Source organism: Nymphalis io, chromosome 10, assembly GCF_905147045.1.
Source record: "Nymphalis io chromosome 10, ilAglIoxx1.1, whole genome shotgun sequence".
NCBI classification, from domain to species: domain Eukaryota; kingdom Metazoa; phylum Arthropoda; class Insecta; order Lepidoptera; family Nymphalidae; genus Nymphalis; species Nymphalis io.
The window spans coordinates 8,258,557-8,326,380 of record NC_065897.1 but is presented as its reverse complement, the minus strand read 5'-3'; the positions used below and the strand labels follow the sequence as shown (position 1 = coordinate 8,326,380).

Sequence of the window (67,824 nt, the reverse complement as noted above, 5' to 3'; positions counted from 1 at the left end):
TATCGGAGTCCACTTCGGTCTTGGAGGGAAGTGCAGTGAAATTATACCAGTTAGACCAAAGTTTAGTGCAAATACATACGTCTGGCCGACATATCACTATCCAAAAAATTACTAGTAAAATGACTACGAACTTTAATTAAAAAGTATTTATCAAAAAAATGATATGCATGAATCACTTTAATAATTTTTAATTATCAAAATATTTGTTTTGTTACTTAATGTAAAATTTACTATCAAAATTGGATCGGAACTATAGTCATTATTAAAATATATATTATTCAAGAATATTCCTTAATTATATTGTAGAGCCAGATTTGAATAAATTGAATTTTATAATCAAATTTAGATTTTAATTTTGTAATTCACTCGTTCTAAACTTAAATTTAGTCAAATTTTATTAACGAAAAATATTAAAAAAAACTTAATATTATTAGAAATTCTTAAAATTACTTAGTAAGATAAACCGTAGATTACATGTTAATTGAAATATCACTATCTAAATTCTTAAAAACTTTCACTATAAAAATCTTTTGTATAGAAGAAGGTTTTAGCTCTTGCTCTTTAGCTTCTTGTTAAACATTATTAGAACGGTCTTAACTTACTATGTCTGCAATTGGGTATTATTTAATGGTTATGTAGAACTAGATAATACTGTAATGTAAATATTTATTTATTTTCTGTCTGGGTTTTTTCGTTCGAAATTTGCTTGTGTCAATTTTTTTTAAAGCATTATATATACTTGTTGTATAACATCAATACATAACCTTTATACTATTTTTATCTGGTATCTTATCACAATCTTAAATAAATCTCCAGTGTTCGCCTTTTTAAAGCGGTAGATCAATACGGATTATAAGCCTTTTTTATATATTTGCTGGAAAGGCAAACGTTTCCACGTTCCACCTGTTGGAAAGTGGTAGTAGAGTCCAAACGCGACGACGACCAGTACAGTCGGGAAGAATGTTCTACACTAGCCCCCGCCTTGTCGGCCCGCAAGATGCCTCTTCACGCCTCGTTTGAAGGAACCCGAGTAGTAAAAGGAGGGGAACACGTGAGCTGGTAAAGAATTCCATTTTTTGGAAGTGCGACAAAGAAAGGAGTTGCCAAATTTCTTTGTGCGCGATGGAATTGATGTCACAGTTAGGCGGTGTCATCGAGAGCCAGCACGCGTAGATTTATGAAGGAAGGGGGAAGCAGGAATTAGAGAGAATAATTCCTCAGAGCACTCGCCGTGATACAGTCGATAGACAGCGCTCAGCGCTGCTATATCTCGACGCAATTGTAAAGGCTCGAGGGTGTTTGTCGAAATAGTAAAACTGCAAATTTTATCCGTATACAACTAGATATTGTCCTAATTTTAGATATGTAACCCATTCTATGATATTATATTATATATTCATTTTGAAGCTTAAATTTATTAAAAATTAAATTGCCTTAAATTTTTAACATAAACCAAGTGTCAACTTAATCTCAAACACGCAAGATATCCACAACAAGAAGTTTTTGAATGAAATAAATGTTTTGATGTAAAACCTTGTATTTGTAATTTAAATCGAAATGATCTTTGCAGAAATAACTATAACATGTTTCTATTAATGTTAATCACTTATTCCTTACTTGATTATTGCTTGGTACAAATACAAATAACTTTCGGTGTGTTGATTGTTGTACTTTTACACAATAGCTTTGCACAACACTCGTAAAATTTGGTATTCATTATTTTGGCTTATTTATGTATCTCTTTGAAATTAAATGTTAAACTCTTAGATTTCCATAGTGGACATATAGCGATTATTGTTTATTTATCACGCTGTGATGTTATCAAGAAAAGATGTGACAGCTTGGATGCATACAAGATGGAGCATTTCAGCGGATAATTACAATATTAAATTATTTTTTATTTCTTATTTGAAATTAAGTTAATTAAAACAAGTTACATTTTTATAATAAATAAATTTATTTTAATTTTATCTGGAACAACAAAATTACAATATCTAAATGCTTTTCTTAGAACCACGATGACTTTTTGCCTTGTTGATATTTTTGAATATTAACAAGCATAGAATCATGAATTTCTGCTGCATTTCTATTTTGTCCATAATAATCAACAAATTCTCCATCGGGATCCACCAGATATATTATAATTGTGTGATCCACCTGTATTTAAAAAAAAACCTTATTATAATTTTTTTTTAAATGGCTTATTTTTCATTGTTAGTAGAAATTACTTTAAGAGTATTTTAAAACATTTTTATGGATATAGTAAAACCAATTAGTTTAAAACACTTTGAAATTTTGAAATATTAAAAATTTTAAATACTTACAATATAATCATTATCAACATCCTGAGGCCCAGCACTAAAGTAAACTCTGTAAGATTTACACGCCTGTTGTACTTGTTCCTTAGTTCCTGTTAGACCTAACAATCTCGGTGTAAATTCTTTGCAGTACCTAACAACAAGGGAAAGAACAGTCACATTAATTCATGTTTAAAATTACTATTATTATATTTGAATTTGGTTACTTACTTTCCTACTATTTCAGGTGTATCCCTCTGGGGATCAACTGAAATAAATATAGGCTGCAGAGGTGGTGCCGATGGAGTCTGGTCTGTAAGATTAGAAAAAAAATGTTAAATTACTGTTCTATTATTATTGAAATACTCTTTAACATTTTATCTAAACAAAATAGTATCTTATCATATTACCATGTCTGTTAACAACTTCTGCTAATTTCTCCAGCTCATCCGGACATATGTCGGGGCAATGTGTGAAGCCGAAATATATTAATAACCATTTGCCAAGGAAATCTGTGCTTTTTACCGTTCTTCCCTGTAATAATTAATAGTCAATAAACATTATTATATCGTAACATAACTATAATATGAATATTTAAATTAATTGAATAATTTATTAAATTAGATTTTCAGATTTCTTATTGAATTAAGAGTAACGGAACATCTAATTATTTTCTTTAACCAAGAGACAAATTTAAATTACTCTTATAGTTTTGATTTTGACAGATACATTTTCACAGCTTAATATAATTTTATCAAGTTACAATAATTAAGCTAAAAAGTGATATCTGATATGTTGTTTCTCCTTATTAGTTTGTATATTATACATTAGTAAAAATTCATTGGACCAATTTATCTATTATTGAGTATTTTTTTGTAATTAGGGTTTGATGCCTACGTTTTTATTTAAAATTTAAGTTAAATTTTTCTTGAAATATTGGATCCATTTGCTATGATGTTATTGAGGTTATGTATTATAAAATTTCTAAACATTACTCAATTATTTCAATCTAATCAATTGTTTTTTAAAACTATATTTTCCTGTTTTGATAAATGCAATATTTACATACTTCTGAATTTTAATAATTTCCCTCCTTAAAGTCATAATTATGTTATGATAATAATATTATGATGCAAGATTAATTTATCAGCAAAGTAATTTATGTAACCACAAAGATTCTCTCTTTTAGTATAGTTATACTTACTTCAGAATCTACCAACTCAAATGTTCCGCCTATTTTGGCCTTGCCGAGCTGCCGCTTTCTTTCACGATCTATCGCGTCTTGTTTTTCTTTTCTTACATACAACATAAAACCTGTAAGACCACCACCGACAAGCGCTGTAACTGTCATTGACTTCCATGTGATTGGTCCAGTAAATTTCTTTGGTTTTAACTTAGGTGGTACGGCGCATTGCTTAACTGATGTTGTTGATAAGAAACGATGTAAGGGTCTCACTGCACTTCTTAAAATTGAGTTCATTTTGAATGAAAAACTACTTAACTTATTACTTTTGCTTATAAGAATATCCCCTTATCACAGTAATTACACTCTTAAACAATTATTTACAGATTCTTCATTCTATATACTCCAAAAATTATTCATAGGTTGTAAGTCATAATTATCATACAGATTACCTATATATATATGCCTATTTATAAGATGACAGCAGCAGCAGATAAGTGATAGATGTCAATACGAAGCAAAGTAAGTGATGCCAACTCCTACAGAATATTCCCCATAGGACCAACTTTAAATTCCTCTAAATATCGATTAATAACCCCTAATTTTTTTTATACAAATTAAACTCAATACAAATTAAAAATACATTCAAGTTCAAAATAGCTGTTGTATTTATGGGTGTGTATTTTACACATTTACATACATTAATAACCTAGTTTTTTAAGGTAAAAAATCTTGAATAATAAACCCACTAAATAAATGTACCTCCTAAAAAAACCCTGGACATCTTGATTCCCCCCAAATTTGGGGGGAAAACCTCCAAGTTGGCATTACTAGACAGACGTATTCAGTAGGTATTGTAAGCTGACAAGGTACCGATGTCATTTACCAATGTTGTCAAAAAAAGAAATAATTAGATATCGATACCACAAATGTCAGTCGTCACATTTAATAAAAATGAAATGAACTTAAAATAGCTTATTTGTTAAAAAATTAAACAATACCAATAATATAATTATTCTAGTTTATAGATTAGCAGAAGAAAAAATAAGCAAATAATAATTGCTGTAACAAAGATACGGGGCTCCCTAGATACAGGGGCCACGTATCGAGGGCTCTTAACCTGAGTATCCAAAAATTTGTAAAATGTTATCTAAAATCTCACTCGAACTCTACGACCGTACACATTTAAAAATAAATTTGAACAGTTAAATTGGCGTGAAAAAAAAGGTCATCGCCGCAGTTAAGATGAAAGGCCCCCATCAAATTTTGATACACGGCCCTTCAAGGGTAAGCTACGTCACTGATTTGTACAAGTCCTTTACAACCAACGGATGACTCAAATACGATGACGGTTGACTGTCAGGTAGTTAAGAATATTTAATTAATGAAACGGTTGAAAGAGCGAATGATTGACGCATCTACGAATGATCATAGCACCATTTGCTATCAATGTAAATCGTTCAAGACGTTTTTGAGTTATCGGTGAACATAACTAAAACATACGCATTGTACTTTTTTAACTTGTTGGTTCAAATAAGGGATTTGTGAAATTCTTTGTAAATGTAATATAAATGTTTGACTCAATTGTGTTCTTGCATTGCTGCCAACTTCAGACTGGCAAAGTTATATGACGCGAGCTGCTTATTAACTTTATTTACTTGATAGGAAGGCTTTGCGTCTGGGTAGGTACCACCAACTCGTCATATCTATTACCGCCAAACAATACCTAATATTTAGTACTGCTGTGTCCGGTTTGAAGGGAGAGTGAGTGTAACTACAGTCACAGGGAACATATCATCTTATTATCATTACACGCAACCATCCCCAGGTGGAATGGTGGCGCATTGAAGATGTAAAGTCTAAGTCAAAATACGCTTTTTAACAAAAGTTCTATTAATTGTATTGTTTATTTTAATTTTATACATTTTCGTTTAGGTGGCATTACTGGCTTGGGTATCTTTGAAATCTTTTACTTCAGCGCAAGAATATCTTCCACCTAAACCAAACGCAGGTGGTGGTATTGGCGGAGGAATTAAAAAACCAATCGTTGAACCAACTGTAAGTTACTTTTAATATGTATTTCTACTTATTACTCAAATATTAAAAATTATATTAAAATATAAATTCAACTAAACATAATTAAATTTATGTTTATGTCGTTTGGTGGTATAATGCTTTTTTGTTCAGTTTCCAGCAATATCCATAATTTGCTGACACAGATAATGCCGTCTCTTTGGACTTCGGACATAACGAGAAACGAAAGGATGATCGTGCCCAGGGCTCATACCACGTGTTGTTACCAGATGGAAGGACTCAACTTGTCGAAAACATCGAAGGGCCCGACGGCTATGGACCACATAAGTAACTACACTTTTATCAAAATAATAATATCATTTTAATTTTTCGCATTAGATAAATACTATCGTTTGTAAAACTTAATTAATGCCATGGTACCGGACAATGAATTGCTCGCCGCCGCTGTTCTATGCGGCGAGCAACGCCACGCAGTCTATACGACCCAACTTGAAATTGATTGTGTTCGGAACAAATATCGGGTCTACGGTTACATTGTATTCGGTTTATTTAAAGCAAAAATGATGCGCCAAATAGAAGCATTCAAATTAACTAAAAAAATAACTGGTAAATGACATACTCATTTGTATTAAATTATATTTTGTCTACGATCAAATATAATTTAAACACGATTTAAATCCGTTTTATTTAAATCAATTTTTACACATTTGTAAACAGGTACATTTTCAACATTAAAAATAATAAATTATGTATTATTATAATTATTATAATATTTAAATAAGCAGAGTTGGCCTGTGGTTAGAATGCGTGAATCTTAACCGATGATCGTGGGTTCGAAGGCGGACAACCACCACTGAATTCTCATGTGCTTAATTTGTGTTTATAATTCATCTCGGACTTTACGGTAAAGTAAATCATCGTGAGGAAACCTGCATACCTGTTATTAATAGGAAAATTAAATATATATATGCAAATTATTTATCTATTTTCTAAGCTGATAAATAAAGCTAAAAAGTTTGTTTAAATGTGCTAAAATTATTAGTCTAATCTGAAAAACATATATATAGAGCCTGTGGTAGTGGTAGAAAAACTGAGTCTAGAGAACCATGCGATCATAATCGTCCATTTTGTGCGGAATTAAATCACTTACAAGGCACTTTCTTATCCCTCGTTTCCGAAAGACTTTGTTTTCGATAAAACAACAAACAACAACTTTGTTTTCGAAGTTCGACCTCGAAAAAGTTTTAAATAAAAAGAATCGCTTGTATATTGCTCGGACTCCCTTGTACCAGGGGTCTCATGCGACCATATTGGCTGCATTGGCACGGCTATAACACAGATCACGCTACGACTAACGAAGGCAGAGCGAATGTTTAACGTAAGTGACCGTTTTTTTTGGCAAAAGTTAAATTGGAGTTCATATAATATGAAATGTATAAATAGCATTTCTTTTTAAATTTTAATAAATTAAATACTTCATAATTTATTTTAGTATAGACTTCAGTTTTATAATGAGCGCACTGTGTCATCATTCCAGCCACTGCTCTAATAGAGGCGCGAAGTTGTAGCTTAATCCGTGAATGGAACAAACAGGTAAAGCTAAATAAAAGCTAGTCTATATAAATAAATACATTTATTAAAGAATATTTAAAAACAGATTATAATACAAATTGGACTATACTACAAATTTGATATATAACTAAAATGTAACTATGAGGCGTGTATTATATCTATGTTTTGGTCTGGCCAGTGAACACGTCGATGTGTAGAGCCAGTTTCGAAGCCCACGTTGTCGAAGGAATGGTAATCTTTCTGCATATTCATTTCCGCTAAATTTCTATATCTGAAAACAATAAATAAGTGTTACAGTGAATCGTATAATGTTCCAAAAAATGTTAAGAGAGTTACACTAAAATTTAATTATACATGTTTGAATATAAAGTGGTCTGAAGGACTTTAATGATTAAAAGGTCTTCGAAATAAAATCAACAGCCAATCGTTGTCCACTGCTGAACATAGGCCTCTCCCAAGGTGCGCCAAAGCTCCCTGTCCTCCGCCTTCCGCATCCAGTTGGTGCCCGCCACCTTCTTAAGGTCGTCGGTCCACCTGGCTGGAGGGCGCCCTACGCTGCGCTTGCCGATTCGCGGTCTCCACTCTAGGACTCGTCTGCTCCAACGGCCATCGGTCCTACGACATACGTGACCAGCCCACTGCCACTTCAGCCTGCTAATTTTGCAAGCTATGTCGGTGACTCCGGTTCTTTTCCGGATAATCTCATTTCTGATCTTATCCTTCAAAGATACTCCGAGCATAGCTCGCTCCATAGCACGCTGAGCGACTTTGAATTTGTGGACTAGTCCCGCAGTTAGTGTCCACGTTTCGGCACCGTATGTCATGGCAGGTAAGACGCATTGGTTGAAGACTTTCGTCTTCAAACATTGCGGTATAGACGACTTGAGGACTTGACGAAGGTTGCCAAATGCTGCCCATCCCAAGCGAATTCTTCGATCGGCTTCCTTCTCGAAGTTGTTCCTACCGACTTGTATTATCTGTCCTAGGTAGGTATATTCACTAACAACTTCGAGAGGTTTCCCCTCGACGTATATCGGTCCCGGCACGACATGCCTATTGAACATGACCTTGGTCTTGTCCAAGTTCATACCGAGACCGACACACCGGGAAGACTCGCCTAGGCTACGCAGCATTTCGGTGAGTTGTTCCAGCGACTCTGCTATGATGACGATATCGTCGGCAAATCGAAGGTGTGAGATGTACTCGCCGTTTACATTGACTCCATACATAGTCCAATCCAGCGTTTTGAAAACGTCTTCCAACGCGTTGGTGAACAGTTTCGGGGATATTACATCCCCCTGTCTCACCCCTCTGCGCAGTTGGATCGCCTTCGTCTTACAGTCCTGGATGTGGACAGTCATTGTAGCGGCGTTGTACAGACATCTCAGTACCTCGATATATCTCCAATCGATATGACATCTCTGCAATGAGTCGAGCACTGCCCAGGTTTCGATGGAGTCGAAGGCTTTCTCGTAGTCCACGAATGCCATACACAGCGGCTGATTGTACTCTTCGGTCTTCTGCACAATCTGCCGAACAGTATGGATGTGGTCCACGGTGCTGTAGCCTGATCGAAAGCCGGCTTGCTCTGGGGGCTGGAACTCGTCAAGTCGTCTGGCGAGACGGTTCGTGACGACTCTTGAGAACAGCTTATACACGTGACTCAGGAGGGAGATTGGTCTGTAGTTTTTCAAGAGGGTTTTATCACCTTTCTTGAAAAACAGTACCACCTCACTCCCGCTCCACGTTTCCGGGGTCTTGCCATGTTGGATGACGGAATTAAAGAGGCTTGCTAGCTCTTTCAGGACCGGAGTCCCGCCTGCCTTAAGCAACTCTGTTGTGATTCCGTCATCTCCCGGAGCTTTGTTGTTTTTAAGCTGTTCTAGAGCCGCCCTAATCTCTCCTTGGTCAACGACCGGGAGCTCCTCAGAGTAATGGCGCATAAGAGGGGCGCGCTGGTCATCAATACTGATTCCCACGGGTTTATCCGATCTTGAAGAGAACAACTGCCCATAAAACCTCTCTACTTCTCCGACAATCTCAGGCCTAGAGGTAACGACCCCACCATTTTCAGTTTTAAGTTTTGTCAGACGCGGCCTCCCAAACTTGCGAGCGAACACTTTCGATCCCCGATTTTGCTCAATCGCAGCCTTGATGGCACGGGTATTGGAGCGTCGGAGATCGCGTCGCGTCAGCGTTTTTATTGTTCGGTTTAAGGCCTTATCTGACAAAAACGATGGTAGTTCTCGTCGTTTTCTCATGAGCTCGAGTGTCTCAGCAGAGAGTTTTGGTGCGTTGTCTCTTCTCTGTGGCGGAAAACACTTGCGGGATGTGTTTTGCAGTATTTTGACCAGCGTGTCGGTTCTCTCATCAATGCTGCTTATGGTTTCCAACGCGGTGAATTGATTTTGAAGTTCCATTTGGAACTTTTCGGAGCCTTGAGCAGCTTGGAGCATGGTAGGTCGGAGAGTAGACCTCATCATTCTCGATCTTTCGGCTTTTAAGTTGATATTTAGAGTGCCTCGAACCAAGCGGTGATCACTTCCGGTATTAAACCTGTTGATCACTGAAACATCTCTAAATATGTGCCTTTTATTCGAAATGATAAAGTCTATCTCGTTCCTTGTCACGTTATCGGGGCTTCGCCAGGTCCACCTCCTCTGAGGCTTTTTTTGAAAGAAAGAATTCATCAAAAAAAGCCCCTGCGCTTCGAGAAAGTTTACCAGCATTTGCCCCCTGTGATTTCTGCAGCCCAAGCCGTAAGGTCCGACTTTCGATTCACCGCTATCTTGTACTCCCACTTTAGCATTAAAGTCTCCCATAACAACATTGTAGTGGGCCCTCGAGGTGTCGTTGAGGGCCTTTGCGATGTCCTCGTACATCGCTTCGACCACATCATCAGAGTATGTCGAAGTTGGCGCATATACCTGTACAACCTTCAGGGAGTACCTGTCGGAAAGTTTTAGGACAAGGTACGCTACCCGGTTCGACACACTACTGATTTCCACAATGCTGCTAATGAGATCCTTTTTGACTAGAAAACCGACACCACCCTGGGAGAGGTTATCACCTTCGCGGAAGTAGAGTAAGTTACCGGACTCTAGAGTTATCGTGTCCTCCCCCTGTCTTCGGACTTCAGATAACCCCAGTATATGCCAGTTTATATGACTTAACTCTACTTCTAATTCGGCGAGGTGATGGTCCAGCCTCATCGAGCGTCCATTATACGTTGCCATTTTCAGTCGTTTTATACGGTAGCCTGCCGTGAACCGGTGATTCTTAGCACCCCCTGCCCTGCCGATACCGCGACCGCTACCTTGGTCGGGCCTAGCGGGCTTGCCGGTAACTGGGGGCCTTTTTTTGGGCGCATCTGCCATTAAGGGAGGGGTTTGCCCATACTCGCCGCGCTGGGCAGGCGTGTTGGCGAGCGCAGTAGGGGGTAAGATGTTTATGGGAGGGGGGACGCTGCTGCCCATCCCCCCTTTTCCCCGTCCCTCAGTCGCCTCTTACGACACCCACGGGATGTCATTGGGGGAGTACTATTCTAAGCCGGTACTCCACGGCAAACTTCGAAATAAAAGGTCATAGAAAACTTAAGTTATAAACCAATCCAAGAAGATTGACGTCAGGCTGGTAATCATCCGAAAAATCCTGCCAAATGCTTTAAATGTTTACACACTGTGCCATGCCTAAATATAAAATATAAAATGGCAATTAACCTCTTAACAAGCACGCAGCAGCCCAACAGCAGCAACACCTGCACGGCGAGCCACGCCAGCATCAGCGCTACCAGCAACAACTCATGCACACAGACCATTGCACTATCCGTTGGCCGCGGGTCTTCCGCTGGTAGCAGACGTTAGGGTTCATTTTTATACATTAAATTACAACTAACACTATCGATATTAAAAGTTCTGCTATTGCATAATTAAATACTAAAAGGACTAAGAGAATCGCGTCTCCTTCAATGTTAGAACATTAGTTAGAACTTTAATTAGAATACTAAGTGGAATGCACAGTTCGTTCGTGTCTGTGTGTTTGTAGTTAGTTACATATTATAGGATTATCAGATTGCTGTGCAAATCAGGAAAGTAACTATTTAGTAATAAAAAGGTATAACAATTCAACTCAACTGATTAGCTATATCATCGTAATTTTCAGGTATAATCACAGAAATCTCTAAGATATATAAGCCTGCACCTGGCATACTGATCCCCAATCTGTAGGCAAGTCAAACCGGGATGTCGGCCTCGTGTGATGAAGTAAAAGGGACGCCATATTCGTATTTTGCCCCAGCTCAAATAAATAGTAGATCTGGCTGGGTGACCTGTACAGCGTATATTAGTGCCGTATAGTCCAGCGGTAACTCACGCAGCGCAGAGCGGTGATCGGCTCGAACGAGCGTGTCGGAGAGTAAGGGTTTCGCGCCGACCAGCAGCTGCAGCTCGAGCGGCACCCTATCCGCGTCGCCGCACCCCACTCTTACAGCGGTGGCCCACGATTCCTTTTTAAGACCATGTTTATTACTTTTATATATTTAACAAGGGTTAGTAAGGCTTGTACGAGAGTTAAAAATTTTGGATTTCAATATAGCTGTCCCGAGACGACAGACGAATTCCAATTGATTTCATCACTATTTCATTTCGTACGGCACAAAAGCGTGGCAATCGATTCATATGTTTCATATATCCCTTCCTACTGACATTCAACCAAAATCTGTACTAATATTGGTCACCCTCAGAGAGACCGAAGGTTTGACTGTATTCGGCCTCGGTTAGGCACAGTCTCTTTTATCTGGCGTTGTTGTCAAGATCACTAGGGCATTGCCTACGTACTTATATCTAGCCACATTACGATTGGCCACATACTATAACTGACCACATTACGATTGTATATTTTATTCTTTGTATAAAAAAGTGCAGTGCAGTGTAATTACAGGCACAAAGGACATAACATCTTAGTTCCCAAGGTTGGTGGCGCATTGGTGATGTAAGTGATGGTAAACATTTCTTACAATGCCAATATCTATGGGCGTTGGTGACCACTTACCATCAGGTGCCCCAAGTGCTCGTCCGCCTTCCTAGTGTATAAAAAAAAAAACAAAAAAAGTGTTTTATATTTATGTATGCACGTTTGATCTAAACAGCTATCTTAATTTTAAGGCAATGATAATAATTATCTAACTTATGATTTAATTAAATACATAGGATGTTGATAGTACAGGATTAAGGTTCGAGTATATTTAAATAACAATTTACTTGAAAAAAATTAAAAAAAAATTAACGATAATAACTAGATATGGTCGAAATATTAATAATATAATAATATTTGACAATAATATACTGGAGAAAACCTCCCAACCTCCGAAACCTGCGCCTCTGTTGCTCCGTACGTGTCGTTAGCGTCTCTTGCGTTCCTCAATTGCTCTATTTTGCCACAGTTTCGCTGAAATATTATCATTTCAATTAATATAATAAATATTAATATTCATTGAATTTGTTGTGTTAATAAATTAAGAAGTTTAATACCGTAGGACATTTTCCATCGCAGAACCGTACCATTATAGAGAAACGTACAACCTGGGAGGTCGGAAAACGGAACGCCTTGAACTGCGCTGAAAGTCGTTGCATCCCTCCTACCCGAGACCTCGTAAATGACGGAAAATCAACCTAAAAATATTCAAGACATTTATATAATCTTGATTGTTCTATTAAGACAAATTAATAATAACAAGTATTTAATATATCTACAACAATAACAAAGTATCCGACTACAAAGTCAATTACATCTTCCTAAGGAAATGTATTGGTTTTTCTTGGCGAATTCTCGCACTCGCACTTATACATCAATTGTCATCATATTAATATTTCTTATGTAATCGACATTTAATATATATTATACATCATGTCAAAATATATCAATACACAACGTATACTATATACATTTTTAAAAAGAGTTTTAGATTTCATTGATTTTCTAGCTGGAAATTTAATTTATAAATATAATTGTAAATAATAAAAATTAATTTACAGAGTTTGTAGCTTTACGTATTTCAACTAAAATAACAGTACAGTAACAGCCTGTTAATGTCCCACTGCTGGGCTAAGGCCTCCTCTCCCTTTTTGAGGAGAAGGTTTTAGAGCTTATTCCACCACGCTGCTCCAATGCGGGTTGGTAGAATACACATGTGACATAATTTCAATGAAATTAGACACATGCAGGTTTCTTCACGATGTTTTCCTTCACCTTCAAGCACGAGATGAATTTTAATCACAAATTAAGCACATGAAAATTCAGTGGTGCTTACCCGGGATTGAACCCATGATCATCGGTTAAGATTCACGCGTTCTAACCACTAGGCCATCTCGGCTTTTTTCACGCGTTCTAACCACTAGGCCATCTCGGCTTTTTAAAAAAATAAGGATGTAATTTATTTATTTGATTTAATTTGATAACTATACCTGCCCTGTTGGACATCCCTTGCTGTCTAACAACAGGACCGAGCTATCGCCGAGTCTTGAAGATGCCACCAAGTGATAAGCTTCAATTTCTGATTCATCTGGAAAATGTCATGAAAATATCTTAGTTTACGACTTCAGTATACAATTATTTAAAAGACTAAAAATACAAAGATTTACTTATATAATTTACGAAAAAATATACGCGTGATCGACTAAAATATATCTATGTATAAATATCTTTTCATAAGTATAAAGTTCGAAGACAATTAATATTGGTAATATGTATTACCAAGATACTTACGCAGTACTTCACAAACATATGCTGTTTTATCATAATTATTTTATTTATCGGTGAATACAAAATGAATAATATGAATACAAAATGAATGAGACGAGACTAACCGCAGATTTCCATTGAAGTCTGGGTAATCATATACTTAGCTTTTAATTCAACCAAACCCAACCACCCAACTCTTTAATTGATATAGTGTGGCTGGTGCGAGTTTTATTGACTTATTCGATAGCGTTGACTTTAAATGCGATTTGTATGGAATTTCAAATTTTGTCACTATTTGAAAAACTTGCACTAGGCACACAAATTAAATTTCTATAGCGGAACTCTTCTAATCTATGACAGATATATTCGACCAACTGTACTAAATACTACTCAAACGTTAATTCGATAATTTAGAAAAAGTTTTCCCAAATAAAAAGCATTTTACTAAAACCTTTGAAAAAAATTTTTGAATTAATACTTCAGTTTTTGCAATTTCACACATTTTTTGTTTAAAAACGTAAATTATGTACACAGAAAGTAATACATATAGTAAAAGATAAGTGTTATGTACTTGTCTGTTATGAATCTTAGAGTAATGAACGATAATTGTCTGTAATATCTAACCCGTTGTTTCTATCCTCAACTCCAGCGGCTCGCCGAGCCCCAGTGCGCCCGTGTGTCCATCATGCGCGCGCACGGCGTACATCGCAAGCGGCGCGCCGGCACTGAACACAGCACTCGCACCCCGGTTGTCGATGTCTTCGTTCGACTCGCTGGCTATTGACGGCCGTCTGATGTTATATATATGTAACACAAAGATTATTACACATTTTCCAATTGACAACGGCCAGACGACCAGACAGAAGTTGACTCTCCGTGTATTCACGTTCAAGTTATGGTGAAATGTAAAGAACGTAGAGTAGAGATATTTTCTCAAAAGACAGAGTCAGTAAAGAAAAACAGACTGTTCTGACAAATTTAATAAATCTTCAAAAAAATCGAAATCGACATAAATATTTCAAAAAGTTACACTATAAGACAATTGTTGTCTGTCTTTACAATTGGTAATGATATGTATTTCTTAAGCTGCCTTGAGACGAACGTTAAATTCCCATTCTTTCTCGTTTTAAAAATAATTTTTCATAAGAATCTTTGGCACATAAACGTTGATTTTACAACTTTTAACTTTCGGACAATTTTTGGGACTATCTTATAAAGGCACAATGTCACCTGTCACCTGATGGTAAGTGGTCACCAAACGCCTATAAACATTGGTATTGTAAGAAATGTTAACCATCGCTTACATCGACAATGCATCACCAACCTTGGGAACTAAGGTGTTATGTCTTTAGTGCCTGTAATTACACTGGCTCACTTACCCTTCAAACCGGAACACAACAATACCAAGTACTCCTGTTTTGCGGTAGAATATCTGATGAGTGGGTGGTACCTACCCAGACGAGCTTGCACAAAGCCACTAGTATAAATAAAAGCGACAGTTAATTTTTATACCTTTTAAGAGGTCACAATTTAAATTACATTATTTCTACGCAGCCGTTGGTGACCAATCTTCAGTCCACCTAACTTAGATTCTGCCTGCTCTAAATAGTTTTTTGATTAAATAAAAGGTAAGCTATTTTTCAAATATTAGCATCTACCTTTGGTAGGTCAGTCATAGCAGCGTCAATATCTATTACTGAAACTAATTTGTATGTAAACAATAGCCTTACCCGGAGTCCTTTACGGCGACGGTAGCTTCAACCTTAGCATATCCCCTAGCCCCAGCGCCCGGCGAGCAACCCACACGTACCCAGCGGTCCCCCGCTGTCTGAATGATCGGGTTGGTCTGAATCATTAACATCACGTATGCCATTGTTCTGTAATACCATCAGAAATATTTCTTGGTTAATTATAATTAGCAAAACGACAATAGGTTTATTTCGAAATGGCCTAATGTTTAGGACACGCAAATCTTAACCGAATTTTCATGTTCTTAGTTTGTGTGCTTAGTTGAACTTCTGCCAGTCGGTGAAGGAAAAATTGAGTGGAAATTGTTTCCAAGTAGAACACATATCGAATTACCTATTCACAATTCCAGTGGGCCCCTTACTAATCGCATAGGCAAAATTTACATCGCAGTCGCCGTGCAGAGGTAGAGCGAGGCGGACTGGCGCGGTCGGTGTAAGAGCGCGTGCGCTGCAGCGCTCGCTGCGGCCGGGCACGTACATGCGCCCGCGGAACAGGCCGCGCGGTCTGTATGCTACTACTAAGTGGGAACCTTCGCATTCTACGCTTACTGGAATACAATTTTAAGAAATGGCATTATCGATAATGAAACGTAAATCCACATTAGGTATTTTTTATATCTCTTATAATAAAATATGGCGGACAAAATTAAATAAATGTTATTAATAATAATCAATTGTACCGCAAAACCACAAAAAAGCTTCAATAAGTACTAAATTATTACTATACATATAAATATTTACATATGGATTAATGTAAAATGTAAATTAAATGACTGTCAATGACATACTGTTGAGACATATAACCCGACGGTAGTACGTTGCTCCGGTCACCCGACGCAACAACCAAGACCCTGTAGTGACGAGGTCTTCACTGTGAAGATCACAAAGACCACGAGATTGAACCGCCGTCCAAGTGAAACCACGACATACAAATCTTTTCTCACTCTCGCATGCGAATTTACACTAAAAAAGATAAAAAATGTAACATTATGAGTGTGGCTCAAACTTTCAAAACAATTTTTTTTTTATTGTAACTTACGAGTATGTTAATGTTTGCATTTAAGAACCAGTTGACAGTTCAAAGGCATACGATAAATACATATGTATATTGTATACATTAAATTTTTTTATTTTATAAGAGGAAAACATATTGGAGGAAATATAAAAACCTCATTTAAATCGTTTTATAGAAATGTTAATTGCCAAAATCTTATTATTTACATAAATATAACTGTAAATAGCTGACAAAATGGGTTATTTATCTATGTAATGTTAATTTTCCTTGTTTTTTATAAACATATTTTTATTAATTATCAAGGTAATTTACTATAATTATGAAACGACGTAAAAAATGTCGATCTACGTTGTTATTACATCGTTCGTATAACTTACGCCAGATAAAGACTTTAGATGCTAACATTTTGCATTATGCATTTGTATTTCTAGATATACGCGATGATTTAACTTTATCCTCGATGGTCTAGTTTATAAGGCCGTAGATCCAAAGTCCCTAGATTAAGTCGAGGGATCAATATAAAATTACTGGGTCACAATTATAATTTCGCTACAACAGTAACATATTATTTAATAATTAAGATATGATATAGATACCTCATCTTTTGTATAATTTTTAGCGGTCAAATCCACGTGTTTTAAAGTTTGATTGTAATATTCTTCGTAAGAGCATCTATCAATTTTTTTGGGATCTGAAATTAACATTTTACTAGAATCATTATATAATTCACTAAATTTATCAAATTTATTCATTCTAGGTTAATCAAATAAATGGTTACTAATCTGTATTCTAATAGGTTCAACAATTTATCATACTTAGGTCTTGCTATTTCCTTCTCATCAGCCACCATTACTATTTTTTTTTGCTAGTCCTTAAAATAAGTTTAGTTAAAAAAATGTTTAGGAGACATGTTTATTTAAAAATTAATGTTTCATATTTCTAATGTTGAACACTTTTTCTAGCGATGGTATTAATAAAAAACCAACTTTCAACAAAACACAATTAATTCTTATTAATAATAACTGTTAAAAAAACATCCAACTCAAATATCGATTTAAATTGTTTGACCGGACTTGTAATATATTTGGTTATACATATAATTTAGGTAAGTGTTAGTACTTTAATATCTTATACTCACAGTCATGTCCGCATTGGTTTTCTATGTAGACTGTGTTATAGTTCGACACCCTGTACGACTCGGGTTCAGTGAATTTATTCTCACCATTTAAGATACAGTTTCCTATCACTGAGTCTAATAGAGCGAACGCCTCTGAGGTACTGTCTGAATATATCCATTGCGCTGATCTAAATATAAATGATTACTTTATTGTTGTTTATTATTGTTTGTTATATAACTGTTTTTTACCAACAATTAAATCAAAGTGCGTTGAAGAATTATATTATTTTTTGACGCTTTATTGCACAAAACAAAATATATAATGTGCAAAAGGCGGGCTGAAACCTTTTTGTAAATTATAAAAGTTTTATGGATATTAGATTTATATGAAATTTAATACCGATAATAACACATTTTTAAAATTAAATAAAAAATTCTACGTGTGAATGAGCAAGTGTAACAAACACAAGGGTCATAACATTTTAGTTCTCAAGGTTGTTGCGCATTTACGTTGTAATGGGTGGTTAATATTTCTTACAGTGGCAATATCTATTGGCGGTGGTGGCCACTTACTATCAGATGGTTAATTTGCCAGTATGCCTACATATCTACTTGAAATGAAAGTGAAAGTTAGGAAATAATAAGTTTTTTTTTTATATTCAAAATAACATAACGATTGAATTATGTATCATAATTCATTTATAAAACTTTCTTCAACTATTTAGTAGGTTTTAATTAAGAATTAAGAAACTATACCGATAATGTTTCTCATTCGTAGAGAAGATGTCATTGTAGCATTCTTGAATGGTTGTATTCGTAATAATTTTTACATTTGGTCCTTCTGAGTTCAGATAGTAGCCTGGTGTGCTCTCGAGAAACCACCAACTGTTATCACAATTATGTGATGCTGTAAAAACGATTTTTTGATTATAATTTTGTTTTGCAACAATATTTTTAGACATACTCATAAATCCAAGGGTTATAATTATAAATTACGGTCACTTAAATATGTTAGTACATATATACATACACGTATATAATAGTTATTTAGTTGATAAGATAAATAAAAGAGAGCCAGTTTACTCGTTTTCTCCAAAGTTAGGACAAATTATGGCCGTAAACATTTGAGGAGCACAGCTTTATAACCATCTTAATCTCAATCATATCTCAACCGTATCAATACATTATGACAAATCCAAAAAAATATTTTAAAGTAAATAACCGTTTTGTATTGACTGACATATTATGTTTTTTTTATAGATTAGTTAGGTGGACGAGACTAACGCCCATAGACATTGGCATTGTAAGAAATGTTAACCATCGCTTACATCGTCAATGCGCCACCAACCAACGTCAGAATATCTGATACCTACCCAGACGAGCTTGCACAATGTCCTACCACCTAATTTTATATATTTAAGTTTTTGCACCGTTCTCATGCAAGAAACTTGTTATGTCTTATTTGAAAATAACTTTAACCCATAAAAGTAACAATTTAAAATTAGTGCTGATCAGACGAGACCTCTCCTTTAGAGGAGTTTATTGAACCACTCGATTGACTTGGTTGGTGGATATAGATGCGAACCCGAGATGAGTTTTAATCACTAATTTAGCACATATAAACTTAGCGACGCTTGCCAGGAATCGAATCTGTGATTCTTGGTTTAAGAACCACTTGGTCAGTATATAGCTAGGCCTTCTTGGCTTAACAAATTATATATAACATATTTAATATTAAATTAGCAATTCTTGTATATTAATACATTTCGTGAATCTCGGAAATGGCTCTAACGGTTAGCTCAAATTTTGTACTTAGATAAGGTTTGCTTTTTTATTTTATCTGTAAGTGTATTTCCTTGAAAAAAAAACGTATTTTTATTGCCCATGTACTATATGTTAAGAACCAAATATTAACTTACATTTCAAACATATTTTATTAAAGTAGGCGACGTCGTTGTCCGCATAGAATTGTCTTGAATGTGATATAGCAATTCCTTGGCAGTTTCCCTTCGTGAATGCCACAATCACCGCCGCGCAATCTTCGAGTTCTCTACAGCGCGCTAAGCAGGCGCCCGTTAAAGATTCCTCATCTCCGCTGGCCGAATAGACGAACACCGGAGTAGCCTTATCAGGAGTCATTCCTGACCATCTTACGAACGTCTGCGACAGTGTCGGTGGACATCTTGGTTCACTATCTAATTTTGACATCATTTTTGTTTATAAATCTCACACGGATTTAAATTAATACATACTAGTGATAATGTTTTTCTGATTTGTTTGTTACATTTATGAAAACCTTGAAGACCGTTAATTGTAATGTAGTACATATCCATTATAATCAAACAAAAAACTCGCAAGAACTTTAACAAAATATAAAATTATTCAAGTATATAATTTGTAGCATGTAAAGTTGTGGGCTGAGTCTAGTTTGCTTACTGTTAGGAGAGCTAAATATACACATTAATAATGACATTCAACGTTTGATCAGAATAAAAATATCATATTCACATTTGTACAATAATAACATTATCATAAATAACACAACTTGAATACCGGATAAACTGCAATTAAAGAGGCGAAATATATCATAGTATTTAATATGCGTCGGGTCAGTATACGGGTATTTAAAAAAGCTAAACCTGTTCATGTGCGATCTGCGCAGTGTCTTAACAAGACTATAGGAGTAAAGTTGTTATAACAACATAAATATAATATTGAAGAGATAAAATTGTAAGTACTTATGTTTGACGTTTGAATATTAAGTCATAATTATAATTATAACTATACACATTAGTGTATAGTTAAATTACGATATAATATGCATGTTATTAAAATAATATAGTCATATAGTATGTTGAATGTTTATTCTAATGTTGCTATTGAAGCGATACGTTCAAATTTAATTTGGTTGTAAGTAAATAAAAAAAAAACTGAAGTGCTAAGTAACTTTTGTTAAAAATTCAAAATAATAATTAAATTAATGATATAACGTTTTCTCTATAATTACTGCGATTTAAAACTTTGTACTTGTTTGTGTGAACTGTGTGTGTTTGAGGATATATATTTATTTTCATTATTATATATATTTAATTTTTGTTTTCTTCTATTTATTATCTAGATATTTTATTGATTCAGAATATCAAATATAACACATAGCCATGTCAAGTTTTATTAAAAATATGTTTGAAGGGGCTAAAGAAGTGTTAATCAAAATTAAATGACGTTTTAACTAAAAACTGTATCGATCAATAAAATAAAATTGCTATTGGTTTTGACAAAGCTATGATAGCTTTAATCGTGGCTAATTTTTTATATTAATTTAGCAAATGGGCCACCTGATGGTAAGTGGTCACCGCCGCCCATAGATACTTGCGCCGTAAGAAATACTAATTATTCCTTATATCTCTAATGCGCTACCAACCTTGGGAACAAGATGTGATGTCCCTTGTGCCTGTATTTAATGACTCACTTACCTTTCTAACCGGAGTACAACGATAGTAGCATAACTCAAAAAGAGATCCAAAAACACAAGCTACATTAGCTCAGCTACGATTAAATTGTTAGTTATTACTTAATAGCATTTATTACTATATAACAATAAAATATTTAGAATTGTTTAATTAGGTTTTTTGTTATAAAAAATATAATAATATATAAGCACTGTAACGAATCCTCCGCTAAAAGTTTTAGTAAGATACACAAAAAACAGTGTTTCTGTACATAACATAACAGTAGCGGCATGAGAAGTGAGAACAATGATCATTGAAATACACTTTCTTATTTTTCTAACAATTTAGAAATTTCATACATGATCGATAAAAAAAACCTTCAAATTAAACACTGTGTGTATGTAAACTACGCGATATGGTATTTCTATATAAGCTCATGAACGCAACCATGGACAAATTTCTTTTAAAATTTCCTCTGGTATAACACGACGTCACACGCTGTTCACCCACAACTACATACCAATTCTCGGTCATCACTACTCAATACCTATGCTAACGACAAGTAGATTGTATGATTAATTTATTAATAAAGATATATCTATTGATTTTAGTGACAGTCTAGAAAATGAAATTATTAAAATTCTCAACAGTTAAATGGAACAAAGCAGTACTTGTTAGTAATGTTATTTTATTTCCAATATTAAATTTTAATTTGAATGCTGTGACTATCTATAAGTGGAATTATGTGTAACCTAGTATATAAGGTTGTGTAAAAATCGTTGTTCTATTAAAAAAATAAACGTTAAGCCCGTTAACGTTAATCAAAACTGATAGAATACTAATAAATAACCGAAAAATAATAATAATAATCGATGCATGCAATAAGTTATGTATTTCTCTTTATTTACTTATCAAAAATAAAGAAAAAAATATTTTCTATATAAAGAAGAAAAAACTTTTTTTCAGATGTCACTACAAAAATGTTTGTTAGGTTTACTGATAATCGCCTTTATTCTTCTATTGGAGGAGGGGGTATACGCTCAAGTCATCGTCCCAAGTAAATGTCGAGAAGGATACACACTTGTAAAAATAGGTAATGTCGTAAGCTGCATCCCAAAAGCCACGAAAGCATAACAAAAACAATTTTACTATTTTTTTGCTGGTTAAACAACTATGCACTAACGATATTGTTAAAATATAGTCAAATGTAATAGTAAAAACTGCATTTTTAATTACTTTATTCCAATGTGAAAAAATCAATAATCTTAATAATATCTTAAGCTATACCTATTACGTTTGCCTGATAAACAAATAAATCAATATAAACATATTACATACATTACATTTTAATCGATTTTGTAAAGTTGCTTCTTAAACAGAACTTTTTAACGAGATCATACATACAATATTTTTATTAATTTTAAAGTGATCAATATTTTTTAGTACCTTTCTATATGTATATTTAATTACAACTGCTTAGGGTGTTTTGGGGTTCGGAGACTTTTGTTTATTTTTGATTGTTTGTTAGTTTGTTTTTATTATATATATTATACTATACGTTTATTTTATCTCCATATCATCATCGCATATTGATTTAAAAAAAAATAAAAAATTGTTGAAATTAACGTTGTAATTGATCACTCAAGCGTTATTAGGCTTATGAGTAATTTTATAAAGCCGGTCTTCTACTAATCCGTTGTTACAAATTATTTATCGACAGAAACCAAATAAAATATTTGTACAATATGTTTTTCGCCAATCTTATGAGATGTGATATGAGGAGTGTCTATTTCGAAAGATATTTTTAGACAATCTAACTTACATTTTGGGACGTTGGGTGATTAATTATTGTTATAAAACGACAACTAGACTAAAAAGCTTGCTATCATTTTTAACCCTATACATGAGATAGAGATGATAATAATGTTAATTTTTTTTAATTAGATATTTAAATACTTTTCGTTTACAAGTTTATGTATTTTGTTTATTTATTTTCTGTTACACTAACTGATTAATAAGCTAGTCTGCAATTTGTGCTGTTTAAAATAAATTATTCAGTATTTCATAATTACAAAAAATATTAAAACATTGTGTATGATTGTGTGTGATTTTTTTTGGAAAATAATCATATCTATGTGTACATTGAGAACAAAAGTAAATTTAGTCGATACTATACTACTGGAAACATATAATTTCTAAATTATTTAACACCAGTAGTTTCAACAAAATGTTTTTACTGTGAATATGACCTAGAATGTAATCGTTTAGAAGTTCACTATTTTTGACACTTGTCAGACGTACCAACAATTATATATTTATTAAGAGGGCAACCTATTTGAAAAATAATTCGAATAGTTTTCTTAAGGCAATCTCAAGGCATTCAGATGTTACACGGTCAATAACATAGACACCTACGATTATGATGGCCCACCTGACCGTTTTAGGCCAAGGGGATTACTCTCAAAAAAGACTAATCTGCGCAGGGCACAATTATGTATTATATTGCACAAATGTGTGCACAAACGCATCCGGACTTTTGCGAATTTTTGATAGTTAAAACCAATAACTTTTGTTATTGACTTGGTCCCATTTTATATACATACATATATATATATATATATTATATATTATAAAAGAGGCACCTAATTTTAGAAGGATTCGAAATAGCATGACATTGATCAACAACATCAACCTCAACCTAGAACACGATACAAGAAACATCACAATAGAACAATAATAGTAAGTATTATCTTGCGAAATTGAGATTACTAAGTAATAATTACTTTCATAGTCAAGTCTTAGTTAAGACAGTTATTAATATCATCACCAGCGCCGTTGGCTCATAAAATTTACAAGATCTATGATATTTTTTTAAGTTGACCGTTTTTACACTAACCTCTTGAATGAACCTTACCAAAAATAATTTATTTATTGAACTCTTATAATTATTGTTTATATAAACTGTTGTAAGGATAAATAATAATAATGTATTCGTGGGCTTACGTTTGCACACGCTTTCATTTCATACGATAAGACATGACAAGGGAGAGATTAAGCCCAGGATCAACAGCTTTACGTGCTTCTCGAGGCACAGGAGTGAAATGCCGATCGTAAGGGTTGCTACTGTCCTGACGGTGGAATTGAACTCGGGACTTTATGATTTGCAGCCACATGAGCTCGAGTTAAATTTTAATGTATTAAAGTAATTAATTTAATCTTTAAATTTACACAAAATAAACAGATGATTTACATTCATGTCATGAATTATACTTTTTATATATAAGTAAAATTTTAAATTTTGTAAAGAAAATAATTTAAAATACGTAATGTTTTTATTATTCATATAAACCCATTATTATTTATTTTAAAAAAAAAAACCTATTTAGGCTTGTGACAGATACATATGTGTGAAAGATGCTGATAAACAATATCTCTAGAATTAAATGAATATGGGAATAACTTACATGCTGCTAATGTAAATAAAATTACGCACACGATATTTCCGTATTGCATCATGATTTAACCACGACACAAAGAAACTTATTAACACATTTAACGAGATTATGGTGTGTCCACAATTTAAGTAAATCACAGCACAAATCTGCACTTGTCTTTAGTCTTGTTTCTGTTTTTTTTTATTTCGTTAGGTTTGAAATTATGACACTTTGCTCTCATTCGTATTAGACAAATTTGGGCTCGACCATTTAGTTAATCTTACAATAACAATTTTAAGCACTCGTGGACTTTACTATAGACCATATTTACGAGACATCTGAATAAACATTCCATAAAGAACTAGAATTATCAAACAATACTTTTAAAATAAAATTGCTTCTCTGGCCATAATGCAGTAAGCAACAGTAAGCCTTACGGACTTTACATCCAAGCAATGAAATTATATTACAGGGACGGTTCTAAGCTGTTCTTAGTTCTCGTTTGCATAGAACTAAGCAAGTCCTACGCGTTCTTGCCGTAACGCTAACTGAAAATAAAATGCAGTTGTCATGTGCCGACCCCCCGGCCCCCACTACGCGACACGACCTTGCATTTTATTATGGTTTTACAGACAATTTACAATGGAGTGACGAGTCCACGACAAAATGATAGTAAAACCAAACGATAATGTGACGATCTACGCCCATGTGTTTCGTAATATGCGGGTTCTAGTTATGCGAATATAAATATGAGGGGATGGTAATAACCGAGTGCTACCTATGTCATTAGTTGATATTACAAAATAAAAAGTGTCGTTAAAATGGGCTTATTTGCATAAATTGATGATGGAAACAAAACATCTAGTAATCACGATTGCATTACGACTGTTTGGCGTCTTCTACGGATACGGAGTATACATATAATGATATACTGTAAAAGGAAACATGATTGGGTATCTTCCTACTGAACATATATTTATGGAATCGATTAGTTTTTTTTCCAATTATAATACTAAAATGTAAATAGTAAAAGTCTTTCAAAGAGCCCTTTTGCCTTTAAAATGGATTTTTCAATTTAATTTTTTAACTAGTTGACCGTAAAATGTTTAGTTTACTCGTCCCAACTGTAGGAAAATGTTAAATATTTTAAAAGTAATAAATAATAATCTATGATCTCATCCCAATATTCTTGATAAGATAGTATTGACAGTCCGCCACAAGGCAACGGCCTTCGTGTAAGGGTTATGTCAATTAACTTAGTGACAAATAACAATTAACACGTAATTAGTGTCTAGGTAAATAAACAAAGACTAAAAACTAAATACGTAAAATTAAGAATTTACTTTGAATAGGTATACAAATAATATAATAGTACTATATTAAGATTAACAGAAGATTGTGTTTTAAGCCCAATTTTCATTGGGTTTTCATGAACTTAATTTGGGTTTTTTCATCTCGTACACAGCAGTGGAGAAAACTGTCGTTAACTAATTAAGGTGTCGATGACATTTTGCCACATGTATATCCACTTACTCGCATTGGACAGCGTGGTGGTATGAGTTCCAAGAGCAACTGTTTCTCGTCAAGAGCTCGAGGCCTCTTTACTTCTCTTGACTATAGACGACAATCATGTAGATATTTTGAAGATCAACAAATATGTTATATTTCTTACAGTGCAGCGTTGACTTGAAAGACGAATAGACAATTTTTTCCCGTTTACATGACTTTATAAGATTTGTTTTGTAACGTTGTTTGCTATCGAAAATATTAAATAAAAACTATGTTGCAAATGAAGAAATCCTAAATAAAATTATGGTTCTATCAACAAATATTTATTTTTTTGTTTATAATAATAATTTATACTTAATAACTAAATTTATGCAACGTACCTCTCGTCCTGCCTATTATGTTATGACCCACAAAAGTAATCTGTTATGTTAATTGGATTACATTGAAGTATTGTTATGTAAATGTCCATGCCAGAGTGGGTACAAATTTACGCGAGCAGTTAGAAGAAAAAACTTGTTAAGAGCAAGTATCGCGTGCCAGCTTATACTTAAATCATAAAAAAGGGTTACTTACTCTTTGCAGATTGCATCGACAGTCCTTTTATATTTTAACTGTAACGTACAAGTTACGGTTTTCCATCTCCACAAATTGGAATTGGAATTATTCCACAGGGACAAAAACACAAGACAGAGGAGGAAGAGGGAGGATGATGTAGAGTGGAGTGAAGTGGAGCTATTTTTCTGGCACCGACAAACTTCAATTTTAAGATGACCCCCGATGATGATATTTTTTTTATCCATGTTAATCATTTCGATCGAATAGTTTTAGATATATTGTGTGTTGGTTTAAGTTATAAGGTATATAATAAGCGTATATATAATAAGCGCTTTGTTTAAAATCCCAAAGTGAAAAGCAGACCGACATACGAACCACAAAACAAAGGAAGTGATTTATAAAAAATATTTACGTGACTATATACAAAACTATAAATTAAATGCATTTAAAAAATAAAATCTTTTATTAAGATATAAGTAATATTTCTTTTTTTTAATTCTGTTTACTCAATTTATAATGTGATTGATGTGGTTGACCTATAATTGCAGGAACAGACATGAAACATTATTCCACGATGTACTCGTGAGTGTGTATCCTTTGATGGAGATCCTAAATAATAGAAAACGAAATCCATGAAATTATACATAGGCTCATTTTTGACAGAATAGTAAAACATGTCTTTATTAATATTATATATACGAAAGTAAATCTGTTACGCTTTCACGGTTATCTTAGTATGAAACAAACTTGATCCTCAAGGAATGACATAGACCAAAAGGTTTCTTACCCGTCTTTCCTTGCTTACTTCCTACCATAGTTTTCTTATGTTAAATTCCTTCCATTGTTAGTAACTAACTAGTTTTCTTGCGTTAAATTAAAATATACAGGAACACCTCGGGATCAAACAATATAATAATCAAACTATATATAAATCGGTCAAGTCAGTTTCTAGAAATCAGTGAGCTTAAGTACATTATACAAAAGATACGCTTTTGTTGATTTTTTGAAGTCGGTTCAACAACAATATCAATAACTAGCCAATTTTGAAAAAAACAAAACCATTGAATTCCGTACTAGTTTCCTATAACAAGCAAGACAGGCTTTCAATTGTTTTACGCATGTGATTCACCGTTTCTTCATTATATATCATATTTTTATATTCATTATTTGTTTGAATTGCACTTAGCATAGAATATGATTCTATTACACCGATTTGGAACGTACGAGCATCATGATATAAGAACGTTTTATTATTACAATATAAGCATTCACATGTAGTGTTTTCATTAATGAACATTTGTTTCATTTAAAATTAATAATATTGTTTTTATTTTAAGATATTATTAAGTAAAATAAAATGACATATATTTGGTTTATTTTTTATTGTGCGTTATAATTATTAATATAAACTATTTAATCACACAAAATAATAACAACGGTAAATGACAAATACCACAAAACACGCAAAATGGCTAAGCTGTGAAATATCAGGTACGCTAATAACTAATGTAATTCTTAAACATGTTTTTACGTCGTAGTAATTTATACTTAATATGAAAAAAAAATGTTGCAATAGTCAGTCAGAATCCGCGTACACATTGTAGGTATTGCAAAAATATACGAGAGTAGGATGAAATACTACCAGTTAATTTATATTTTATACTACAAGTTTGACAATTATCGTTAAATCTATATAAAAACAGGCAAAGAAAAAACACTTGAATACCTTTTTCTCCTCTGTGTGTCAAGCTTTTTATTTGTTTTATGGCTACTGACATTGATATTGAATATTATCAATAAAAACATATTGGAAGAGTAGAAAAAACAATGTTCGAAACATAAAAATTCATATATCTTTTCGATAAATTATATTTTGATACATTCAACCTCCTATATCAGAAATACGAACGAGCTCGATGCATTGTCTATTGTCGAAACTACACAAAGGGAATAGTGTGGCCACACTGCGCAGTATTATTGTGGAAGTCATAGAAATCGGACGAACAACGCAAATACATCAAAAATAGACGTTGCCTCGTATAATGTATAATGCGTTCCCTATTGTAATGTGTGCGCGGATTTACGTCTACAAACTTAAAAAATTATAATAAAATATTTGTCAATTTTATTTTGGGGGAATGTTATTTTATGTTTATCACTGATTTTTATTGACATTGTATGTTACTACAACGAAACCATGTTTTATACAATTCCAATTAAACTAAGTAACAAAATAGAATATTGAGAAAAATATTCAATAATATGTATGTATAATTTATAAAAATAGTATTATAAAATTCCAATACATAATGTAAAACTAGCGAGTCGGCTTGCTTATGATTTATAATATATATTTTGTCTCAATAGACAAAATGCAAATTGCAATAATCAATATAATATCTAGAGACCTATATTAAGCAGTGATAAAATTATGACCAACTAGATTATGAATTTGCTTTTGTGAGCATTCCTTGTAAAAATCTATGAATCTAACAATACTGATGATATATTGAAAATATTTTTATTTTAACAATTTTTATATCGCAATTTCTCTCAACAAGTATTAAAATGTAGATAATATACATTTGCTAAATTATAAAGCCTCAAAGTATAGTAATATTCGTATCAAGAAGGTTAAATATGTTAAAAGATATATTATTGTTATATGTATAAATATAATTTGCAATACTATAATATATATATATATATATACGTTATAATCAAAGACCAAAGATCCGTCGCTCCTAGGTTTGTCCGAATGAGAAACTCAATGTGATAAAATCGGAGTTTTTATATAAATTAGTTTTGTTATAATAGCTATACAGCAATTAGTATTTTGATAGAACACTACAATATTTTACAGCGAATAATGTAGTGTTTTGTTAAATATTACCCGATTACTTGTTTAAACAAGCATAGAACAAATCAGAGCTTGAGACAAATTATGACATATTACTTTTTTTAAATCACTATTTAGTTTAATTAAAAATCAAATTAGAACATGTTTGAATATGATATATATATATATGATTGATGTTATGCGGATGGCGTTTCTCATACCTAGGATAGATAAGTCATTTCGCCGAGAGGCTACATGTCGTCCTGTGTATATAACATATATATACATATAGGTATGCTGTAAGTGTGCACTGCTGAAATATTGTAAAAGTACATGTTTTATGAATACTAAATATATAATGCATACAATAAAGCATACCTGGAACTTGAAAAACCCTTAATTCTACAAGCAAGAATTGTTATAATTTTTAGCATTCCACGCCGCGACACATTTAAAGTTAATTGAAAAAACTATTTAAAAAAAAACATTTCGACTTTTGTACTGAACTTAAAAATTAGTCATAATTTCTATGGAAAATAATCACTCATAATAAGATATACATGAAGTGGTTTTTTTTTTGTTTATTATAATTAAAATTTATTAATTAATTTATAATACGAGTAAAAATTTTCAAAAAATAATGTTCTCGATCCAATAAAAAACCGTACCATGAATAATAAAATATTTTATAGTTAATAAACGTTTTTATTGACGATAAAATTAAGGTTATCTATTGTCCGCTGTGTAGCTAAAACATCTACAGAAATGTAATCTCTATAATGTAATGTATTTTTTGTCATATAAAGAAAATCAAAACATTTATAACATTTTGTGAGCGCATACTTTGACGTATTCCATATTTAAACGCAAGTTAATATTATAACGTCACAAATAATCGGGAAACTTTTGAGGTCACTCACGTTATAATTTATGAATTTTAATTAATTAAAAACTAATATTTCATTTTTAAAAAAATATATATTTTTTAATCAAATATCCTTTTTGGTTAAAATTGCCGTTACATGGCATTAAATACTTTTTTAATAGTTTTTGGCTATGTTGCAGCTGGAAACCTTAAAAAAAAAACACGATAACTGTCATGGTACGGTCTGAAAAAGGGGAGAGGTTAAATATATATGTTTTATAATATGCAATATTTGGCATTTAGCTACATAATTATATAATAGAATAATAATTGCTTATTAGCCTTACAATTACATTCACACATTTCATCACAATAATGACACAAAATTTAGTTTTTTTATGTTAGCAACAACATTTCATTGCAATAATAAATCTTTTTAAATAATAAATAACGAAAATAAATAATATTTAATAATAACAGCAACAAAATATCAGCGGTGGTAATCAGGTACAAAAAAAAACAACAAATTTGGCTAATCTAGCTTTGGCTCAGCTGGCTGATGTTATTCTCAGTATGGCGACATCAATAACTATAATTACTTCAGTTTATTCCTACCCAGTTAATAAAGAAATAATTAGTTTTGATGCTATTGGCTTACTGAATTACCAATCAGACGGCTACGAATAACGGACAGTTAGGTAAATGAATCAAGATAACAGATACCAAAAAAAAAACCGTGTAATTACACAATTCTACTATCCATAAGCAAAACTAATATTTTCTTTAACATATTAACCGGGCTATAAACTAACAAATACATTTAATTTAAGACTTTTAGAAAAAACGTTCGGTAACCTAAACTATCTGTATAATTGAGCCATCTCGATTACATTTTATCATCGAATATAAATTTTGATCACGATAAAGATATAAATGACGATTTTTATTTCAATGTGTTTGATAACTACATTTTATAACTATTATTATATCACACACACACACACACCTGATACTAATATAGGTAATAGTCATTTCGCCGCTAATTTTCTGTCTATAATTTTTATCATTTAAGTCATGATTACTGTGACGAGGGGACACTTTTAACCACAATGTTTAAGCATTGTAAAATTTTGTATAAACATAAGTTAATTCGGGTTCCTTATAACATTTCTACACGTAAATATTACACTGTTCATTTATTTGAAATGGTATTTTTTTTTTCTCACAAGTCAACTACCAATTACGAATTTCCTTAGATTTTACATTTGAATTTTATTTATTTTGATGTTTAATATAATCGCAGTAATAACATCATTAAGATCGACGCTCGATCTTCAGAAATAAAATTTTAAAGCAAAAACTTTTATTACATTGCGATTGATTACATACAATAATAAATAATCTCTCATAGATATGTTGCACTTACGATCAAAAAGGCTGACTAGAATTTTTCATTTAATCATTTACGAATTTATATCACCTCATTTAATGCCAGTGTTGCCATTCCCGAACACAGTGTACTTAGTCCGAGTTTTTTTAAATATTTGAAATCGTTGACGCTTAATTATCATCACTAGACTGCGCTGTTTTCATTCCATACGAGACGTAATTAATAAGCGTCTCTATAAAAATGGATTCGTAAGTTTTAAAGTCGCATATATGTGACGTATAAAATTTTAGAAACGACATTCACGGCTCGTTACTCGCAAAATGATTGAAATGAAATATGAAAATTTTTAACTGAGTTATAAGAGCATAATAGGCTACAGAACTATTATTGAGTTTATTAACTTTATAAGAGTCAGTTATTGTGGTAACCACTGTGACGTGGAGAATTTACACAAGCTATACGTTTACCTGGACGGGAAAATTTAAATATCCTCTCTTGTGTTGTTTAAATAATTATATAATTAAATTTTTAAAAATGAATTTTATTATTTTTATGTCACTTATTCGAATTTACAATTTCGTTCCTTTTTTAAGCTTAATAGAGAACACGTTCGTTCTTCTCAAAGAAAATTTTTGATAAAAAGGAAACCAAAATAACATTAGTAATGCCAATAAAAATATTCTAATTTTCTCTTTCAAATAAGCATAAACAAGCTTCATGAAGAATGGGTACATTAAAGGACAATAAAGCAAGTGTCAAATTTCAAAATTTCTTTTAAATTCCTATGTCATTTGAGTTAGATGTTATTTCAAATATACTTATTAACTTAAGCAGAATTAAAAAAAATAAAAATTAAATCTTGCCATGCATTCTTGGCTATTAAAAGAAAAAATATTATTAGATCACTATTAAGTTTAAATGGACGGATGATTGACGTTAAAATATAATTTTACATTTAACAAAATTATTAATTCTTTATAACGTTATAAAATGCAGCACCTTTTTATTTTTGAAAACAGAATTATAATATCAAGGTTCATTTTTAAATAAAAGGACGTTTTTGAAATCAAACGCGACATCACAATGGCTGATATGGCTAATGGCTGATAATGGCTGGGTGGGCTCAACTCTTGCTCAAGTGAGTGATTGAGAGAAAGAACGGGAGAGTGAAAATTCGAATGTTTTTAAGAACGTGCCAGTTATGTTTCAATTACAAGTCTTATTAGCTTTTATTAATTCAATTTTACGTTCAATCTACATAAATGCTTATAAGGATTCGCTTCAGTTTTATTAGTTACAAACGCCCCAGGTATATACGACAAGGTTAAATGCCCTCGACGTGTATTTCGGAAGGCCATATTATATTAAGGTAGCATATTATGGTAAGGCTCATTTCGTGTAGCTCCTACTAATATAGTCACCAGTATAAGAAGCTCACATATGCGCATAATATTATAAGCGGAAGTAAGTAAAGTAAGTAAGCTACTCGAATCAAACGACAAAAACACATAGAAAATCATGTTAGACTACGTTCCCCAGCTACACCGTCCGAAATTTATTTTCTTCTATTTCGCTGAATTAATAGATATGTATTAATCCAGGTCGCATACAATGTCAATGTCAAATTTCATTTCAATCATATTATATGTGGTCGAGTCGTGATGACGTAACAAACGTCACACACTGGTATTATATTCCGTGGCACTAATATTAAACAAAATGGTCAGCCTTTCTTTACAACGAAACAACTAAGTTGGTATTCGGTCCCTGAGATACGAGAGAATGGAAGCCGTACCTTTGGCGAGTATCGCGTGTCGAGGCTGACGGAAACAATTGCCCATCAGCTCCAACGATCTGAAAATAAATTTAAATAATATTAAGCTAAAAATATTCGTATCGATTCGCTTGTATGTAGTTACATCAAATAGTACTTGAGTAATGTAGTGACAGAGTAGAATAGAGCCATCTAACACTTCTCAACCCGTGGATGTTGGAAGGGTAGAAGGGAGATTATTGTAAAGAGCACGGCTAGGCACGACATGTGATTCTCAAGCTGGTGTCTTCGTAACATTGGTATTTCGAAAAGCGAATTTTTTTTAATATAAAGTTACAAATTGTTTAAATTTTAATAATAATATAAAATGTTAATTTTGTTTTATGGGCCACTTTATTGAAAGATAATAATACAATTCTTTGATAGATCGCTTTAAAACATGTCTACCTTACGGACTCGATACGATACGAGGTTTGTACTCCTACGTTATAATGAACGAATATTTACAGCAATCCTCTTTTACTAATTGCATCCTTGAATTCCTTGAAGTAAATCAAGAACCTCCAAGGAAACCTTGGCCTCCAGCGTTCCCCACAGTGCGGTGCCCTGTGTACGAGCGAGCCCCTCACCGGAGGTGCGTGAAGGTGCCGAGCTCGGGCGGCACGGCGCGGATGTCGTTGTTGCGCAGGTCGAGCGCGGCCAGGCGCGCCAGGCGGGCCAGCGCGTCCGACGACACGTTGATCTCCTGGATGCGGTTGTCCGCCGCCAGGAGGATCTCCAGATTGTCCAGCTCGTAGACGCATCTCGGGATTTTCGTGAATCTGGATCGAATTAACGAAGACGTAACGTTTACCTCTCGATTACTTACTCGGGTAAAACTTTGGCGTTCACAGATGTGTTCGCAAATGTTTTACTAGTGTCGTTTAGATGTTTTATCGAAATCGATTGTACCATTGTGTACACTGTGCGTTTTATTTAATGATATTTAGTGAAAGTAATTAATACAATTTATATTGTATTAATTATATAAAATCTACGGTAGGTGCGCTTTTGATACGGTAATTGATTAACATCAAGACACATCCACAATAGCGTTACAGCGAATTAAACCCTTAACATTGAAGTACAAAAACATCCTTGTTATATTTAAACCGTATTATAGAATTTTCTTTATTTGTTGTCTGAAACTAGCTTATAAACAGTTATAGTAACTAAAAACCTAGTAAACTTATTATTATTATTCAAAACCTAAGCAAACGTCTTTATATGTCGGAAATTAATAATTAATATACACTCACTTATTGTTCGATATGACAAGTTCCCTTAAATTCTTCAAGAGCCCTAATTCGATGGGCAAGTCGTTAAGGCAGTTCTTCCCCAAATCCAGATATTGCAAATGTTTACAAACGCTTATTTCGCTTGGAATGCTCTCGATGCTGTTCGATGTTAGTAATAACTGTGTCAACGTTTCCCGCACATGATGGATCCTGAAAGTATCAAATCTAAGTAATGAATTTTATAAAACATAAGAATATGAAATTCACACGCTGTCAGGTCATTAACCTAAATTGTATACCGCAAATTGGCGCGCATCTTTATATGATATCGTTTTTTAGAAACGCGCAACATCTTCGGGTACAAATATACCTTCTTGTATTAATTGAAGGTATAAAATAAAATCAGTTTTGTATTGCGTCTATTTATTAGCACTGTAGTACGAACGACAAACTACAATATAAAATTTAAATTCGTTCCAAATATTGAAGAGTTTACATTGCATCATTATTAAGGCCTGTGCCGAGGCACACAAGTTTTATGAGCATTAAATAACTTACAGTGAGCAGACAGCTACGTTATCTATAAAAATTAACAAAATTTACGTATCTGCCAGTGATTTGAAACTGACTATTTTAAAAAGTAAATATTTGCATGTCACCACAGATATACAAATGTGTATAATTAGATTATTATAGCAATTACTGTAAAGTATTGTTTAATCATTATTTCATTAACACCATCTGAATCTACTAACAGTTATGTCCACTTAAAGTACATACTTATTTTAGGCGTACGTATTAGCATAAAATTATTATATACGTGAAGCACATAAGCCGAGATGGCCCAGCGGTAAGAACGCGTGAATCTTAACCGATGATCGTGGGTTCAAATCCGGGCAAGCACCACTGAATTTTCATGTGCTTAATTTGTGTTTATAATTCATCTCGTGCTTGACAGTGAAGGAAAACATCGTGAGGAAACCTGTATGTGTCTAATTTCATTGAAATTATGCCACGTGTATTCTACCAACCCGCATTGGAGCAGCGCGATGGAATAAGCTCCTGACCTTCTCATCAAAAAGCGAGAGGACGCCTTAGCCCAGCAGTGGGACATTAACAGGCTGTTACGGTACGGATTATTTACGTAAAGTTTTTAAATAATCATAATTACTAAATTTAATTTTCAAGTTTTTTCAAAATTTCCCTGGATAGGATTTTAAAGTAAAGCATTGTTTTGCTTTCTTTTATATTATTATCTAGTCAAAGTGACTTTCTAAAACTAAAACGAAAACAATTGCGGAAGTTTAAACGCTATTTAACTTCAAGCTACGTCGCCTAGAAGCGAAGCAGTAACCGTAAACGACAAATAATATCTTCAACTTTATAAAACGGACTTATCTAATATAAATTCAAAGTAGGTGAAACCGCAGGGCGAAGCTATTAAGTGAAGTACAAGCGAAGTATATTTATAAACAAAAAAATATATTACTCATATTATTACGAAAGTCCTATTTTATTTTTAAAGTGAACTTACCCAAAGGGCACAGAGGTGAATTTATTTTTTGATATATCAACGATGTGAACTTCTGCATCAGCTGCAGCGATAAAAACGTCTTCCGGTATTGCTGTGAGCTCTTTTGAAGGCAACATTAATGCTTGACTTTTTTTCAAAGTGTATCTATAAAAAAAGTTTTATGCATATTATTATGGTAGAATACTAAAAAAAGTTAAATTCAAAATAACAACTATAGCGTAATAATTAACATTAAAATATTGCAAAGTGATCCCTATTACAATATTCATAAGACAGAAACTCACTTGTCGGGCCAGTTGGCTTCATTGACCCTGGTTTCCTTAACAACTTCGTCTGTCATTCGGTCTCGTAGATATTTCATCATCCTATCAGTGCCCCCTTTGATAATGTCCTGTCGCATACATGATAGCTTGTTACCCTCCATACTTATGCTCTGAAGCTGGGAGAGTAGACCTAAGTTTGTAGGTAACCTAAAAATTAGGGACTAAATCAAAAGAAAAGAAAAGAAAAAAGAACTAGTGTTTTTTTTTAAATTATATCTAAAAAAATAGTTCTAAAAAAGTTATATTAATATACAACTTTTACTAAATTATTATTATTTTATTTTCCACAATCTTTGCGTCTCTTTGAGATTTAATTTTTTTGTTATTTATTCATTTTTTAGTTCTGATATATTCCATTACGTGACTGCAATATTATTTTATAACTCTTAATAACTAATAGACATTTGATTCATTTTAATTCCTGATACTTATGTCACAAAAAAATTTAAGTATAGATCATTAATATTAATAAGTATATAGGTATCTAATACCTTTCCCCCCTCACACACAGGTAAAGCCGCAGGCAGAAACTAGCTAGAATTATTGCTATTTCTATTTTAATCATAGATGGAATTGCCACTTACTTGTTTAAGTTATTATTTGAAAAATCAAATCTTTTAAGCTTTTTCAAAAGTGATATATTTTCTGGTAATACTTCCAACTTATTGTCTCTTATATTTAGCACATTTAAATGTTGCATTTGATCACAGAATTCTTCAGTAATTTCCTTAAATATATAACATAATTTCACAGATCAAATTTATCTTTGCATTTTCTTTCACAAAGCATATATATCAAAAATTACCTTTATAAAATTATTAGCTAAATATATTTCTTTTAAAGCTGTACATCCATAAAAATCTGGAAGCTCATCAATGTCATTATGGTTAGCATCGAATATTTCCATTTTCCTTAATTCACCCAGCGGAGGTAGTTTCTTCAAATTATTATTGCTTACATTCAACTTTTTCAAATCTTAAATATTTATAATTAAATTTAATACATCGTGAATGCATTCAGAACGAAATTATACAACACATGTTATTATCTGAAATCTACCTCTAAGATTAACTATATCAGGAGGTAGCTCTGACAGCTGGTTATGACATAAGTTGAGTTCCATCAAGCGTACCAAATATCCCATTCCAGGCGGTAATACTGACAACTTGTTATGTGATAAGTCCTGCATATTATAAATTAGATAATAATAATGAAACATTAAACTAATAAATATTTTTAATATAATTTTGTTATCGTCATCTTATCTTAATCTTGCACTAAAATATTAATGATACCACAGATACATAAAATAAATTCTGTTAATATTTAAATAAATACATTTATAGCACATCAGTAAATTATATGGGATTTACTTACCAAAAATGTTAACATTACTAAATCACCAAAGTCAGGCTCAATTTTCTGGAGCATATTATGAGAAATGCTTAGCCACCTTAGCTCACACAATTTATAGAACTCTATTGGCAAAACTTCAAGTTTATTATGATCTAAACTCAAGTTTGATAAGTTGCTAAGTTCACCGAACTCAGCTGGAAGTTCAATCAAAGCATTGTCATGAAGCTGCAATCAGAAATAAGGAATTGTAAATTTTCCTTACATCTATATTTCATCTATATGGATTGATAGCATAACTATAACTGAGCCTAATATATATATATTTTTTAATTAGACTATAAATTCTATTTCTTTAAATTCATTTTTAATCATTACTGAATAGATATTATATAGAAATACTAACTCTTTGTTTATTACTTGTGCTTAAGATACAAAAAATTACAAATGCTTTTTACCTTCAATGTAATAAGTTCCTGCAGCAATTTTATATCTGGAGATAATGTTTTAATAACATTAGAGCTGAGATCAAGCATCTTCAAGGGCTCTGCATTCCACCAATTATTTTGATCACTACGTGAGAAGTCTACCTCTTTGGTTTCATCCAACACCAATTCGTTAATTTTCCAGACATTTTCTGGTACTAAAAACATTAAGAATATTAAATTAACGTTATACGTTCCTTAATGCATCTGTCATAATTGAACCAAGTAATTATATTAATTAAACACACCTGTCCCTAGTCCTCTATTACATAGGCTCAACTGTCCCGTACGTTTGGCCGATTTAATCAAACCAAGAGATAATTCACTTTCGTCTGCTTTTTTATCTTGAAGGTGAAAAACAGATTTTTTACAACTTTGTACTCTTGATTTAGTCGGTGTTGTATGTCGACGAGACATTTTAACATATACACAATGTATCGAAATTTTAAATTAAGTTAAATTATATTATAATTGCAATAAATACGAACTACGAAAGCCACATTGAGGTTTTGTTATAAATTAATTACAAATACAAACTTAAACTAAGTATATATAAAGATATGTTACGATTATGTTATGTCATAAGTCAAATTTGAGTCAAATGTCAAATCACAAATGTCAATATACTTGTAGAGTTGGGCTATAACGAAATTCAAAATTGAAATCATAAATTCATCGATACATTCGATTATTCAAAAATACTAAAATGAGGTAATTTCGTAGGTATGTATGTAAACAACAAGTACTTAAGCTAACTTTTTCATTGTATTTTAATATAGCAATCTATAGTTTACCTTCTAAAGGTTTTCTTTTGAAACTATGAATTCATGGAATATGAAATGAGAAAGATTAATTACAAAAATTAACAACATATGATTAAATTTATATCGTTTGAGCCATAAGTTTTTCTTTATTTAAATAGCTAATATTCTATCGCGTTTTGCAACGATTTTAAGTAAGAAGAGAAGAAATAAACTATATTTTTTAGATGTTACGTGAGAGCAATACTTTGTAAAATTTCGACTGGCTCGTTTGTCTCGTGACTAACTTATAAAACTGCAAATTTTGATGTCCTGGTGTCAAGCCCCAGGTAAGACCATTAAAAATTTTATTGGTCTTGTTTTGGTAATTTTGTTGGTTTTCTCGTCTGGTAGTTTTTTTTTTATATAGAATAGGAAGGTGGACGAGCATATGGGCCACCTGATGGTAAGTGGTCACCAAACGCCCTTAACATTGGCATTGTAAGAAATGTCAACCATCGCTTATAGCCAATGCGCCACTAACCTTGGGAACTAAGATTTTATGTCCCTTGTGCCTGTAATTACACTGACTCACTCACCCTTCAAACCGGAACACAACAATATCAAGTATTGCTGTTTTGCGGTAGAATATCTGATGAGTGGGCGATACCTACCCAGACGAGCTTGCAAAAAGCCCTACCACCAGTAAAACCACCTGTTGTCACTGGCGGGCTTCGGAAAGCCACTGGCCCTACAATTGAACCGTTCGGTCTATAAGAGGTATGGAATAGATAGTGCAATATTATAATTATAATCCGCAAAGTTGGTTAATTGAGTATGCCCGCCGCAAAAATCGATTAGGAGGATATCATTGATTCGAAGAAAAACAAACTTCTATTGGACCAAAGTCCAAACCAAAACTTGACAGCGAGAAAGATATAATTAATTTAAAATTTAAAGATAATATTTCTTAAGCCGTATTGTTGTGTTATAATTTTCTGAATATAACTAAATAATCTACAAATATTAGAACCAGAACTTTAAAGAAACAGGCACATATTTCATACCTTTAAAGTAATTTACGTGTTTAAATTCTTGAATCTTCTTGTCCATTTTATCGTTTAAGGCTTTCGAAAAACATTTATTTCTGTAGAATATACGAAAAATTAAAATAACTTTACTATTTAGTACATGTACATCTTTTAAATTGTTTAATTTTAATTATTATTTATAAAGTTAAATTGATATCCATTTTTAGGACTTGTCAATTAAATCAACGTCAAATTTACAAAAAAAGAGATTGTTCCATTGCGAATCAAACAATATAAAATAAGTATGTAAGTATAATATCTATGCCATATCCATATCGTCCTATATAAGCATTGATACAGCTGCGTCCTATATAATGCATGATCCCAGCGGTTGATAGCCACGTCCGTCTGTTTGTTAAAGAAAATATATTTTTATAATAAGTTTATTGGACTTTTTTAACCTACTGCATTATTTTCGGAGAAAGTTTCGATACCCTATTCTAATCGGAGTAGGAATAAAGGTAAACAAACTGTAGATTTACAAATTGCATGCGGTTTTCTAATTGTTTTGCTGTATTACGCACTATAAACAGTTCTTGAATCGCGAATCCATAACGAATATCATAGATTATTCAAGATCTTGACCAATGGTATCGCATCAATTGATATCGGTGACCAATGATATCGGTGTCAAAGTTGTTTATTTGGGTTTACTCCTCTTGTGGTTGAAATAGGCTACAGTATCGTTTATTTATTAATACTCTATATAGGTATGTACATACTTATCATTGTCATAGCATCCGGATATCCGGCATCGTCTGCCGTGCAGTCTAGTATAAGTATAAAATAAATCCAAAAATTGGCCGAATCATTCGGCCGCACCGAAACTCAGTTCGCAGCTAACTAGGAGTCGCTCGCCGCAGTCCATCGTTGATCGACATAATTTATCTTTAAATACAATAAAACTGAATATGTTTTTTTTTTTTGAAAACCTTAATTCCAAATGATTCTATAACACTGTAACATGTATATTACATTTATATATTCAGGTAAAAATTTCAGGTTTTTTATTTTATTTAATACCATTTATCTATTTGTATGTATCAGCCAATAAATGTGTAAAAATAGACTAAATCTCGGTATACAATAGATTTTTTTAATATGCTTAAGTAAGTTTAGATTATATTACAAAATAACATTAAAATAATTGTCATTGAAAAATTAAAAGTACGTGACTGACTGAAATCTAAAAAAAAGAGAATTGTAGTTGTCAGACCATCTTCATATTTAGTATATTTCGGCTCTAGAACACTCATAAGCGGGTGCGTTGTTAATAAACTAGGAGAAGAGTAGGACTAGACTAGAAGAGCAGTGGACTTGAATTCTATCTCCAAGTTCGTAGCCTGATCGGAGTTTCGTTAGTACTGGACCCTGGTTCGGTAACACTAAAATAAATTATGTTATTTATTTACAAAATAAATTAGTTTTAAAAACTTGCAACTAAATTATATATTACAAATATTAATAAGCTTTTATTAAATCAATGTACAAAAAACGAAAACATAAAAATCAAAATCAATTTTTAAATGTCATTTTACAAGATTAAATTAAATGTCCATCTACAACCAGATTTTCATACAGATTTTATATAAACCGAAAAGAACCGTCAAGAAACCCTGTAGTTGGCATTTTCCACCAACTTACTATATATTTTTAATTTGACCGCCCGTGCCTTTATGAGATCTTCTCTGAATGGGCAGGTAACGTAACGTGTTTATGTTTTAAGGATCTATTACATTCATATTTTTATTAAATTAATTAATTAATAATATCTAAGATTATTTTATATAATTAAATCACTGCAATACCGTTTAATAGCTATTTTAATTAGGTACTTTTTCACGTTTCCTTCTTTGTATTGTCAAAATCGCTAAATATGCTTGCGCTAGGGAAGATGGGTGAAAGTCACAACCTGCAACTTCGTCGGTTCCACAGAAACAACAGTGTCTCTGTTTTTATGGCCATTTTAAAGTAATAATCTCTGTAAATTTGCTTGCTTATACACTTGAAAGTCACAATGCACTGCGGTTCGCTCGGCTCTAATAATAATTATGGGTGCAGAACCAACTGCTTTACGTGCTTTCCGAGGCACAGGATACTTCCAATTTCAAGATTCCGGACTACTACTGAGAATCTTTGAAAGAAAAACATTTTATTGGCCCGACCTGGAGTTTGAACCCAGGACCTCGGGATCTGTGGCCTCATGTCTAGCCTCTAGTGTCTCAACGAGGCAGTCAAACATACCGATAAAGAGTATTAAGAGTACACGTGCTTAGTAATGTATTCTAGCTTAAAAAATGTATAATTTTGTAATTTTAATTTGTGTCCTGATTATACAATGTTTGTGTACAGTCATAAATAAATAAACAAATAAAAGAGACATACGAGGCAATTCATAATGTAATAAGAATACCCAAAAAAACATTTTATCCACTACGTTTATCAACTAATTGTGCATATTCCTAATAATAATGAAAATTACAATAATATGATATATAATATGAGCCGAGATGGCCCAGTGGTAAGAACATGTGAATCTTAACCGATGATCGTGGGTTCAAACCCGGGCAAGCACCACTGAATTTTCATATGCTTAATTTGTGATTATAATTCATCTCGTGCTTTACGGTGAAGGAAAACATCGTGAGGAAACCTGCATGTGTCTAATTTCACTGAAATTCTGCCACATGTGTATTCCACCAACCCGCATTGGAGCAGCGTGGTGGAATAAGCTCCAAACCTTCTCCTCAAAAAGAGGAGAGGAGGCCTTTAGCCCAGCAGTGGGACATTCACAGGCTGTTACGGTTACGGTACAATAATAAACATTGCTCACCTCAACTCTTACGGCAGCAAGTAAAAAAGTCTTATGAGACTTAATGTCACGGGATACATAGCGATAGAATTCTTTGCTATCATTATATCATTTGATAGAGTACAATCTCTCCACAGGATCGAGTTTCCAGACACAACATAAATATGGCTTTAAGTCTGTTTCAATGTACTCAGGCACTTCCAACTAATATCTTTAAGAATCTCGTGTTTTCTGTAAATACATTTACAAATTATCTTTGATTTACTTATACCATTTAATATAGCTTTTATTGTGTAGTCGTTATGTAAAGTTGTCAGCATTTTTTTTTTTTTTATTATTTTTTTTTATTTTAGAACTACCAACAAAAGATACAATAATTCGTGTACAGCAGTAATTTTTAGTAATACATTTCAATTGTTCTTTTACTTACAGGTAATTACAGCATGCAATTTGTTATAGGCAATCATCGACTAACAGAGTTACATTAATAAAAATAATAGATATTCATTTGCGTAAAAAAACATGCTTACAAAATACAGGATTTATCTTAATTTATGTAAAAAATAAAAATTGTAAAAAAGGAAAAAAAGCTAATAAAACTATATAAAAATTCCATTGAATAATCAAAGTAACAAAGTAATGGTGTCAAAAAATTGTTCACAAGTATTTAAAAAAAAAATTTCACGATATAAAATAAAAACACAGAAAAAAGCAGATAACATAACATCATAACTATTTATTTATATTCTATGCAAACTGTTTTAGATGTGAGGCAATTTTATTTTTAAAGGAGTAGTTACTATCATGCAAGATGTCTAGTTCATTGATACCAGTCAATAGCTCGTTATACGTTCTAGCTAGTCTGTTTATTGGTGAATTTTTTCCTATTTAACTAAAAAAATACCCAATAGAAAGCATAAAATATGTATTTTTGACACTTGTATAAAACTTAAAAAATCCCACAAATACCAGTACATAAAAGAAAAATGGCTACAAATACGCAACGGGCAGTAATATTCATGTTATTAACAGAAGGTCGTGTTTGAAACTTGACAGACCGGTAAAACATGAAAACTTTTTTCATTTGTCCCATGTATTTTAATCACAATTACCTATTAAGCGGAATAATTATTAAAAATAGATTATAAGATTTATAACAAGTTCATACAGTACCGTAAATTTTGAATACTAGGCTTCTTATTATTATAAATAAGCAATGGTCACATAGTTTAAAAAAGATATAATAAGTCGTTAAAACACTTTATTAAATGCGTCTGACTAGTCTAGAAGCCTTCTTTAAAATAATGCGTTAGTACTTTATGAAAGTTTACTTAAAGCTTACGAAAGCTGTTGATATCTGTTCCTACTTATTCTTTATATAAACACGATAACCATAGTAGCATTATTTGGAATAATGCTGTTACTTCTATAATTAATATTAAAAACGAAAATCAACCATGTACTTATTTAGTTTTTGCGTAAATAGTAAACACACTGATACCTAAAAAAATGTGTTTTTAATACAATATTAATTTTCGTAATAATTTTAATTTATTTGTTTCATGGTAGGTTTTCTCATTGCCGGTTTTATACAGTACACTAATTACAATAGGCTGCCGCCTAGCCCTACTTAACAGCCCCCTTAAATGAGCAAAAAACAACATATTAAAATAACTATTTTAAGTCTTATTTATTTAACTAGATTATTTTTCCATGTTAGCAATACTATTTTTTATACTCTTTTAATTATAATCATAAGTAGATAGTTATTTCTTAAGAAAAAAAAAACATTAAATTTACGAATTCATGTTACTATCGAAACTGCAAGCTACAACTATTAATCTATACAATCAACTATTAATATACACACCTTATTCCATTGTCCTGTCTCTATTTTAGTGATAAACACTTAAAGGCGGACCAAAATAAACATACATTATCTATTTAAGGAGTTAATGACAACGATAAGGTCTTGTACCAAATAAGTTACCATAGAAAATGTAACAAATAAGGCATAGTAAATACCTATATTATATTTACGTTGAATAATATGACGAATAGTTACTTTAACGAATATTTGGCATCGAAGTGTAAATAATGTTGATTTTTTTTATATTACCTACTAATAGGCATGTGTCGGAATGCCTTATTAATTTTTTTATTTGTTTGATGTCCTACTGAAAGATTGTAGCCACTGTAGATTTTATTGGAATCAAGGAATAGAGAACGCCCCTGTGGCTAGTCTCTGTTGAGGATGGTCACTGTGAACGAAATCGTATATGAGGGAGTATCGTATTAAGGTAATAAGCACTCCGTAGAAATGTATTTGTTCTGACACGTCGAATGGAATTTTCTATCAAAGTTAATCATGGTGCACTACTAAAATCAAAATATCACAAATTGTATCCTAAGTGCGCTTTTGCATTACGCGTGCACTCTATTTTAGATTGAGATGTCAAAAACCTTCAACCAAATGCCAATAACAAATGTACAAAGTTTTAATTAAATCGGGCGAACAATACGTCGACAGAGAGAATATGAACAAAACCCAACAACATTTTTTATACAAACTTATTTTTATTACCTGCTCGCACTTATATAAATTTCAAATGCATAAATCTTAATGAATGTGCCAAAATTAGGTGAATATATTCAAATATATTCTGAAATATTTCTTATTTCTCGGCTTAATCCATTAAAAGTTATGATCTGAACAATGCTATGATGTGAACTGACACGAATTAATGCATTGACGTCTTCTCAGACTCTTTATAAAAAGATACATTCGAACAGTTTATTCAAATAGAAAGAAGAGAGCTTAGAGAAAGTACATATTCGGGAAATTGAAGGGTTCAAACTTGGGTTAAATCATAATGTTGCGTGTTAAAACTAATTACAATATATTTTTAATAACAATGGTGTTTTCACTTTTCGTTGTAAGCTGTAAAAGTGCTTCACCAAATTCTCGATGTAAGCTGAAGCGATATACACATAACGCTGTACAAACAGATTTTAACGGATTACGTTGCTGGGATGAAGTCGATATTATGTCGTGTTGGGGATACTGCTTATCATACGAGGTAAGGGAAATATATTTTTTACAATATTGAACTCTCTTTACCATAAAATTTAAAACTTTCAAGTATCTAAACGTAATTTTCTATATATATAATATATTGTTTTAGACGGCAGATTGGCAATTCCCCTACAAAGTATCCTTTCATCCGGTTTGCGTGCACGGAGAAAGGAAGCACGCTTCAATCAAGTTACGGTACTGCGACCCTGGCGTAGAACCCGGTACAGAAATATATCATTACGTAGAAGCAGCCAACTGCAAGTGCCAGGTTAGAAATGTTCTAAATACTATCATTATACACATGTGACAAAGTTTCATCCAGCGCATGCTATCTTTTTTTTTTATAAAATCGGTAAGCGAACGGGCCAATGGGCCTCCTGATGGTAAGTGATCACCACCGCACATAGGCATTTGCGCCTTGATTAATATTCCTCCTCACATCGTCAATGTGCTAAGTAAGTAAATATTGCTACTTAGCAGTAGAATATCTGATAATTACATAATAAATAATATTATATCTATATATATAAATAGAAATGTAACTGATATTTGTTTTTACATGAAAGATATTTTAGTAAAATTATTATTGGGGATCTTTATCAACGCAATAGAACCCAAAACAATAATTGTTAGAATTTTTGTCTGCTTGTCTGTGCGTTTGTGTGCACTTATCTTAGAAACGAATTAACGGATTTGGGTGCGGATATCACTAATGTGTTGTAGCTAACTTCACTTAAAATTTAGTATTTGTTTTATTTCAATCGGTGCATAAATAATAAAGTTATGTCAATTTAAAGAATCACGTCGAACATTTATTCGATAAAAATGCGTTAAAATGGTTCAGTTGAATTGGCTGAAACTTAAGCTAATAATAATAATAAATAATAGTCTGTAAAATGGTGATGATAGAAACTTTATAGGAACAATACAAAGTTAAAAATGGATAGTTTCAGAGATTTAGATATATCCAATGTAAGTTGAGCTCAGATCCTATATAATTAATGATATTAAATAGGGTTCAGCTTATGTTGGATATGTCGGTTAACGCGCCTCGATTAACGCGCCTGCCAAATTTGTTCTAAAATAATGCATTATTTGCGAAGTCGTTTTTATAGACATGGCAGTAATTCTTATGTAAGATATCGAAATAAGAGTATAGACAGTTTTTAGTACTTTTTATAGTTTTGACATATTTCAACAGGTAGTTAAAAATATATGAACATACATAAGTATTTGTTTTCGGTTTGGAAATTAATTTTGTAAGTTAAAGTTTATAGATTAGGTAGGTATTTCGTTTCGTTGCAGCATATATTTTTTTTAATGGTTTTGTTAAATTTATATTTAGTCGGTTATTTAGTTGATAAAACGTAATTATTAAAAAAAAACAGATGTTTTAGTTTTAAAAGGACACAATTTCCTGAGAAGGTAACGTAAAAGTCTCACGAAAATAAAACTAAAAATGTTGTATACATTGAAATATTCAAAGACTGCTCTTAGTGATTTGCTTAAGATATACGCAGGTGAAACCGCGAGCACAGTTAGTGTTTAATATATTGCTTTTCATTACAAGTAAATAATTAAAATAAAATAAATATTCATTATATTATATTAATTGTGTTTTAGGTGTGTTCTTCTGAAGACACGAGCTGCGAATGGCTGCCACCAGATTATTCTCTTCTCAACGAAAATTCAATCTCGGAACAAATGGAGGATAAGAAATAATAAATAAATTGAATAAAGACGTAGACAAATTAACGTGTCATAAATATAGCTGTGTATTGCAAGTTACATTTTTGTTTACTGGAATAAAAATTAATGTATAATTTGTGTTTCTATGAATTCCATACCATATTTATATATTTAGGAAAAAGTCCATCCCGACTTCAAACGGGTAAAATTTAGTTTTAATGTAAAAATATTTTCAAATTTTTATATATCTACGTAAATGACACCTAATCTTATCCTAAAGGGCTTATAATTAAAGTATTAAATGAGTAAATACCTATATGTATTAGCATGTATATAATAAATTAATAGTAAAAAAATTACAATTAATTTTAAATATAAATGCAAAATACACATACCACATTCATCATTTTTAACTGAACTAACATTTAAAAGTTCAGATTCATAGAAAAATTGAAGTAGTTCTATTTTAGATTTGACCAACAACATCAAATAAATAAACAAACATAGCAAGTTATATATCCGTTTGACTGATCAGCTAATAAACGCAAAAAAAAGCTTAAAACATAAAAACCTCTGATTTCAGTTTCAGTTTTAAAAAAATTGTGTATAAGAATACTTTTATTCGAAAACTCGAGATGAATTTTTACATGGTTCTGAAGTCCTAAATGTTGACTGGGCAGTACCCCAGCTACATCACTATTTATATGTATATAGTGCCTAATCTGTGCTTATATATGTAATGCTGTAAGTTATAGTAAATTTATTCATATCATATATTTTTTATTTTATTGCAGTTACGTTCAAAATGTCGTTTATGAAAAATAATTACTTTGATAGTTGATGATTTGAGAAAAGGCATAACTGTTAAAGATTAATTTGTCTATGAATCGACTTTTCAATATTGTTTTTTTTTACATCGATATATATCGACTATTTCTTAATATCAATACTATCGATATTATGGCTCGAACACAGAATATGAGAATACATAAGCAGTAAGTACTACGTTCGCTTCGATATTATCGGTTAACCGATATGTCTGCGTTTGCATCCCTAATTGCAGCTTATGCGGTTATGCCTTATAGACGTAGGCAGAGAAACTATGTCTACGCATATAAACATTAGAGGTTATGTTTTTATTTCGTAAGTGTATGATATTATAATTTGATGTATGAAATTAATAAATATTTTACAGAAATAACTAAAAAGTAAGTAAAATGTTAGAACCTTGGAATAATAGATCTATATTACAACCACCAATAAACACATCTACCTGTAAAAACTTTGGTAAGTAAAATATTACCTTTCAAATTTTTTTTATTTATTAAATTTTCTTAGAATTGCTTATTGCATTAATTAATTTGCTCATTTTTTTAGAAATTAATAACCTTAAAAATGTTTGCAATACCATAATCCATGTACTATCAAAGCAATCTCCACTACATAAAGAGAGTGCTATATTTTCAAGATTTTTGTACAAATTCGACAAGAAATTTAGAAATGACATTGGATATAGGTATTTTAAAAAAGTAAACGTGGCTTTACGTTCATTTTTGAGATTACCTATAATTAAAGATGTTCATAACTTCATGGATGTTTTGCCCGGCAAGAATGACAGTACATTAGCCCCTACTAAACAAATGTTGGAATATGTTTTGATACGACTGATGACATTTTCTAAACTTATGTACCGAGTAACACTTTGTTCCAAGCAAGCAGCTGTCTTCTATTTGAATAGAATAAAACGGGGCGAAAGTCATTGGATGTGTTTAATGCCTTTTGCTTTATTGAGCAGAGTTTGGTCAATGGCATTTGTATTGTTACAACACTCTTGTAATTGGTACAACCAATTGTATCCTACTTTAAGCAAAATGGAATATAAAGGCTTACAGTTTTTACCAGAAAAGTATTCATTGCCATCTAATTTAGAAGATTGGATTGACATGAAACATTTGAACAATGCAGGCAGATTTCAATGGTCCCAAAAATTTATTACTAATTTTGATTCAATTGTGGGTGAAGATGACGAAGAAGGGTTATATGACAATATTCTGAAGTTGGTAGACAATATTAATAAAAGGACTAAAGACGTAGAGCCAGATACACAACTGTTGCTGCCTAAACAGGACCTATGCACTACATTTGTACCAAAGCTAGACAATAATGATCAAGGCGAAGCAATATCCAGAGAGAGTTTTAAAAATTTCATGGCTAATTTACCACCTATTTTAAAAAACCCTACTGTTAATATAGTGAGACAAGATCATTGCATAAAAAATGTGTCTGATCAAGATTCTTTAAATGAGTTTATTCAAAATGAGGAAACATATAGAAACACATCAGATGAAAAAAAATCTCTAACTAGTCACCTCACTTTTATGCAGTGGCAAGCTTTAAAAAACAGTTTGCTTAAACTTGATGGTTCCCTTATGAATAAGAAAAAAATGGAAATGAAGGTCCAAAAGATATGGAAAGAAAAATGTTTGGAATACATGTAAATAAAAATATTTTATTGAAAAAAAGTGTATTATTATTATCTATAATTAATTACAAAACCTAATAATACAAAAGCACCATAAAGTATGTTAACCATAAACAAGATACAGAGTACATTTTAAATAAGCTGACATTAACTTATAAATCAGGTACTTTATTAGTAAGTTGCATATTATAAACATTGAAATAAATTATTAAAACAAAAACTGCATGTTTATTCTAGTTCCCCATATAGTAATAATTTTTTAAATTAACTATTTAACAGTTCTCATTTTTATCTATACAGATTACATAATTGTTTTGGCTTGCTTTCCAGTAAATAACACAATTTGTGAAGTAATAGTAAACAGATTACAATAATTTATAGTAAAACTTTAACAAAAGAACATTATTCTCAAAACTTTCAAATTTACTAAACGATTGATAAAAGTGAATGATATTGTAATGCACATGTACAGTATAATTATAATATACTATGATTTAAAATCAAGCCTATTATTCCAATTATACAGAAACAAATCAGTATTTATTCCAAATAATATAAAACAATAAGTGGATTGATTGAATTTGTACTACAACCCTGGTTACTCATAAAATATTTGTGAGAGTGCAATAATATTATAATTTTTAAGTAAAAAAGGTAGTTAAGTTGTATGCATAACTCCATCAATGCACACATGTGTTTTTTACTTGTAAATCACATTTTTTTTTCTTTAAAAATGATATGGACATTTATATGTTCCAAAGCTTAGAAAAATCTTATAAATCACTTAGGCTATTTTCTGCTCTAATACGATTAAATGTAACACAAAAGTAGCAAGAAAACATTAAGATAATTATTGACCCATTTTTAATTAAATGCCAAATATATATTAATTGTGTATCTCAATTAAATTTAAATGGAGAGAGTTCTTTTATTAAATTGTGTGTGTATTTTTTAAATGATATGTAAAAATTGTAGTATTTTTGCTTGCACAAATTCATTATATAATAACGGTACATTTTTTTAACAGTGACATTGATCAAATTAAATAATAATGATAATGCATTCGTGTATGTGAACACAACGCAATGAATCTGATTTATTATTAAATTATATAGATTGTAACACATTATATTATTGAAATATAATGTGTTACAATCTAACTCCATCATTGCTGTGCTCAACATGCTGTTAACATGACAATTGACAACACACAATGTATTCACATTCATAAATAAATTCAATTTAAACATTTTTATTTGTTTAATTTATATTAATTTTAATGTTGTTGCCTTTATAATTCATAAGGCAGACTTTTAAATGTACCCTCAGGCAAAATTATTGTAATTTCTTATTATAAGTGAACTTTTGTGTTCTTTATGAGAAATAAATGTCTTTAAACCGAAATCTTTACAAACATACCGCTAATATAGCGAAAATTCTGTGGTCAGTTAAAACAGATTGCCTTTCAAAAAAATCGCAGTGTGGATTATTTGGTTATATTTTATTCTGAATAATCAAATCCCCAGAAAACAAAGGATAAATTTCTTTATAGGTATATAAATTGTAGCTGTAAAGAAGATATAAAGTATGCTGAATTAATAATCTGATTTTATTAGTAAATTCTGAAAATGTAATTATGCAGTTTTTATTCATTTTCTATTGAGATCTGACATATGAGTATGAGTTCTAATAAACATATAAAAGTACTATTATAAAACTGACATAATTTTAATTACTGTCAAAAAAATACTATTATTGATATTTAATATCGGGATATTTAATATTAGAATTTGGCCTTCTAAAAACGAACTTTTTCAATTTATTTATCTTAAAAAGCCAGCTTTTTTATAGAATAGGCAGGCGGAAAAACATATGGGCCACCTGATCGTAAATGGTCACCAACGCCCATAGACATTGACATTGTAAGAAATGTTAACCACCACCAACCTTGGAAACTAAATGTTATATCCCTTGTGCATGTAATTACACTGGCTCACTAACCCCTAAACCGGACAACAATACCAAGTACTGCTGTTACCCAGACGAGCAAATTACACCAGTATAACATACTATGGAAAAAAAATAGACGAAAACTTACGGTTGTGCTCAGATTTGAATTCTGAATCCCGAAAACAATCCTCATTTCAATTAATGAATTATATTATAATAAGAACTTCACAATTTTTATTAATTCTTTATTTTCAAACATAGAAATTGTAACTTTCATATGTCAGATCTCATTGCTATATTTGGTAATTAATTTTAATCGTTATATTTTATCGATAAATAATTAATTAAGATTTATTTTCGAGCACTTGATATCTTCTGGAGACGAGATTTCAGACCACCTTCTTTCTTAGGTTGAGTGCTTGCTCGCCTTTCACATTGAAGTTTTTTAGTTTCTTTTAGCCTGAAGTAAAAATTAAATCGCAAATTAATTATTGCACGAATTTTAGGGTTAATGTTTTTAACATGCACAGTGTACTATATGTACATTTTATATTGAAAGATAACTTACTTTTCTTTAATTGCTATTTGTTCCTCTTTTTTATATATATCTTTAAAATCACTACAAAATGTAGTCCATAGCGAAAAGAACTCTTTCGGTTCACAGTCGTCTAGTTTGCCACATCTTGGAGAATATTGATAAAATTTTACAGTTGCTATAAATTTATTCCTACATTCGCACATGTTCTCATTTTCAGTCTTCAGTTTTTCTTCAGCTGTGTTTAGGAATGTAGTCATTTTGTCTTTAAACACCTCAAGTCTTTTTGCATTTTCTGCACATCCATTTTCGTCATCATCTTTTTGCAATGCATACGCCTCTATCACTTTTTCCATTTTGTCTCTGCATTCTAAAATTAAGCAACATACAAAGAGTCATTTAATTGAATCGAATAACTTTAAACTATTTTTAAACGTTCTTGTTCATAGCAAATACAGTATAAGAATAAAAAATTATACGAAAACACTACGTTTTAAAGACTACATCGCTTTCTAGCTCCCAACACCCAGCTGCCGACGTAACTCGGCGGACCTGACCATATAATGTTAAAGTATTCATTTGATCTATAAGAACTCAGTTATAGCTTAATAAAAAAAATCACAACTAAATTACAGAATTGAGCAAAAAAATTTTTTTTTATAGATTTGAATAGGGAGTTAATAAATACAACGCAACTTTACCGATGGTTTTAAATGTCGTTATCATATTATTAATAATTACTCGTAAAGCATTTAATAATCTTATTTTTATATGTTCCATATAAAAAAATGTCTAACAATTATAACGCCGGTCGATTTTTTAGACAAAAAAATATATTTTCAATTTTGATACGACAGTTTTTCAGTATTACATAATAAATTACAAGCAACGACTAGGAGTACTCACCATCGAGATTCTTGCGCAGCGCGGCGAGGTTGTCGGCCACGTCGGCGAAGTCGAGCGCGGCGGCGCGGCGCACGTCGCCCGGCTCGGGCACGGGCAGCGCGCACGTGCTCGCCAGCGCGCCGCCGCACGCGCGCATGTACGTGCGCACGATGAAGTGCAGCAGCGTCACGTTCGACTGCTTCGACTGCGGACAGTATCGAGGATGGCAAAATCCATTAACAGCGAACGAGGAAATAATCAAAACGTATGTAAAATATCAGATGACGTCTTATCTTACCTTCACGTCTTTTAGTTTCGAAAGTATCTCCAGGCCAAATCCATCAGCTTGGCCTCTTTGACAATTTCCCCCATTCATATAGTTACCGACGGCCAATATTATGGCAAACAACTGCTTCAGAGATTCACTAGTCATGAGGAACTTAAAACAAATACGCTCATTATAACATTTAATTTTTGGCAATATAATGAAATATATCATTAAATTGGACATATTAATGAAATATATCATAAAATTATTTACCTCACAGGTGTGTTTTAAATTATCTAATTTGTGCATTATTGTATTGACTGCATCATCAAACTCTGCCTGGAATGTAAAACACGAGATCCTTTCAGCGAAATTTTGTATTCCAGATAATTCATACAAAAATGCTTCAGGTTTATCCAAGGGTACATCCGGTTTGTTTTTCATATGTTCTTTTATTAAGAACAATTCTTCTTCAGTCGCTCGCTAAAATAGATCATTCAAAAAGTATTATATTTTAAATAAAAATCTAGCTCAACTTTTATAATAAAACTAACGGTTTCCCATAAACTTACCAATTCATATATTTGTTGTAGAGCTTCTAAGCTGACTACTGACGTGTCAAAATTGTAAATAGCATTTTCTATTTCCGAGAATTCAATATGTAAGCTTTGAGCTAGTATACCGACGTTTTGAGATCTCTTGCTATCCAAAATTTTTATTGGCTGTATTTTCTTAGTTTTTACTTCAACTTTTTTCTTCACTGGCGCTTTGACAACTTGCCGAGAGAACAAATCTGTGAATTCATCGATATTGTCTAATTTTGCTTCTTCGATTTCTAGCCATAATGGTTTCACTGCTGTTGATTCTGCCTCACCTTGACACGTTGGCAGAATGGGAGCTGCCAAAATTCGTGTCCAATATAAAGGTTTCATGGGTGCTGCTGGTTTTATAGGTATTTTTCTAAGTGCTGAAATAACATAAAATTATACACGAACTATAAAATACAATTAATTTAACTATATATTTATAGCCTATTTCAATTGAAGGAGTAAAGATAGACAAACCTTTGATTGACGTATTTCATGCGATTTGGAAATAGCTACGTTATTATTAACTACATACAGTTCCTGATTAATATATATTTATTCATATTACAACACTATCTCGTGAACTACTCATATCCATTTTAATTTTACTTCCAAAGTTCCCATGACAACTGAACAATATTACCGTCAATTCAATACCAAAGTTGTTTATTTTTATTTTCTTTTCTTGTGATTGAAATAGGCTATAGTTAATTTAATTTTGTATGATTTACTTACTTGCTCTTTGCATATTCCAACCTCCAGCTGGAGGAGCTGGAAATGGAAGTGGTCCCGCTGTAGTGTTTGATGGTGGGGGAGGAATACCAGGTGTCTGTGGACTAGACAAGCCAGATAAAGGAGGTGGTGGCGGACCCATTCCAGGCAGTGGCGGCGGTGGCGGACCCAAACCAGGTAGAGGGGGCGGTGGGGGACCCATCCCCGGTAGAGGGGGCGGTGGGGGACCCATCCCCGGTAGAGGGGGCGGTGGGGGAGCCATTCCGGGTAGCGGAGGTGGTGGTGGCGGTACCATACCTGGTAGAGGCGGTGGTGAGGGACCCATACCAGGTAGAGGGGGCGGTGGTGGAGCCATACCAGGTAGAGGCGGTGGTGGGGGACCCATACCAGGTAGAGGTGGCGGTGGAGGAGCCATTCCCGGTAGTGGTGGTGGCGGTGGAATAGCCACTCCCGGTAGCGGTGGTGGCGGTGGAATAGCCACTCCCGGTAGCGGTGGTGGCGGTGGAGGAGCCACTCCCGGTAGCGGTGGTGGTGGCGGAATCATTACAGGTAGAGACGGTGGTGGGGGGCCTATACTAGTTAAAGGCAATGGTGATGGATCTATACTGGTTACTGGTTTTGGTAGCGAGCCCATACCGGGCTTTGGTGGTGGTGGTTCCAGTGAGGCCATATCAGGTATTGGCTGTGTCTTTCCAAGTGATGAAAGAGGTGATGTTGTTGTAGATTCAATACTATTTTTTGAAGTAGCTTGTACTAACATACTAGGTAATGAATATACAGCTGTTTCTGCTGTTGATTTTGTTTCTCTTAAATATTTTAAGCTTGGATCTAATTCAGAACTTTCACAAACCAAATTATGGTTATCTACAGATGCTAGTTTTATAGATTCTAATGTTGTAGATTCCATTCCATTCAAGAAAGTTTTTACGTTACTATTTTTCTCTAAAACATCATTGGAAGTTTTTTCAATTGTTCCAGGCATAGGGGGTGGAGACGGTGACATTCCAGGAAGGGGTGGGGGTGGAGGAGGTACAGGTTGACATAAATTAATATCTGATGGAGACACACTATGTGAGAGAACAATAGATGTTTCACTTGAAATTATTTCTGATGTTGATTCTATATCTTTTTCAGGTAATATTATATGTTTTGTAAATTTATCCTTTGGTATCTGGTCTGATGTTGAATGAGATGTAACACTACACTTATTGTCAATTTTAGATATACTCAAATTATTGATTTCATCGTCTTGTTCAAATATGCTTCTAGATATATTACTTTTGTTGCTGATAAATTCAGAAACTGAACTTACAAAAGAAACTTCAGATAAGCTTTCACTTGCAACATTAACTTTAGGTCCCTCTAAAGATTCCATGAGGTAGTTTAAATCTTTACTTAAAATTTCTTTTTCATTTTCACCGTTTATTATATTGTCACTTTCTATATAACCAATTTCTTCATTCCTATGTAAATCAGTAGGATCTCGGCATTTATTCAATTTGCAATAATTCTCTATTTTTTCAGATCTTGAATCAAGTTGTGCTCCTTTGTCTTCATTAATAATTAAATCACTTTTGTTACCTATTCTACTTAAACCTATGTTAGAATCCATATTTACACTTGCCCTTAAAAGATTATTATCTTTAGAGGTATTTATCACAGGTTTATTAGTAAGCCTATTATTTTCATTAATGTCGTTGGTTTGTACCTCTCTATTAACAAATTCTGTTTTGCCCCTACATGATAAGTTTTCTGGTATTGATATAAATGAATTTTGTAAATTTTTGTTTAGGATACCAATTTCTGTATTTAATCTGTAATTTTCTAATTCATATTCTAGTTGTTGTAGTTTTTTTTTAAGTTCAGAAATAACAAGTTTTGCTTCAACTATGTCACTAATGTCCTCATTATTCTGTTTATTATATTGATTTTCTACGAGACATATATCCGAAAATTGGTTTAGACTTTTATGTTGATTTTCAGGAGGCCAAGAAGACATGTCTAGTCTCCCTGGAGTGACTGGTTGTGATGCCGGCAACTCCATATGTGACCAGTAATACATTAAGTTAGGCTGTAATGCAAAATTAAACAGTCATTATACATAAATATTATTGAAATATGATTTATGTTATTTTTATAGATAGTAAGTTATTTGCAAGGAGTTATACAAAAGTCTTGTCCGATAAGTAATATTAATAATCTTTTATACTTTAATATAAAAGTTTTACAATATTAAATTTACAAATTGTTTAGTAGGTAATAATTTGCTTTAGAATCATATTATGGTAAATCTTTATATAAATAATGTTGCATTAATTTTATAAACAAATATTTAAGTTCCTTTTTTTTCTATATGAAAAATATTATACTATATTATTATTCTATATTTATTAATACTTTGCAGCTTACCTTAAAAATGTTCTCTGTAGGTGCATCTTTATCAGATATTTGCCTAAGCACACCAGCAGCTAGAAGGTGGGTGCAGTATTGGATACCAAGTATTTTCAGATCTTGAGAACTTATCAGGTTTTTTAAATGACTATCTTCTGATACAGAAGAGAGAAACCAGTTGAGAAGCATCTGACCTGAAAATAAAAATATAAGTATAAATTTATGAAATCAATCTGAATGAGTCTCACAAGGTCAGCAAGTAATAAATTGCTACAAAATATAATGGCTTTCTTTATGATTGTATTTTAAAGTACAGTGTAAAATGTTGGTTGCATTGTTGATTGTTGTAAGTAAACAAATACTTTGGAATAATACACAACACATAATAAAAAAACTTTCAAGAATGTAATATTTGGTAAAACTATATTCCATCTCTGTGAACACCACACTGAAACTAATGGACATATTTCAATGACTTTCAGCATGTTTTAATTATTTCTTTAACTTTTCTTCTACATCCAAAATAAATTGGATTCCACTTGATATATATTATACATTGAGGACCAACGTAATATAAAGGAAACAAGAAAAAGCTTACGTTTTGAACACTTAAAGAATATTATAATTTTACTTTAAAATCTTGTATCCAAAAAAAATTGTAATTGAAAAATATTATAAATACTGGTTCAAAATATTTATCATTTATTCCGTTTTGTTAATAAGTAGCTATTTCTTATATATAGTTTGCAAAAATTCCAACAAGGTACCTAACTACTATATAGTTTCTAAGTTCTAATCAGTTTGACGTTTAATATTGTGTTTTGTAAATTGAAATTGGTGTGACAATGCAAAGTTGCCAGATGTGTAAAATTTATCAAAAATATATAATTATTTATTAATAATATTATATAATTTAAAACATGCATAGCTTTTATATTATTAATTATTAATTTTCTACAGTATTTTAATTCCCACTGTTTTCTTAATTTAGTCGTTTGTCCGTAACTAACATGACATAGAAATATTTTAATAAAAATGTTGTGTAACGTAAACTTGTTTGCTGATGTTTCTCTATTCTACATTTAAAAATAAAATTATTTAGATCTTGCAGTAAGTTTTAATATTTTAAAATATGTAGTATATCACTTTATCACACATAACCCACAAGATATTAAATTAATGTTGTGTACAAGAAGTTAATTTTTGCTTGCTTCATTAATTAACAAAGATTTAACTAAAATAAATAAATATATGTATATTAAGATTTATATCAGAAGTGTGGTGCAACTTACATTTGTAATGCATTGGAAACTTTTCACCACTACTTGTTATATTTATAACCCAAAGTTTTCTTTTGTTTTGATCGTTTAAACATAACACATCTATAGTCTTTGTTCTTATATCCAATTGAATCTCCATATACAAGTATTCGCCATACATATTTAATTTTACATTAAGCCACCAATTGACTTTATTCCACTTGAATTCAAAACATTTAATCACGCACAATACTGTACTTGACGATTTTGATCGTTTTTGTTCTTCACTATATTTTATAATTATATTTGTATCAGAGGTAAAGTGAGATAGATCGTCGGTATGTAGTCCCAATACAGTCACAATGTCTTGAACACGTTTTCTTGCAGGTCGATTTTTGCTCAATAATTTAACATAATTAAAATGCACAACTGAGGTCGCAAAATTTACACGATTAGATGACAACTGCATTTTATTGCTTTAATTATATTCATAGATTAATTATAAATTGTGCGAACGTTTTGGGTCACGTACTCGCTTCGCTCGACACTTTATCTTTACTGATGCAAAATCATTTCGTTAAGATAAGAGTAGCCATTAACTCTGCTCGCTTAAACATTAGGTAATTAAAGATAAGCTTCCTATCGACGACGACTATATTCATTAACTTATTTTAATTCTACAAGCGTAATAACATTTATTTTTAAAATGTTATAAAATTAATGTTACCTACTTAGATTAATCTTTACTATTTTCCTTGCTTAAGTATGAACCATTACATTTTGAGATCATACAAACATATAATTACATACGTTACGTTATTTTTCGGATTCACGCAAAAACTACTTATTCCATACTAATTCTATATACTATTTACACATGGAACTTTACCATTCTAGTAGGTTATAGGTTTAGGAGGGATGTAGCGTATATTGTCTGATTAGGTATACTGGACCAGGCTTCTAGCGAACGTTGCCTATGTTATACAGATACGCAAATGCACAAAGACTTTGTTAGATTTGATTATCTCCAAAATACAGACAAAAAAATTCTAGACAATAAGTATCTTGAGTAGTTAACAATTTTCATTTTAAATATAGGACAAATAAAAAAAAACCTTAGTTCCATTTACTTCTTGCAGAGAGATAATCCTTATCAGAATAAATACCTACCTAACATTTGAAACAGTTTTTTTTTTAAATATTTCTGTTTATCCACTTCGGATTTTGGACTTGTAAGTTGAAGTTTTAGAGATATTACAAGATATTTGGATAAACGCATCAAAAAAAGGCGTGTGGCTTGCGATAAGATGTAAGTATTAGCACAGTATCGATGGATAGATCGAATGGCTTGATACAGATTGTATATTATTTATGTATATTTCTCATTGTAATAATAGTATGCAAGCAATAAAACCCTGAATAGCCGAGATGGCCCAGTGGTAAGAACGCGGGAATCCTAACCGATGATCGTGGGTTCAAACCCGGGCAAGCACCACTGAATTTTCATGTGCTTAATTTGCGATTATAATTCATCTCGTGCTTTACGGTGAAGGAAAACATCGTGAGGAAACCTGCATGTGTCTAATTTCACTGAAATTCTGCCACATGTGTATTCCACCAACCCGCATTGGAGCAGCGTGGTGGAATAAGCTCCAAACCTTCTCCTCAAAAAGAGGAGAGGAGGCCTTTAGCCCAGCAGTGGGACATTCACAGGCTGTTACGGATTACGGAATAAAACCCTAAATTAACCCAGGCTATATACATTCCAACGAGCCTTCTAAGGTAATCTCTTATGACATGATGCTGACAGAAAAGATTCCTTTTTTTGAAAAACGTCGAACAATGCATAAATAAATTTACAATTTATTTTTTATTTTAGTTTACTTCCGTTCAAATCCCTTTCATGACTATCGTAATATAAAATGTTTACAAAAAATCTTATATTGTATTTTGTTACCATAATAATACGTTTTTATTAATAATTCGTCTTCGGATTTCTGCTTTGTTTAATATTAAGCTTTTATGAATTTAAAATTCGCTTAAATAATATTAAGTGCATATTTTAATTAATGAATATTATACAAGATCTATTTTCCCTCAATTATAAAAGGCAATTAGTATCATCTGTACGCTAAAAATGAGTTATAAATATCTTTCTCAATTAAACTACACTATACAGAAGGTTATCATCGAAGGTTACGTATCAGAAATATTCTAAGAAACAGTACCGATGAGATTAAATATTTGAGGGATACGAATATCGATATCGCACCTTGGGAGAGGCCTATGTTCAGCAGTGGACAATGATTGGCTGTTGATGAATATCGATTACTTTTTTATTTTGTTCCAACTGGCAGTACCTAATGGCAAGCCCTCTAGGTAGGTTCAGTTAGTAGATTCAGGTGCACTCATCAGTTATAAGCAGCCAAACATAGTTTTTTAATGAAAAAGATAGGCAGACGGCTAAATGAGCAACACGATGGCGTTATAAAAAATATTAAACACAACACAAAGGATATATTATTACAATGTGATCTTAGATAATGTATCCCATGTCATGGTCGGTGGCGCAATTACGGTGTACGGAATTACTTAGATTTCTTTCATTACCAGGTAGTGGACGGAGAATCACGTACGATGACACAGTTTATATTCCATACAAAATTCTACCATCTTTTTATATATTATATAAATAAAAAACAGTAATTGATAGAAACACCAATTTGTTATATAGCAAAGTCATAGAATATAGCTATTGTATTTCGTTATTAATTTAGCCTGATTGAAATAATAATAAAATTAACTAACCTTCAAATTTTTCATAAATTTGAAAATCTAATTTTTCGGGTACAAACTTGGGGCGTATAACTTTTGTGTCTGTGTGTTTGTCGAGGGTGAGTGAAGCGACTTTTCGTAGCACATTTGAGTCTGACATTGGCACGTCGCTCACACTAGAATGGCGACAGTTTTCTGAAATAATTTATTAAATTAAACATAGAAATATACATCGTCTATTCTTCTTCAATATTACCTATGTAAGATAGATGATTATCAAACAGCAACTACAATAGCAAGGGATTTTCATAACTAACCACACTCAACGCTCAAGTCAACTGGAACTCAACAAAAATATTTTTTTTACTGTAAATATATTAACGAATTAAATAAATATCTTGCGACTATACATTGAAAGAAAAATTCTAATGTTGTCAAAAATAAAACATAAGAGTATATCTCTATCCACTCAAATAAGTTTAATTTAAATTTATAAGTAAACCACAAAAGCATCGTAATTTTTTTACAAGCTGATTGTATTCTTTACAACCTTTGACTAGCCAATTTGTATTTAAGAAATATGCAGTACGATATTTTTTATGTAATTTAATATTTATTTTGAAAACATAATTACCGTTGTCTAAAATGTTAAGTGAAGAATCGGCGGCAACTGGAGGAAGTTCTACTTTTCGATGCCTGGATATCGTAAAAGATGTTTGCCCTGGACTGGCTTTTAACCGGTTTTCGAGAAAATCATGGCTGCATTCATTCTCTTTTTCCAAGGGTTGCTCCGTTGACTTTGATAATATAGCTCCCATAACCTTTGAGTTATCGTTTCTGTCACTAATGTCATCAGAGACGTCACTTTTTATTTGTTTTTCCATCATCTCATTTGTTGATAGTGGTAAAGCGGTGTCATCGTGTAACATTTCCGTTACGGAGGGACGAGTTTCAGTCGACGAGGGACCGATGTGCGCGGGCGCATCGAAATAAGATGGCGTATGAGTGTGCGGAAGTTCGTCGTGTGCACTGTCACTTTCTGCGGAGTAATAACACTGGTTGAGCTCGACGGCGAGCGGCGTTAAGGGATCCGTAAACACTGAGTCGGAGGAGGATGGATCCGCGGGCGAGACAACGGCGGCGGGCAACTGGTCGCGGGTCGGTGACCGCTCCGCCCGCTGCGACTCGCACCTGGTCACCGTTACCTCTGACTGCACACTCAATCTTTTCACGCCCCTCTCGCCCCTTGCCGATGTTTTGAACACGCACTCGACCATATCGCTGTCGAATGCCTCAATAGTTTCATTGTTATCAGATTCAGATGTTTTATCAAAATCTTTATCAGACGTCTCTCGTTTATCGATACTTTTTTTACGACCATGTTTCTTGTTCTCCTTATTTGAGCTTTTCCTGTTTAAATTTCTTATAAAATGTTTGCCCTTCCCAGGTGACTTTCCGGTTTTCGAATGTTTTTCACCTGCCTGTGTATTACCCATTATATATGAAACTTACAATATACATATATACCTATCAAATTAAATATTTCACCGTGATTCAAAAATTATAATTGTGCGCAAAATATTTGACAAGTTTTATCATTTTATTAGCTAAGTGAAATTTCACAGCCCTTCGTTGTATCTACTTTTATTTTAAAACATTGCACCTGCGCAGTCTGCCCCTGTTATAATCAATATTTTAAGGCCGAATTCAAATGTAATAAAGTTGACTATGTTAGAATTGTTATTCCAAAATCTTAAAATATTTAAAATAGATATTGACAGCAATGTACTTCATACGCTTTTTAAAGTGTGTTTAACTTATGAACTATTTTAAATTAAAAGCATTGGAGTGCGAAGGTACTACCGTTTTATTATCAGCGTGATTTTTATACGCGTATATAGATGGCGCTGTTAACTTACGATTAGAATTGGATGCTCCAATTCGTAAAATGGCTAAATCCACTTTTTCTCTATTGAACAATGAAGCACAAAAATATTTTTTGAAAAGAAAGCACATGGCGCTTAAAAATGAAAATACCATAAAGTTATAGTACAAACTAAACTCTATTTTGGTATAAAAAACCTACAAAGCTATTTTAACACCTATAATTGAAAAAAATAAGTTTAAGACATCCTAAATCAACTGGACTTAAGGATTTCTTTACGTTTTTTTAAGAAACTAAGAAATTTAACAAAACAAAATCACTTTTGTAACTGTACTGTTATAATCAAATTAATAGAAAAAACAATAATATTAAGTTTTCTCACAAACACATTTTTGTTATATTCCGACATATTGACTTATTTTTGTTTTTTCAGTTTTTAGTTAATATTATTTTTATTATCTTTTGTATTATTGGTACTTTCTTTAAGACAAACCTGCAAATATATATGTTAGCATATATATTTTTTGTGTATGAATTTCAAAATTTACATAATTTTGATTTAATGCCTCTATCTGTTTTCTTGTGAAGTTATCTATATATTTACAGCGACAGTCATTTATTTCACGTAACTTATGGTCATTTTTCCTTTTTTCTGAACATTTTCTATGTCTACCTCTGATTCCTTCGAATCTGATTCATAATTTCCAGATTGGCAGTTTATTGTAGTTATTTTACCATGGATTATATTTTTATCGACGATATTAGTGTCAATAATTTGGACATATTCAATTTTTGGCAAGGTTTTCAGAAGGCCTTGACTGGGATTGAGAATTAAGCTCTATATCAGATGATATAATTTGGTCTTCCACCGTATGTAGCGTCCTATAAAAAGACGAAGACAAAGAATCTAAGCATGTATCTATATTTGTGGCTATGCTACTTTAATAATTTGTCGTCAGCTATTATTCCATAATAATAAATAATTCACTAAGATTCGTAACATTTTACTTTTTCACACAAATAACTTAAACGATAGCGAAAAGAGGGTAATTTAAAAAAAAATTCTCTCATTATTAATATGTCAGAAAAAAAACGAACAGAAATTTTCAATTAAGTGCTTTATCGATAAAAATTTATGGACTTACTACTTATGGATTTTTAAAATTAAAAATATGGTCAATTTATTTATTTTTTTATTTTAAAAAACCTACTTAGAGAATTAACAACAAATAACCGACTAAACCTATAGAAAGAGAAAAAATCGGTCGATCAGCGTGTGTCACTAGTGCAAAAAAATCCCTAAGTAGGACTTGGAACATCCAATTAGAAATTATTTTATCTAATTTAAAATAACTATAAAGTCATATTTAGATTTTATATTTACTACAATATACATACCTACTATATAGAAAACGCATTAGCAGATTAAATTAGATATAAGGCCACGAACATTATTTTTTAATCTTTGACGATTTCAATTTCAAAAAGTAGCTTAATACAATTATTATTTAAGTAGGCGGAGTTTCATTATATTTATACTACTTGTTTCCTACCGTTTTACCCGTCTCTAATTTCGATTATATAGGTACATGTCAGCTGTTACATTCAGATGTCATATTGGTAGACATTTATGCTTACTCAGTTACAGCTCCATTCTTTAGGGTCGTACACAGGGAAGTATTACTGGGGTCGTAGCTTGAAATTATATAGCATATATAACTTACTAATTTACCGTAAAAATATTTCTTATAATCGGTTCCTGAGATATTAAGAGTGTAAATTTATATTCTATGTAGTAATGTATTCAATCAATAAAAATAGGTAAAATCGGCTACAGCGGTATATAAGCTCTATCATTCTTAAATTATTACAAAATATGAATTTTGCACAGAATAATGCTAAATTGTAATATTTAGGTCTAAAGTACTTTAATAGTGACTTATTATTCTATTATATTTTTCGTATTTTAATAATAACGATCAGTTTATTTTACTTAATATAACTTTATTGTCTTAAACAAACCTAAAATTGACTAATTAATAAAAACTATTATAACACCTTGGCTCTATTATATTATAATTGTGGCTCAAATACGGACTAATATATGAATACATATTATTATAACTTCTTTTGCTAACAGGATTTATAAATAGTACCCATTCAATTTTTTTTTAATTTTAGAGTTTTTTATCGCGTCAGATTTTTTAATATAAGTAGGTATTAATTAATCTTGATTAACCCATTCAAAGCCAGGGACCCACGTAGTGGGCTCACTCTTGTCGCAATTGCTGGCTCGGGAACCCACGTAGTGAGTTCATTTTAAAAGTAAGTTTTTCTTCGTAAAAATGCCATAATAATAATCGACAATAAAATTGGTCATTATAACAAGACCTTCTTATTATACTTGGTTTGGTTTTGGCTTTGGTTTTTATGTCTAGACATATTTATTGTTTCAAAACATTTTATCTTCTTCCTAGATACCAAAGACCCACGTCGTGGGTTGTTTTGCAGGTGTAGAAAACATTGAAAGAAATAAAATAAAAACTTTATGAAGGTAGAAATGAAATATAAAAAACTCTACACTCTTGTTGTTTGCTTTGGTGCGAAATATTTTGTTATTTCTTGAATATTTAAATCGTTTAGCTTTTGAAATATTTAATAGTTATTAAAAAAAACGCGCGCTAATTTAAAAGCGCCATTTTGTTAATGGATAAAAAGGTACAGTAATTAATTTATTATATATTTTTTTAATATTATATATGTATGTTTATGTATATACACTGGCCGCCAAAAAAATCGACCCACCCGTATTTTTTTACTTACAAAGTTGTTATCTTAACTATGCGACGACCTAGGTGGATTGTTTTACTTATGGGACATACATTTAACATTTTATTACCCACTTGATATTGATTTGGAGGAGTTGTAAGTGTTATTGAGGATATTTGGAATATTTTTAAAGTATTGATAAGAAAACGTTACTTTGTGGACAAAGTGCATGGTTAGTTTATTTCCAGTTCTTAACGCGGAGTCATCTCGGTTCGATGTTTATTATTGATTAAGTGTATGAAACTTTGTTGAAACAATAATTTTAATAAGTTTAAACATAAAAAATGGATACTACTGAAGCAGAAGCTGCTCAAGTCGTAGCTCTTATTCATGAGGGGTTAAGTCAGCGAAATGTGGCTAGAACACTAAAATTAAGTCGTTCAGCGGTGCGAAGAGTGTACAAACGCTACTTGGAGACTGGGGAGTATCGCCGGAGACCAGGATCTGGCAGGGGGCGTGTCACGAACCCGACCGATGACCGTTTTATTGGTTTGACGTCTTTAAGAAACCGACATCTTTCGGCTGTTGACGTTCAAGGTAGACTCCGAGAAAGTCGTGGAGTATCTGTGAGTGAAAATACTGTAAGAAGAAAACTTCGAGAGCAAAACTTAACCCCTCACAAGCCAGCAATAGGACCAAAACTCACAGCATCCCATCGACAAGCAAGACTACAATTTGCTTGGCAGCACGTCGATTGGACACTGGACCAATGGGAGACAGTATTGTTCAGTGATGAAAGCCGAATGTCTCTAGTAGGCTCTGATGGACGACGTAACGTCATGCGAAGGCCAGGAGAACGCTACTCTCAGTGTTGCATTCGAGAAACAGTCCGATTTGGTGGAGGCTCTACAATGTTTTGGGGAGGTATTTCTTTGACGGGACGCACAGCGCTGGTTTATTTCCGTAATCGTGCTGTTAATGCTGAAACTTACATAACGGACATTCTGGAGCCTCATGTGATGCCTTACGCTGGATATATTGGGAATAATTTCCAACTTATGCACGACAACGCACGACCTTACGTCGCTAGAATTGTTAAAGACTATCTCAGGGAAGTGGAAATTCCAGTTATGCAGTGGCCAGCCAATAGTCCGGACTTAAACCCGATAGAGCACCTCTGGGACCAGCTAAAACGTACGGTTCGAGCACGAAATCCAATTCCAGAAACCCTGAATCAACTGGAAGCTGCCCTAACTGAAGAATTTCAACGGACCCCACAGGAAGACATTAAAAAGCTAATCAGGTCACTTAATAGGCGTATGCAGGCAGTGATTAGGTCAAGAGGAGGAAACACTCCCTATTAAAGTAAGATTTAGGCACCCAAATTTAAAAACAAACGGCATAATC

The 67,824-nt window shown here is 32.3% G+C and overlaps 7 protein-coding genes and 1 long non-coding RNA gene across 13 annotated transcripts in view; 4 read left to right on the top strand and 4 right to left on the bottom strand.

Moving 5' to 3' along the window:
* LOC126771515 (zinc finger protein 436-like) overlaps positions 1 to 1,446 on the top strand; it is a 6,774-nt gene extending 5,328 nt beyond the window's left edge. The window contains exon 13 of one of the 2 annotated variants that reach the window (XM_050491418.1): positions 1 to 1,446. This exon is cut by the window's left edge and continues 462 nt beyond it. In XM_050491418.1, coding sequence (XP_050347375.1) covers positions 1 to 140 — 140 coding nt within the window. In that variant the 3' untranslated portion in view covers positions 141 to 1,446. The other variant, XM_050491419.1, reaches the window with a different exon arrangement.
* Positions 1,447 to 1,942: 496 nt separating this feature from the next.
* Positions 1,943 to 3,941, bottom strand: LOC126771093 (protein SCO1 homolog, mitochondrial). The gene is made up of 5 exons (XM_050490803.1): positions 3,502 to 3,941; positions 2,708 to 2,831; positions 2,529 to 2,610; positions 2,325 to 2,451; positions 1,943 to 2,157 (listed from the first exon to the last, which is right to left on the bottom strand). Exons 1-5 carry the CDS (start codon positions 3,775 to 3,777, stop codon positions 2,008 to 2,010), a joined length of 759 nt encoding a protein of 252 aa, XP_050346760.1. The 5' UTR covers positions 3,778 to 3,941; the 3' UTR covers positions 1,943 to 2,007.
* Positions 3,942 to 7,130: 3,189 nt separating this feature from the next.
* On the bottom strand, positions 7,131 to 25,124 carry LOC126771511 (uncharacterized). Of its 2 annotated transcripts, none has more exons than XM_050491412.1 (15): positions 24,618 to 25,124; positions 19,624 to 19,899; positions 18,461 to 18,611; positions 17,726 to 17,892; positions 17,184 to 17,278; positions 16,361 to 16,535; positions 15,907 to 16,120; positions 15,555 to 15,701; positions 14,449 to 14,615; positions 13,548 to 13,645; positions 12,615 to 12,755; positions 12,448 to 12,531; positions 11,458 to 11,590; positions 10,806 to 10,932; positions 7,131 to 7,357 (listed from the first exon to the last, which is right to left on the bottom strand). In XM_050491412.1, the coding sequence occupies exons 1-15, from the start codon at positions 24,667 to 24,669 to the stop codon at positions 7,225 to 7,227; spliced, it is 2,160 nt and encodes a 719-aa protein (XP_050347369.1). In that variant the 5' UTR covers positions 24,670 to 25,124; the 3' UTR covers positions 7,131 to 7,224. The 2 variants fall into 2 exon arrangements, with proteins under 2 accessions (XP_050347369.1, XP_050347370.1); XM_050491413.1 differs by having other exon boundaries at positions 19,624 to 19,864.
* On the top strand, positions 20,189 to 22,371 carry LOC126771512 (uncharacterized). The gene is made up of 2 exons (XR_007669545.1): positions 20,189 to 20,434; positions 22,120 to 22,371. It is a non-coding gene; the product is annotated as an uncharacterized LOC126771512 (long non-coding RNA).
* Positions 25,125 to 32,635: 7,511 nt separating the features above from the next.
* Positions 32,636 to 39,027, bottom strand: LOC126771054 (leucine-rich repeat-containing protein 40-like). The gene is made up of 11 exons (XM_050490736.1): positions 38,740 to 39,027; positions 38,465 to 38,649; positions 38,031 to 38,234; positions 37,713 to 37,836; positions 37,459 to 37,628; positions 37,238 to 37,380; positions 36,615 to 36,800; positions 36,331 to 36,474; positions 34,818 to 35,006; positions 34,149 to 34,340; positions 32,636 to 33,599 (listed from the first exon to the last, which is right to left on the bottom strand). Exons 1-11 carry the CDS (start codon positions 38,906 to 38,908, stop codon positions 33,494 to 33,496), a joined length of 1,812 nt encoding a protein of 603 aa, XP_050346693.1. The 5' UTR covers positions 38,909 to 39,027; the 3' UTR covers positions 32,636 to 33,493.
* LOC126771050 (protein cappuccino) lies at positions 36,640 to 63,385 on the bottom strand. 3 transcript variants are annotated; one of them, XR_007669510.1, is made up of 11 exons: positions 62,398 to 63,385; positions 61,797 to 61,958; positions 57,748 to 57,923; positions 55,342 to 57,409; positions 54,592 to 54,986; positions 54,293 to 54,502; positions 54,050 to 54,190; positions 53,773 to 53,956; positions 52,900 to 53,236; positions 50,984 to 52,791; positions 36,640 to 36,649 (listed from the first exon to the last, which is right to left on the bottom strand). XR_007669510.1 is itself a non-coding variant. In XM_050490724.1 (10 exons), exons 1-10 carry the CDS (start codon positions 63,257 to 63,259, stop codon positions 52,683 to 52,685), a joined length of 4,644 nt encoding a protein of 1,547 aa, XP_050346681.1. In that variant the 5' UTR covers positions 63,260 to 63,385; the 3' UTR covers positions 50,389 to 52,682. The 3 variants fall into 3 exon arrangements, 2 of the variants coding, with proteins under 2 accessions (XP_050346681.1, XP_050346682.1); XM_050490724.1 differs by lacking the exon at positions 36,640 to 36,649 and having other exon boundaries at positions 50,389 to 52,791; XM_050490725.1 differs by lacking the exons at positions 36,640 to 36,649; positions 61,797 to 61,958; positions 62,398 to 63,385 and adding an exon at positions 59,022 to 59,528 and having other exon boundaries at positions 50,389 to 52,791.
* On the top strand, positions 45,239 to 47,961 carry LOC126771067 (thyrostimulin beta-5 subunit). Of its 2 annotated transcripts, XM_050490755.1 has the most exons (4): positions 45,239 to 45,434; positions 46,076 to 46,214; positions 46,320 to 46,478; positions 47,834 to 47,961. In XM_050490755.1, exons 2-4 carry the CDS (start codon positions 46,182 to 46,184, stop codon positions 47,930 to 47,932), a joined length of 291 nt encoding a protein of 96 aa, XP_050346712.1. In that variant the 5' UTR covers positions 45,239 to 45,434; positions 46,076 to 46,181; the 3' UTR covers positions 47,933 to 47,961. The 2 variants fall into 2 exon arrangements, with proteins under 2 accessions (XP_050346712.1, XP_050346711.1); XM_050490754.1 differs by lacking the exon at positions 45,239 to 45,434 and having other exon boundaries at positions 45,958 to 46,214.
* LOC126771058 (uncharacterized) lies at positions 48,964 to 50,421 on the top strand. Its single transcript, XM_050490743.1, has 2 exons — positions 48,964 to 49,186; positions 49,277 to 50,421. Exons 1-2 carry the CDS (start codon positions 49,117 to 49,119, stop codon positions 50,395 to 50,397), a joined length of 1,191 nt encoding a protein of 396 aa, XP_050346700.1. The 5' UTR covers positions 48,964 to 49,116; the 3' UTR covers positions 50,398 to 50,421.
* Positions 63,386 to 67,824: the final 4,439 nt, after the last annotated feature.

Excerpts from the sequence above, each read along its gene's own strand:
- LOC126771093 (XM_050490803.1), bottom strand. The coding sequence starts at position 3,777 with ATGAACTCAATTTTAAGAAGTGCAGTGAGACCCTTACATCGTTTCTTA. Across the intron at positions 2,611-2,707 it reads AGAAGTTGTTAACAGACATG|ACCAGACTCCATCGGCACCA; the intron begins GTAATATGATAA and ends CTAATCTTACAG. Across the intron at positions 2,452-2,528 it reads ACACCTGAAATAGTAGGAAA|GTACTGCAAAGAATTTACAC; the intron begins GTAAGTAACCAA and ends CCTTGTTGTTAG.
- LOC126771511 (XM_050491412.1), bottom strand. The coding sequence starts at position 24,669 with ATGATGCAATACGGAAATATCGTGTGCGTAATTTTATTTACATTAGCA. Across the intron at positions 16,536-17,183 it reads AAAATTATACAAAAGATGAG|TGTAAATTCGCATGCGAGAG; the intron begins GTATCTATATCA and ends TATCTTTTTTAG. Across the intron at positions 15,702-15,906 it reads CCCACTGGAATTGTGAATAG|AACAATGGCATACGTGATGT; the intron begins GTAATTCGATAT and ends ATGGTATTACAG.
- LOC126771054 (XM_050490736.1), bottom strand. The coding sequence starts at position 38,908 with ATGTCTCGTCGACATACAACACCGACTAAATCAAGAGTACAAAGTTGT. Across the intron at positions 35,007-36,330 it reads TTCACCTCTGTGCCCTTTGG|GATCCATCATGTGCGGGAAA; the intron begins GTAAGTTCACTT and ends TGATACTTTCAG. Across the intron at positions 33,600-34,148 it reads GGCACCTTCACGCACCTCCG|ATCGTTGGAGCTGATGGGCA; the intron begins GTGAGGGGCTCG and ends ATTTATTTTCAG.
- LOC126771067 (XM_050490754.1), top strand. The coding sequence starts at position 46,008 with ATGTTGCGTGTTAAAACTAATTACAATATATTTTTAATAACAATGGTG. Across the intron at positions 46,215-46,319 it reads GATACTGCTTATCATACGAG|ACGGCAGATTGGCAATTCCC; the intron begins GTAAGGGAAATA and ends ATATTGTTTTAG. Across the intron at positions 46,479-47,833 it reads CAGCCAACTGCAAGTGCCAG|GTGTGTTCTTCTGAAGACAC; the intron begins GTTAGAAATGTT and ends ATTGTGTTTTAG.
- LOC126771058 (XM_050490743.1), top strand. The coding sequence starts at position 49,117 with ATGTTAGAACCTTGGAATAATAGATCTATATTACAACCACCAATAAAC. Across the intron at positions 49,187-49,276 it reads ATCTACCTGTAAAAACTTTG|AAATTAATAACCTTAAAAAT; the intron begins GTAAGTAAAATA and ends TCATTTTTTTAG.
- LOC126771050 (XM_050490724.1), bottom strand. The coding sequence starts at position 63,259 with ATGGGTAATACACAGGCAGGTGAAAAACATTCGAAAACCGGAAAGTCA. Across the intron at positions 57,410-57,747 it reads CTACAGAGAACATTTTTAAG|CCTAACTTAATGTATTACTG; the intron begins GTAAGCTGCAAA and ends TTTGCATTACAG. Across the intron at positions 54,191-54,292 it reads ATTTAAAACACACCTGTGAG|TTCCTCATGACTAGTGAATC; the intron begins GTAAATAATTTT and ends ATTTGTTTTAAG.